We start from the raw sequence: 65,704 nt of genomic DNA, 5'->3' as shown, positions 1-65,704 counted from the left end.
TTTTGGGTGTAAATATATTACAATAAAATAATAATGCCTGAAAATAGGCTTTAATATTATGTTATTATATTATTAGGATACAGTTTTTACCTTTCGATTTATAGGTACAACATTTTTAATTCAATTTCTGTGTTTTTATAAATAATTTTAGTAGTTTTCTTTTTTTATGTTCATATATATTTATGACATTATGAATATTTTTGTTAAATAATTTATTTACAAATTTCTTATATTTTATACCTAATGAACAGGGATTTGCTTTTGGGTGTAAATATATTACAATAAAATAATAATGCCTGAAAATAGGCTTTGATAATGACATTATAAAATTAATTTCCATATAATTCTTAATTTGTTGTTTATGAAAATCGCATAACAAATATAGAAAGTACTGATTGAATTATTGTCAATATAATGAGTGACTTGAAGTCTATTTTTATATATATATATATATATATATATATATTTAGCAAATATATGTTTAACGATTTAAGTGTTATAAATTAGGACTGTCATATTGCTGTTGGTTTTGTACTCACTCTACATTCGTAACATGTGGACAGTAGTCAACATTTTTGTAGCTTTTCCTTATGTCAACTGGGGTTTTAACAGAAAGCTCATATAGGAAGCTGTGGTGTCACCATCTATTGTCTGGCAGCAGACAATAATTTTTAGGATGAAATGGTGTTCACCTAATGGAATATTGTGGTCAACCTTTAAATATGGTTTAAACGATGGAAACCACAATATTCCGAGGTGATAAATTGGTAATTAATAACAAAGATTTGCCGATAAAAGTTCTTTCTATTACTTTCGTATTAACCTATTTCTCATCAACACTAAGTATGAATTATATCACTTCTGAATTTGACTTTCTTATTGGATATGACTGCAACTGTATACGTCTTGACTTTACCACAGATGGAAGGAAAAAGAGACCGATAAAACGTGTTTCAAGAGCCTTCTAGGCTCAGGATACACATATGATTGTCACATCAATTGCAACTGTGGTGGAACCTACTGATTTTTTTATTAGGGACCTAATGTTGTACTTCATAAAAATCAGTTTTTTGAAGAAATCAAGTTTAAAATTATATTATTTTCTTTGTTTTTTTTCATTGTTAATTAATTTCAATGTTTTAATTCGTGTTCCTATGCACAAGTAAAAGTAGAAGATTTTAAAAACGCTGAAATCAAAATTAATTTCGATTAAAAGAAAATTCAAAATATTACTGATTTTCAGGTAATATATCTCAACGTAAACGCATTATAAATTGCCAACTAGATCCTAACGGTGTTGAGTCAATTATGTCATTTATTTGACGAATATCCAATATAATTTATATGACACATTTTTCTAAAACTAGTTTAAGATCAATGGTGCGGTTACATTCATATATTGATTAATAGACATATTACGAACTCGGAACGTTTTTCATTTTGATGACAATGCTTGAAATGTTGTTAACCAACACTGTCTAATCGACAGACATCTGTTTTACTTCATTCCAACTTTTATGATGTAGAAGAATTTTGTGCCGCCAAATAAAAAGAAATAAATAATATATGTGGCTGTCACAAAGCCAATTGCATTTCACGAAACCTGTGAAGTGTAAATGAATTGGGATATTGTCATGCAGGTAAGTATTTATCATATTAAACTGATCATTTATTCTAATGTTGTTGTTTATTTCATGCAGGATTTGTTTGCCTATAGGAGTTGGATAACAATAATGAAAGGGAACATTGGAAAATATTTTCTAAACTCACGCAATAAAAAGAAAACAAGTTTGAAATTTAATGATGATAAAAACATTAGTATTACATTGTTATTCGTTTGTATGTGCACACACGTTTAAAGAGTTTGCTAAAATATAAGGATGCAACATTTCTTTCGTCAGGAAAGTATAGTTCCAAATATGACACTTTTTATCGCCCTTTATAATGTATTTATCTGTTTTCTTTACAGGTATCTGTAATTATGCTGTAGGCAATTTTCATTCTAACATACCAAACATGACAAGAAGATGTGTGGTCAATGTTAAAGGACAACCATGATCAATTTTAATTGGCAAGAAAGACCTGCTTCCCATACTGTAACTTCTGATGATTGTTGTTTGGATATCATCCTCATAAAATATTTGCACATGATTTACAAATGTAGCGCAAATGTATAACATTTATTTCTTACTGTTTTCTTGTTATCTATGGATATGTATGTAAAAGGGTTGATTGAAGTTGTGTTACTTTCATATACCGTCGTCATGTGGAACACCAAGATAAGTTATTTTTGTATTTTAAATTACGTTAATGCTAATTTCTTCTCTTTTTTTCAGGTCGATTTTTAAATGATTTGTTATTAATCTTTGCCTTTTCTTTCAGGTGGAATGCAGTGTTCAAATCATACGGGTAGTCAGCAGCAGGATTTATTGAACATGTGGTTTATATGACGTCAAAACACAACCAAATGGATTTACATTTGTTGGTGAGAAATTTATATTTTAAGAATTATAGAAAGGACAATTGACGGCTGTTATTGTTTCAAATGTTGGGCGTGGATGGTGCCAATTAGTTTTCCCTTTAGGGTTTCTATTTCATAGTAACAATTTCCCAGCGCCTTTCGTACTCTGCATTTCAGCCATGGTTTGCATAATTTTGCATTTAGGCCCTTTGAAAAATTGCTTTGCACAAAATTCTTTCTAAATACCTCTTGGCCAGGTTTGAACGCAATTGCACGACTTCTTTTATTGTAAGACCTTACATTTCTCTCATATGCTTCATGAATTTTCTTATTAATTTTATGGTGGAAAATCTGCATTCTATCGGACATAGGTAAAACATCTATTGTGCCGTCTTCCAAAGCACTGAGTTTTCTTAAGATTTTATATGCATCGGCATGTGTAATCATATTATACCCTGTAAGTGCAAAATATGGCGATGTGCCTGTCGATGTGTGTAGGGTTGACCGTAATGCACATTCAATGTTAGGTAGTTTTTCATCCCATTTTGACTGGTCTTCATTTATGTAGCTTCGTATGCTACATAGAATGCTTTGGTTAACACACTCACTTGCATTAGACTGAGGTGCGTGTATGGCGGTTCTAATGTGTGTGATACCAAACGTTTTTATGAGTTCTCTGAATGCTTCTGACGTAAATTGGTTTCCGTTGTCCGAATGTATATATTCAGGTACGCCAAACTTATAAAAAACTTCCTCAACGAGAAACTTATTTACATGTATTGTTGTGGCCTTTGTCATTGCTTTCAATAAGACAAATTTTGTTTTATGATCTAAAACAATGAAAATGTATGATTTACCTGACTTTGTTCTGGGGTATGGTCCCAAGAAGTCAATATAAATCTTTTGGAAGGGTCGTTGAGTTACAACCTCACTTCCCATTCTCGGTTTTAACACTTGTTTGGGATGTTTGATTTCTTTACACACGTCGCAGTTTTTAATGTATTCTTTTACATCTCCGGCCATTGATGGCCAATAGAAATATTGCCGTATGTAATGTAGTGTTTTTCCTATGCCACTGTGACAAGTGTCCTTCTCATGCGATTTCTTTACGATTTCTTTCGCTAATTTTTCTGGAAGCCATATTTTCCAGCATTCTTCTTCACTCTCAACATTTATGTTATTAAATTTTACTCTTTTATAAATGATACCTTCGGAGACTTTAAGATCAGGTAGACGATTTTTATTTTGTTCGATGGTATCAGCTAAATTTAAATATTTTTCATTTTTGTATTCTTCGGAATCAAAATTTAAAAAGGATGTTGAACCCGTGTCTATTTCGTCCATATCAAGACGAGACAACATGTCCGGAACTATATTTTTAGTCCCTTTACGGTGCTCAATGGAGAATTTATAACCTTGAAGTTTTAGACTCCACCTTGCCAATCGTCCATTAAGATCTTTTTGATTCATCAGCCATTGTAGACTGGAATGATCGGTGATGACAGTGAATTCCATCAACTCGATATATTGTCTAAACCGTTCTATAGCCAGTATTACTGCCAGGCATTCTTTTTCGGTTGTCGAATAATTTCGTTGGGCACTATTCAATTTCTTTGAAAAATATTCAATGGGATGTTCCATATCATCATTATCTTTCTGAAAAAGAACAGCTCCAACACCGACATTTGAAGCATCACATTGCACAAAGAATGGCTTAGAGAAATCTGGGCTTGAAAGAACTGGACTGGAAACAAGGCAAATCTTAAGTTTCTCGAATGACTCTAATGCTTCTTTTGTCATTTGAAATTTTGGAGTTTTCTTAAGAGTGTCGGTTAATGGCGCCGTTAGGGTCGAGTAGTCATGGATGAATCTACGATACCATCCGACTGTACCTAGAAACTTTCGCACATCTTTTTGTGTTTTTGGAGGTTTTATTTTGGTTATTGCTTCTATTTTACTTGGATCAGGTTTGAGCTTACCTTCTCCCACTAAATATCCCAAGTACCGTAATTCTCTGTAACAGAATTTGGACTTTTCCATGTTTATGGTTAATCCAGCCTCTGTTAAACGGTTTCCTACAATCTTTAACATCTCAATGTGGACATCAAAGTTCTGAGAAACCACTAATAAATCGTCCAGATACACAAAAACTCGGTCCTTCAACTCTGGAGGAATCACCTTATCCATAAGCCGGCACATCCGCTGAGCAGCATTACACAGTCCAAATGGCATTACCTTAAATTGATAATGTGGCCTTCCTTGAACTGTGAATGCTGTCAAGGAGCGACTTGATTCCTCCAAAGGAATCTGCCAGAATGCGTCCTTTAGATCTATTGCTGATATAAAATGCGTCTAGATCTAACATCCTATCTAGCTCGTCATACATGAGCTTCTGTACGGACGGACTGGACTTACTGGATAATACCTCATCTTTTTTGCAGTGGCATTACCGATGTCTATTACATGACTCTCAAGATGAGTTTTACCAAGACCATATTTAGTGTAACATCTGAAAGTTAGCTTAGCATTTTCTAATTTTATGGTATCTTCATACGTCAGAGTATGCATTTTGGTATCTTCTACAACCTCTACAATTTCTTTAACTTCAGGCTGAAATGAAATTTTGATACCGAACTCTTTCCAAAAATCGTAACCTAATATAAGGCATTGTTTCAGGTTTGGAACTAGGTAAAACGTCATTTCTTTCTCCTTGTTTCCACAATGTACCATGGCCTTTATTTTACCTATTATTTGCTGTTTATTTCCATCAGCAGTTCTGATACACGATTTAAAATTCAAAATTTGTGCATTTATCTTTTCCGCATTCTCAATACAATTACTACCTAGACAGCTGACTGATGCTCCGCTATCCATCAAACCTGAGAATTCAAAGCAATTCAAATGAACTTTTAAATATGGCCTGATGTCGTTATCGACTTCAACAGAGGCTGAAGCTATCTCTTTTCGTTCGGTTTTTCTTTTCATATATCCATTTCTAGCTTTTGCTACCTTTTTACTAATTTGAGGTATGAAATCTTTAAAAATTGCATTCCTTTTTTCATTGTATTGTTGTAACCTTTTCTCATAAGGAATAATTGGCCTGATTTTAATTACATGATTTACTATGTTTTGTGTCAGTTTTGGCAAAAATGTTTGTGGTGTATGTTCTAGTTGGTTATTGTTGTTATTATTTAATTTTATGTCAAATTCTTTTATTCACTGGGTTGATTCTTTTTGAGAACATGTGGTCCCAGTTTTGCCCATGTTCTTCTGTGGGTTTCCCACGCAATTTGGACATTTAGGCGAGTGAACCCACATTTGTAACAAAATATGTTACGTTGCTCCATTTCACATTCGATTTTATATTTTTACATTCCAATGTTTTGTGTCATTTTACTATGTTTTGTGTCAGTTTTGGCAAAAATGTTTGTGGTGTATGTTCTAGTTGGTTATTGTTGTTATTATTTAATTTTATGTCAAATTCTGATTTATTCACTGGGTTGATTCTTTTTGAGAACATGTGGTCCCAGTTTTGCCCATGTTCTTCTGTGGGTTTCCCACGCAATTTGGACATTTAGGCGAGGTTACACCACTGAACCCACATTTGTAACAAAATATGTTACGTTGCTCCATTTCACATTCGATGAAATTATGTCCTATATTTTAACAATTCCAACAAGTAATTTGCTTGGTTGGAATGTTTGAGTTGTATATTGCATCAATATCAGGATATTGCTTATCAGAATTGTTGAGATCTAATTCGTGTATCCTTCTGGCATATGGATGTTGTTGTTGTTGACGATATGATATGCGTTTTGAGATAGTGACCTCTGCTCGTCGACACTCTTCGATGAGATCGTCGATCGTCTCAATATTTTTAGCATATATTAATTGGACTAATCCCTCTTTGAGGTTATCTTTGATAATCCTGACAATTTCGAATTCAGGGATGGGAATGCGCATTTGATTTTTCAATTTTACAATTTCCGATATGAATATATCAGCAGTTTCTGACGGAAGTTGTCGACGTTCAATTATCTTTCGTTGAATTTCAAAATCGCTTTCGAAATTCCTGAATTTTTTTATAAAATGATATTTCAAATGGCTCCATTCACATAATGGATTTTGTTGTCGGAATTGCCAAAGCCAATCATATGCTCTACCTGAAAGCAAATGATGGAAACCTTTTACAAAAATATCCCATGGACAATTATAATCCAAGCGTAGGGACTCGGCAAATTTTAGTCCCCATTTTTGCATTTGCAAAGGCGTCATTTGTTTAAGTCCTAAAGCTACATTTTGATTTATTTCTTGGCCATGTGGTTCTCTGAAATAATTAGGTATATTATATTGAGTGTGTTGTTGTAAGTTATTATTATTTGGTTGTTGAGAAGTGTGTGCCCGTGGAACTGTACCATTTCTTTGTGGGTCTGGAGTAATATTTAGCGATAAGTTTCTGAGAGAGTCGATAGAATTTCTTACTACTTGTGGAATCATAATTGCTAACCTATTTTCCATTGTCTTTAACGCTTCAGATTGTGCTACTCTCACAGACGCACTGATATATTCTCTTAGACTAGGACCATCATTGTTATTAATTGGTGCTTCTAGGTTAATGTTTTCATTTAATGTTGGGAGTGTGGCATTATGTGCTGTGAGACTACTATAGGAAGGTCTGGTGACTGATGTCAATGATTCGGGTGAAGAAAAGTTCTGTGGGCCCGTTGGCGCTGATGTCCTTATTGACATGAGTGGTTGTACACCTGTATCAACAATGGTTATATTTGCACCTTGTGCAGAAGATTGTGATACATCCATGTTGTTGTTATTGTTAGGTTGGTTAGGAATAACATTGGTCTGTGTAGGTATGGTACTGATATATGTAAGAGAAGTATTGCTAGGTATAGGATCACTACCTGGAGGATGAAACAAATTATTCCGAATTGCAGTGTCAGATGTGCTAGCCGTTTGAAAATCTGAGGTGTTTCCCGTAGGATTAGCTTTTCCTGCAATTCTGCTCGAAGATCTTGTCGGGATGATATTTGTATTTTTGTTAGCCATTATAAACGAGTCAAAAAATATGTGTAAAAATATCGTGAGAATTCAGAGTTATTGATAGATTAATGATTATGTATTGAATATATATGGAAATTTAATTATCTTTTTATAATTTAATAAAGTAATTAATTTATAATTATTATCTAATTCGATTTGTTTTATATAATTTGTAAATTATTTAATTTCAAATAAATTATTAAATAAATATTAACTGTTGATTTCTTTTTTTAATAATGTTTATATTGTGATAAAATTTTGTTTTAATATAATTTTTGTATGTATTTTTATTGTGTTATTATTATATTTATTATTTCAAATTTCTTTTCTATATTATATATATATTTATTTGTTCTTGATATTTATTTAAAATTTTGGTTGAAAAATAATTTTAAGTATATTTTTGAATTGTTTATAAATGGTTTTGAACTGAATTTAGGTCATCATATAGCGGTATCTTATATAATTTTTATGATTTTTTTTTTTTTTTTTTTTTGGAAATCTAAACAATTATTTTTTAATTTTTCTATCATATTAGTGTTTTCTAATTTATATTAGAAAAATAAATAATAAGAAATAAAATTGCTTTAATATATTAGTTATGTCTATTTTTAAATAGACAAAAAATGAAGTATTTATTTTGAACTAAATTATGCTGTTTTAATTGTGCAGAATTTATTTAAAGGCAGTAATTAGATTGAAACCTTGAAAAATAAAAAAAAATTTGGGTGGATTGCACCTTTTGATATACGTGAGTATTATTTTAGAAAAGTAACAAATATATACTTGGCTATATAGCCTTGAAATATGATTTCATTTCTATTGTAATATAACTTATATCAATTGGTAACTCTAAATTTTACTATACCTGTATATCTGTACGACGCAGTATGGATCTTTAAAATCCTTCTGGGATACTGATCTACAAAGTTTAGCTTATGAAGAGTTTGGGTTATGAAAAATCTTTATTTTTTTTTTGGGTGGCTCGGAAGTTGGGCGCCATAAATGTAACAGTCAATCGTGCAGCTGTGGTACAAGATGGTCTGGCTGCGGCTTAGCTCGCCGGATGGGTAGGTTCAATTTCTGCATCGACCGTATACATAAACTTTCTGTACCTGTAAGGATTTTCGTAACGTATTTTTTTCTAATTTGAAATATGAAAAATGGAATAACAATAAGGAGTAAAACGGTGCAATCTAAAAACATACCTTCTTGCCATTTAGCTCACAATAAATACCATGTAGACTTCCTACTTTAGAGGTTGAGATGTTTCTACCTCATTTGGCTACCCTCCCCTTATGACTTTGCAGTCATCCTTGGTATTTCTAGTGCCAAATTTATAATTAAGAAATACCCCATTGATGCAAACTCAACTATATGATGCCTATTCAGCCCATTGTTACTATTCACTTAATCCATTTTTTTTTAATTAAATATACTAAATTTTCAAGAATTATATTTTAAACATTTTTATAATAATCGAGTGCAAATTTTAAATTAATATATATATACATTGTATAATAGTATTGGTTTAATATTATGTTATTATATTAGTTTTTATCTTTCGATTTATAGGTACAACATTTTTAATTCAATTTCTGTATTTAATTCTTAATTTGTTGTTTATGAAAATCGCATTAACAAATATAGAAAGTACTGATTGAATTATTGTCAATACAATACAAGTCTATTTTTATGTATATATATATATATATATATATGTTTAACTTTTTTAATACTTTTGCGTGAGCGATTTAAGTGTTATAAATTAGGACTGTCATATTGCTGTTGGTTTTGTACTCACTCTACATTCGTAACATGTGGACAGTAGTCAACATTTTTGTAGCTTTTCCTTATGTCAACTGGGGTTTTAACAGAAAGCTCATATAGGAAGCTGTGGTGTCACCATCTATTGTCTGGCAGCAGACAATAATTTTTAGGATGAAATGGTGTTCACCTTATGGAATATTGTGGTCAACCTTTAAATATGGTTTAAACGATGGAAACCACAATATTCCGAGGTGATAAATTGGTAATTAATAACAAAGATTTGCCGATAAAAGTTCTTTCTATTACTTTCGTATTAACCTATTTCTCATCAACACTAAGTATGAATTATATTACTTCTGAATTTGACTTTCTTATTGGATATGACTGCAACTGTATACGTCTTGACTTTACCACAGATGGAAGGAAAAAGAGGCCGATAAAACGTGTTTCAAGTGCAGGGTGACCTTCTAGGCTCAGGATACACATATGATTGTCACATCAATTGCAACTGTGGTGGAACCTACTGATTTTTTTATTAGGGACCTAATGTTGTACTTCATAAAAATCAGTTTTTTGAAGAAATCAAGTTTAAAATTATATTATTTTCTTTGTTTTTTTTTCATTGTTAATTAATTTCAATGTTTTAATTCGTGTTCCTATGCACAAGTAAAAGTAGAAGATTTTAAAAACGCTGAAATCAAAATTAATTTCGATTAAAAGAAAATTCAAAATATTACTGATTTTCAGGTAATATATCTCAACGTAAACGCATTATAAATTGCCAACTAGATCCTAACGGTGTTGAGTCAATTATGTCATTTATTTGACGAATATCCAATATAATTTATATGACACATTTTTCTAAAACTAGTTTAAGATCAATGGTGCGGTTACATTCATATATTGATTAATAGACATATTACGAACTCGGAACGTTTTTCATTTTGATGACAATGCTTGAAATGTTGTTAACCAACACTGTCTAATCGACAGACATCTGTTTTACTTCATTCCAACTTTTATGATGTAGAAGAATTTTGTGCCGCCAAATAAAAAGAAATAAATAATATATGTGGCTGTCACACACAATAGGCTTCCATGGTTTAGCTGATGAAAACACTAACATTTTCCAATATGCGGATGATTTTATTTTCCTTGCGGCAAGCCATGACTTTGATAGTGCCAACAATATTATACAAATCAAAACCAATAACATGGTATCCTTATTAAAAAAAACTAAATCTCGACGTCAATGTTGAGAAAACTTCAGTAATGTACGTGACTAAAGTCGGAAAAATCCCAACATTTACTAAATGGAGTCCAAGTAAATGTTGTTAAGTCCATTACATTTTTAGGGAGACATATTAAAAACAGTCTATCACTCAAGGAGCACTACGAAGAGGTGATGATATCCTGCAGAAATACTGTTAATGTCATGTCAATGGTCACAGGTCCAAAAAGTGGAATTCATCCCGCAAAAGCTATAAACCTGTCAAAATCACTTATCTTCTCAAAGACCGAATATGCAATCTCATCGATGGCTCACAGACCAACGTATATAAACAAGAAGCTAACAAGCTTTCAAAATCAGTTGTTAAGAAAAAATTTGGGACTGGTGCCTTCCACTCCAAATCATGTGGTATACGCTCTAGCTGGTATGCTACCAACAGATTTAAGAGCTCAACATTTGGCAGCTAAAGAATACTTCACCTCAAATATCTCAAGAAAAACTAGTCTTGGATATGTTTATACAAAGTTTCGCACAATTTTTGAAAATCTCAAAATTGGTTACAATCAACATCCGACCAACAAGGTAGATTTCATGCTAGAAATATTTAATACTACCAAAAACAATGCACCAACGGAATACTTCAAAGCTCACTACTACGAATTAATTAACGACTTCAGATCCGAAGGCGTTTCTATTTGGGCGACGGATGCTGCCGTTTTTAACAACAACACAGGTTGCGCTGTCTGCAATATATCTGCAAATCAAAATTTTGTTTTCAAAATTAACTTTCTTCTCTTACTGGTGAACTATGTGCAATTGAAAAGGCAATCGATTTGATGATCGAAGACGGTGTCGGCACAGCTGCTTTATTTACAGACAGCAAAAATGCTTGTCTTCTGCTTAAAAACAACACATCTCACAATTTCACTGTGTACAATATTTTAAACAAAATTGTTAATTCGCATTTAAATAAAATCTCGTTTGTTTGGACACCTTCCCATGTCGGTATACCAATCAATGAAACAGCCGATTATTTTGCGAAGCATGCTGCAAATGTTGGTTCACCAATCAACTTCTGTCTGTCGGTCACAGATGCGTCGAAACGCATTGAGTCACTCCTGTGGAATGAGTTTATAGAAAATTACAAGGACATCTCACGGACTAAAGGAACTTACTTTTTTGTATTCTCTGTTTTCATAACGACTTAACATTAATGGTGCGCATTCATTGTACAGGTAAAAAATGTTTACGAAATAGTGAGAAATAATGTATTTTATTTTTTTTCTATAAAATACAAGTAATAAAAACTCTAGAAAACGTAACGGAATTCTTCCCGGCGCCTGTTAAACAGCCCTGGTTCTTTTCATCAAAAATGAAACCTGAAAACATAAAGATTGTTAATCGATTGCTCACTGGTCATACTTACACCAAAAAATACTTCCACAGAATTGGAATTGCTGACTCAAATCTTTGTGAAACCTGCAACGAAATTGATGATGAAAAACACATTATTTTTTTCTGCAAAAAGCATCAAAATAATAGGAATGATTTTGATTTGTTCAAGAAATTTAACAACTTACCGGAAATCCTGATGTCCAAAAACCAACAAAATATAGATGAATTAATCAGCTTTATTGCACTTTGCAAAATTGAAGTTTGACTTTTATTTGTAAATAATCATCATCCTTGCTTAAAGTTCTTTTTATATTTTCCTTTATTTTTGATTTTGTTTTGATTTCTTATGTATTCCATTCATATCACTACATTCTGTAAACACGCACATACTGTAAACAAAAAGAAAACGAAAATAAATGGGTACTTATACCTTTCAAGTAACCAATAACCGGTCATGGTGAATGGGCACGAAAGTGTTCTAACCACCAACATACTTGACGACGTAGAAGTAAAAAAAATATATATATTTAACTCCGAAGCGCAGCGCACATCAACTTCGAGCGTTTGTGTTATCGTTTCCTTGTGGTTGTTGTATTTTCGATAACATATAACGCGACGGATGGCTCAACGCGAGCATTCTGCTTAGCCCTTTAAATACATTTTAACATTTTGCGTGCGTTTTAACATTTTGCGTTCGAACAACGTAGTTCGCTCTCAGAATTACTTACATGAATTAACCCATTCATACAACACTATTCTTAATTCGTGTTATCAGAATTTTCTTTTTCAAATTTGTTGTTTCTCCTATTACACCGAAATCTCAACTTATTTGTTAGTATTACCTATGAATTTATATAAAAAAATTATTCTCTTTCTCCGGAATATAGTAAGAACCCATAGGTATTTACCATGGTACAATTATAAAAGGTAACAGCAAATCCCAGCTGATTTGATTCCAACGTTATACTAGTGTCAATATGAATTTGACAAATTATGTTTTTAAAAATCACCCAACAGGAAAATTGGGAACGCATACAATTTAAAATTGTTCTTTATTAAATGTGCTCCTGTATTCAATTTACTCAATCTGCCTGCTGGGAAAGTTTAAGGAAGCAAATCTTTCTTCAAGGAATAACTCGCTATTCCCAGCATTTTCATATGTGTTACACATATATATGGCAATGGCTCAATTATAGGAAAGATGTGGAATAGATAGAAATATAAATTTGATAGATTTTCATTCATGTTTTTCAATTTTTATTTTGAGGATTCGAAATTATTTCATTTTCAAAATAAAAATAATTTGATCATAATTTGTTTGTTTATTTACATTTTTCTGTCAAATGTAGTGTCAACTCATTTGACAGAAAAATGTAGAACTTACAAAAACAAATTTCCATGTGGTTGTTGTATCGTTTTTTGTACAACAACACTTGCTGTTTTTGGTTTTCTTTTTTTATCTCTAAAAACTGGAGGCAGGTCCTCCTCCAGCACCATATGAACGAGATTTTCTTATATTTTTCGTTTAGTTCGATAAATCACGTGGCAATTTAACCGAACTCTTAACACAGCGCCATTTTGTAAGAGTGATTAACTTTTTAAATGCGTCTTTCTTGTGAGCTGTTCGACGAACTGCATTTGGTTTTCTTGATATTGGACTTTAATTTTTCGGAAAAAATGTACTATACCTCCCGAATGCAAGGATGTTGTTTAGGATAGTTGCATTAAATCTGTGAATAGAAATTTGTTCTACATTGTCCAATTCGAATCACTCTCTGAATAACCAAGAAATTTTCCCAATCCTAACAATTAAGAGTAGTTATCAAAAATAAATAAATATTGACAGAATGAAAATATTTATAAAATATTCAAAGTTTTTCAGTAATATTGAAAATGACGAATGAAAAGTAGAAAATTGTATAGTTTTTATATATGCAGCAGGATGTAAATTTTGTTTTCTTCATAATGCAATTTGCATTTCATTCCCTTTGGTTCTAATTGGCGTACAAACCAGAAACAAATGTGGGGAAACCCCAACCCAAAAATTCTCCAATATTTATATAAATGACATTTGAATTGAGAATATTAAAAATATATTCAAAACTACAATATTTTCACAAAAAATGGAAAACATGAATTAAAATTGAACAGGTATGGATTAATACTACAGCCAGGAGAAAGAGAAATATTTGTTTCTTTTTCAATCAATATGTGATTCACGCAAATATATTAACATTTGTTGTACAACAAGAAACAAATAAAAATTAAAAAATAAACTGTGATGACATGCATTAAGAATAGTGTTGTATGAGCGGGTTAATTCATGTGGGAGCGAACAATGTTATTCGAATGACCGTCAGAACAAGGCATTATAAGCTTTGGAAATATTTTGTCGAGTACGGGAACAGACCAATTATTGAATGATTGAGATTTTCGATAACCATATTCGGATGTTCCGATAACAATGGTATGTTTTAGTAAAACAGGTTATCGATAACAATAATCGACAAGTTAAATGTCGACGTACTAGTCCCTAGTGACAAAAAGCAAAATGGTGGTGTCTTTATTTTAAGGTGGAGGATATAATATAAAAGAGATATAATTGAAAATACCATACATACAAACAATTACTGTGAAAACTTATAAGATATATATAATTTACGTAAAAACTGTTTGTGTTAATAAAGTAAGAAGATTTACTGAAGTGAAGTCTATAAAGTGAGCACCACTACCTTTTTTAACTTACAGAAAGGTTCAGTAATTTTACATCAAATGTCATCAGGCGTGTCAGATCAGGTATTTTTTATTTTGTTGTGTATTTGGTATAGTGGGATAGATGCCTTATGAGGATACTATATTATGATTTATATAAATGCAATCTAATGACCCCTGCATTTTTTGTTCTGTGTTATTTCAGATGAAAGTACCCGGAAATACAGGTAATCAGTTGAAATTATTGTTTTCTTGTTGACGTACATACATAACAAATTCCCCGGTTTTGCCCTGAATTAAACACCGCAAAAATACATATCTATATATATACATATATATGGTTCAAGAAACAGTTTGTGTCGGTTTAGACGAAACAAAATTAAAATATGAATTTTTTACCTTTGTATGTTCAGCAAAAAATGAGGATCGAAATATACCATGGAGCCAACATGAGGAAGAAGCATCTGCATATGATAATCTAGCTTCCCCTACTAACGAAGATAATTCTTCAGGTATAATTACTATACATATTAGATCATTTAAAATCGAAATAGGAACTAACATCGATTTGTCTGACATTGTTTTCTTTAGTCTCCAATCAGAGTTCTTCAATGCAGTTTCAATATCCACCATTCAATGCAAAAGAGGTTCAATCTTCTCTGAATAACTATAAATCGCGTAAATCTTCAGCTTCATCTTCGAATTACGGTAAGTATACTTTACGGATTGTCCGTAACATTTTAAAGTTAGTTATTCGAATGAAATTGTGGAACAATAGAGTGTAGGTCAGCTCAAATTTTTGCCATAGGTAGGTCTCGTCTTCCAGACCCAATATATGGTTTAGGCTTAAGTCTAGTATAACGATCAGTAGCGGATCGTCTTGAAAATTTTACCACATATAGTCCGTAGACCATTAAACTAGACTTGGTTTAATTCTAGATTAAGACATAGTCTCTGTTCGTTTTGAAATTTTACCCATATATAGTTTTAGAGTCCTGATTACAACAATATGCTTCTTTTCTTTTGGAGATCCATATTTTCAGAAATATGGGACTCCGAATTTCCGAGACAATTGTAAATAATTTTATTTAAAAAGAGATGTCTCGTAGACCCTGTTGTCATCTATCCACAATAGAAAAGTCCACGGCATCATTTTATCAATACGGGAAAGTATTAAATTTCGGTCTGCATTTAATACTAAGACAAGCATTTAATTGAAACGGAAACGTTCACATAGCACAACATTCCACACGCCCATAGAAATGCATATACCAAATTAAATTTGATGTGAAAATAAGGTTTATGCAACTTTTGTACGCAATTCTGCCACTGCTCTTTGTGTTTCTCTTATGAAATTGTTCGAAGGCTATTTTGAATAATAAATTTGAATTTTAAAAAAAATATTCCAGGCCCCAGGAAAACAATGATTATTATTACTTTTCTGTCGTCCGAAGTTTATCAAATTTATGAACTACAGTCAACGCCCGGTATAACGAATGATATATTGTCAGGCCCATTCGTTATATCGCAAAGTTATTTCAAGGTGCAATTTTATTTAAAAACAAAAAATTTAATACACTTTTTAAAGCATTTCTAACAAAAAATATATTAATTGACGCAATAACAGTAATAATAATATTTCTTATTAGCCTAGCCCATTATTTTTTTGTTTATTTATAATATCAATACAAAGGAAGCCTAAGAGGCCTATTATACATGTTATAAATTTTTTTTTTTTGCGTCAGTTGTTATACCCATTCCGATAGTCAGTATAAAAAATCGTCTATTTTTATCATTCGTTATATCCCAAATTCGTTAAACTGAGTATTCGTTATACCGGGCGTCGACTCTATATATAGATTTTTGTTAATTAATGTTAAAAATTATATCCGGTAAGTATTGCTCTGTTCCAGAACCCGCAAATCCGATATCAATTTGAAAATTTCGTGTACGGCGACAGACAATATTGATTAAATAATGTTGATGGTTAATTTTTTATGTTTTAAAATATTTTCCAAAAAATGTAGTGTTGACGGTGTCCTTGGGATACCATTTGTATTTTGTTGTTGCAAAAACATATAAAAAATATTTCTTAATGGGGGAAAATGGTATTGTTAACGGAGGGGTACGGCAGGCATTATGTCTTGTACTACCGACAGACAGAGGGGTCTACGATCCGAAACGACCCGAGTCATACTCTGCCAACGTCTGTCACCTCAGCCCATTGTAAAAGCAATAGGGCTGCTACAACAACAACCGACAGATAAGGTCAAAAGAGTAAGCTGTGGCAAGATTCATTGTTATAAAAAAATAAATACAAAATTAATTATTAGATTTTCCTCTTTGTGAAAATTTTTTGTCCTCATTGTCCTGATTTATATTAGGCGAGTTTACTTGCGGCAATTCTTATCGTTCTCTTTTGAACTTGCTTTATGCGTCTATACAAGGCAATTCGGTAGCAAACATATACAAACATATCAAAATATAACAACCGATGTTTGTTGTAGAAATTCGCCGATGCGGCTACCTTGTATATCTACCTTGATTTTGAATTTCTTCCCTCTTGCCACTTTTTATACCTCTCACTTCTAAGAACTCAGGCACATATATTAGGTAGTCGCATCGACGAATTACTACAACAAACATAATATGTCAAAATTTGTAAAAAAGACAAACAAAATTCAATTCGCATTGACATTTGAAAATTTAGGCAAATTTAATTCAAACAACCAGAACCAAGCCCTATATAAGGTCGGACAATAAGCACAGCTGAGTATTAAGTTTGCTGTCAAATCATATTTTGAAACATTTCTTGAAACATTTCATTTTTGACATTTCTACAACTAGAAATATTGTAAACAAACAAAAAAAAATGAATAAAATATTTCAGAAAAACTAATTATATGTGATGATAAGCTCAGTGGAACTATTTTTTGATGATGAAAATTATGTTCAAGGTGTGCCATTTATTAGAAAGAATTTAAGAGGTAAATCTATTGGAACTACCATCAGTTCTGTGAGTAGATGCTGACGTTTAGAGAAATGTTCAATCAACTGCTCATATTACCTTGAAGGTGTATTTTCGACTACCAAAAGATGCAGTTGTGTACAAAGATGAAGCCTTAAACCCTGATTTCCGAAAAATGTGTGCAGCTCTGATGTTTTTTGTGGAGGGAAGTTTTCAAAAGTCCCATAGCAATGACTTCAACCTTGGCATGGCTCAACCGACACTGTCGGTGGTTTTCGCCGAAGTTATCCGGCTAATAGAGGAAATTGTATTCAAATTAACGGAGGAGGATAAAGGGAAGAATACATTTTTTTATTCGAAAACAAAGTTCCAGGGTTCTGTCGAATGTATTGATGATACACACGTCATATCATGGACCCAAAAGAAGATGTTCGACACTTTCTGCCATTCATTTGGAATGCGTGTTGGTGGGCCATTGCAGTTAAGGTCTTCTGAAATGGCCTTCCACACATCATCGATAGTGGCTTTGGTTTGACCAAAAGTCCGCACGCCGCGTGCTACATTTGGGTGAGCTTCCATCCGGGCAATAAGGACCTCAAATTGTTCTTTTGTAGTAATATTAACCATTATGGGAAGCCTACAAAGTTCAATTGTTATAAACAGCAACCAGATATAAATGGTTGCCGAAAAATTCTATTTGAAAATTATCTAATATTCTGAAATTATGTTTTTGAAAAATAGTCAGGCTGAATCCCAGTTTGTTGTTTTTATAAAAAACAACTATTTATTAGTGGGGAATGTATGGCATTGTTTGCCGAGGGGTAAGGCAGGGAAGGCTATAGTTTCGGATCACGCCACTGATCTTCATCAGTTCCCTTAGTTTTTTGTTGGGATATTCTCCCCAGAAGCTATTGCTTCTATACAAAAAACCTTTCATACCCAATTCGAATTTCGCTGGAGTCTCATTTCGAGGTTAACAAGGCATTTACAAACAATACCACACCTTTCCCACTGTTGTGTGTTGTCACATCGCGACAAATGCACAAAGTTTGTTGGTGTTGCTAACAGCAACAAACCAAACAGTTTAACCGTGCCTGCGTCTACAACTTCAGTAGTGTTGGCGGTTTATTTGGGATACCATTTGTATTTTGTTTTTGCAAAAAAGTCAGGCTGAATCCCAGTTGTAGTAATATTAACCATTATGGGAAGCCTACAAAGTTCAATTGTTATAAACAGCAACCAGATATAAATGGTTGCCGAAAAATTCTATTTGAAAATTATCTAATATTCTGAAATTATGTTTTTGAAAAATAGTGTTGGCGGTTTATTTGGGATACCATTTGTATTTTGTTTTTGCAAAATAGTCAGGCTGAATCCCAGTTTGTTGTTTTTATAAAAAACAACTATTTATTAGTGGGGAATGTATGGCATTGTTTGCCGAGGGGTAAGGCAGGGAAAACTATAGTTTCGGATCACGCCACTGATCCTCATCAGTTCCCTTAGTTTTTTGTTGGGATATTCATATTTTCTGAATTGAATTATTTTTTCTGATATGACACTATAAACTAAAACACAAAACGAATTGCCAGAAAATTGTCGGTACGAGCAATTTTTTTCCATTTCTATTCCCCTTGCCCCTCTCTCCATCAAACAAAGACTTGCCGCAAGTAAACTCGCCTAATCTAAATTGAGACCAATGTATATTTAATAAGGTAGCCGCATCGGCCCAGCTGTTGGTGCAAATAAATGTAAAAAATGTTGTTGTAATGTTGAACCCAAAAATTAAAAAACTAAATTATAAATGAAAATCTCAGAATTTCGAAGAGCTGGTTTGGCAATACTTTTATTAACATTTTCTACAAGAATTTGTTTAAAAAAATCTTGTGAATCTGCTTGTTTTGGCGGCTACCTTGTATATCTACCTTGATTTTGAATTTCTTCCCTCTTGCCACTTTTTATACCTCTCACTTCTAAGAACTCAGCAACTCTGCTTACAAAAGTTACATGCAAGGCACATATATTAGGTAGTCGCATCGACGAATTACTACAACAAACATAATATGTCAAAACATAATATGTCAAAATTTGTAAAAAAGACAAACAAAATTCAATTCGCATTGACATTTGAAAATTTAGGCAAATTTAATTCAAACAATCAGAACCAAACCCTAAATAAGGTCGGACAGTAAGCACAGCTGAGTATTAAGTTTGCTGTCAAATCATATTTTGAAACATATACATACATACAAAATTATGTTAGACGTCAAAAGGAAAATATTAATGTGTCGATTATGGAATGCAACCAAACTCCAGATGCGAGTTCAACTGGCAACGCAATTGAAATAAAATAACATTATGAATATCAACTTTTCTCAGTTGCTGTCGATAATACTGTTTTGACATTTCTACAACTAGAAATATTGTAAACAAAAAAAAAAAAAAAAAAAAAACAATGAATAAAATATTTCAGAAAAACTAATTATATGTGATGATAAGCTCAGTGGAACTATTTTTTGATGATGAAAATTATGTTCAAGGTGTGCCATTTATTAGAAGGAATTTAAGAGGTAAATCTATTGGAACTACCATCAGTTCTGTGAGTAGATGCTGACGTTTAGAGAAATGTTCAATCAACTGCTCATATTACCTTGAAGGCGTATTTTCGACTACCAAAAGATGCCGTTGTGTACAAAGATGAAGCCTTAAACCCTGATTTCCGAAAAATGTGTGCAGCTCTGATGTTTTTTGTGGAGGGAAGTTTTCAAAAGTCCCATAGCAATGACTTCAACCTTGGCATGGCTCAACCGACAATGTCGGTGGGTTTCGCCGAAGTTATCCGGCTAATAGAGGAAATTGTATTCAAATTAACGGAGGAGGATAAAGGGAAGAATACATTTTTTTATTCGAAAACAAAGTTCCAGGGTTCTGTCGAATGTATTGATGATACACACGTCATATCATGGACCCAAAAGAAGATGTTCGACACTTTCTGCCATTCATTTGGAATGCGTGTTGGTGGGCCATTGCAGTTAAGGTCTTCTGAAATGGCCTTCCACACATCATCGATAGTGGCTTTGGTTTGACCAAAAGTCCGCACGCCGCGTGCTACATTTGGGTGAGCTTCCATCCGGGCAATAAGGACCTCAAATTGTTCTTTTGTAGTAATATTAACCATTATGGGAAGCCTACAATGTTCAATTGTTATAAACAGCAACCAGATATAAATGGTTGCCGAAAAATTCTATTTGAAAATTATCTAATATTCTGAAATTATGTTTTTGAAAAATAGTCAGGCTGAATCCCAGTTTGTTGTTTTTATAAAAAACAACTATTTATTAGTGGGGAATGTATGGCATTGTTTGCCGAGGGGTAAGGCAGGGAAGACTATAGTTTCGGATCACGCCACTGATCCTCATCAGTTCCCTTAGTTTTTTGTTGGGATATTCTCCCCAGAAGCTATTGCTTTTATACAAAAAAACCTTTCATACCCAAATGTCTCTTGTAACAAAGCGAAGTACTTAGCTGACCAACGACATAAACTGCATGAGAATTTCGCTGGAGCCTCACTTCGAGGTTAACAAGGCATTTACAAACAATACCACACCTTTCCCACTGTTGTGTGTTGTCACATCGCGACAAATGCACACAACGACTTTGTTGGTGTTGCTAGTGTACAGCAACAAACCAAACAGTTTAACCGTGCCTGCGTCTACAACTTCAGTAGTGTTGGCGGTTTATTTGGGATACCATTTGTATTTTGTTTTTGCAAAATAGTCAGGCTGAATCCCAGTTAGAAACCAATGTATATTTAATAAGGTAGCCGCATCGGCCCAGCTGTTGGTGCAAATAAATGTAAAAAATGTTGAACCCAAAAATTAAAAAACAAAATTATAAATGAAAATCTCCGAATTTCGAAGAGCTTGTTTGGCAATACTTTTATTAACATTTTCTACAAAAAATTGTGTAAAAAATCTTGTCAATCTGTTTGTTTTGGCAAAATATTTTGACATATCAAAATATAACAACCGATGTTTGTTGTAGAAATTCGCCGATGCGGCTACCTTGTATATCTACCTTGATTTTGAATTTCTTCCCTCTTGCCACTTTTTATACCTCTCACTTCTAAGAACTCAGGCACATATATTAGGTAGTCGCATCGACGAATTACTACAACAAACATAATATGTCAAAATTTGTAAAAAAGACAAAAAAAATTCAATTCGCATTGACATTTGAAAATTTAGGCAAATTTAATTCAAACAATCAGAACCAAGCCCTATGTCAGTAGTCACACGTTCAAATGACAAATTTTCTTCTCAATTTCTTTAAAAATTGCATTGTTGTTTAGACACGCAAATAACCCTTGCATCAAATTTATGAATTTTCTTATTCTTCCACACACTCATTTTCTCGTTTGACCATTGTTCATGGAAATTAAAAAAATGGAATTAAAAGAAGAAAAAAAAAGAAATTATAAAAGGAACTCTTGAATTACTCGACAGACATATTATGTGTTTTTTTCCTCGCAAAAGGTTTTAATTTAATTAACTGCCTTGGCGTTTGTTTGCCGACAGAAAACATAAAATGAAAGAAAATGCAAAACTTTTCTGCAGCCAACTTCAGTTGTTTACAACGAATAACGAAACAAAAGAGAATTGCGGAGTACAAGTATGTATGTACCCCATTTTATTCCTCTCACCTCTTTCGCCCATAAACTCAATTTACTTTACCACAAAATTTGCCCGTGTGACTACTGACTATATTAGGTCGGACAGTAAGCACAGCTGAGTATTAAGTTTGCTGTCAAATCATATTTTGAAACATATACATACATACAAAATTATGTTAGACGGAAAATATTAATGTGTCGATTATGGAAAGCAACCAAACTCCAGTTGCGAGTTCAACTGGCAACGCAATTGAAATAAAATAACATTATGAATATCAACTTTTCTCAGTTGCTGTCGATAATACTGTTTTGACATTTCTACAACTAGAAATATTGTAAACAAACAAAAAAATGAATAAAATATTTCAGAAAAACTAATTATATGTAATGATAAGCTCAGTGGAACTATTTTTTGATGATGAAAATTATGTTCAAGGTGTGCCATTTATTAGAAGGAATTTAAGAGGTAAATCTATTGGAACTACCATCAGTTCTGTGAGTAGATGCTGACGTTTAGAGAAATGTTCAATCAACTGCTCATATTACCTTGAAGGCGTATTTTCGACTACCAAAAGATGCCGTTGTGTACAAAGATGAAGCCTTAAACCCTGATTTCCGAAAAATGTGTGCAGCTCTGATGTTTTTTGTGGAGGGAAGTTTTCAAAAGTCCCATAGTAATGACTTCAACCTTGGCATGGATCAACCGACAATGTCGGTGGTTTTCGCCGAAGTTATCCGGCTAATAGAGGAAATTGTATTCAAATTAACGGAGGAGGATAAAGGGAAGAATACATTTTTTTATTCGAAAACAAAGTTCCAGGGTTCTGTCGAATGTATTGATGATAACACACGTCATATCTATTGGATAGGTTGAAACACGCAGTGGTTTTATATCGTACAAACGTCTTTATTAAAGTTCTTGAATGGAATGGAAAAAATATTGAAAATATTTTTTCACATAAAACATGTATATGTATATATATCAATGCCTACTACATTTGTCTGAACAAGGTAGATATATATACAGTACGATATTTGGTTATACATTGTACACCAACACCCCTTCTCAATGTATCAGATATAGTTAACGTAAATACATATGTATATACATTTAAAGCTAAACTGATAATCCAATTAAATATCTAAATTTACAAATATTAATTTTTTGTAACGGTTTAGTTAAAATATCAGCTAACATTTTATCTGTTGGGCAATATTCGTAGCTTATTTTTTCAGACCATCGCAAATCACGAATAAAGTAATATTTAACATCAATATGTTTGCTTCTTTGATTAATTTTATCTTCCTGTAGAATTTTGAGGCAACTTTGGTTATCTTCATACATTACTGGATTGGATATTTTGATTCCAAATTCTTTCATTAATTGACAAATCCATAACATTTCCTGCGATGCTTCCGCTAAAGCTACTAACTCTGCTTCCGTTGATGACAAAGTTACGTTCGATTGTTTTCTACTTGCATAGCTTATGATGGCGTCACCAAGTTTAAATACAAAACCGCTTGTTGATTTTCGATCATTGGCATCTCCAGCCCAGTCAGCATCAGCATATCCTTTTAGATCCAAATTTGACTTAGAACCAACACACAATTTCAAATTTGGACTGCCTTTCAAATATCTTAACACTCGCTTGACTTCTGTCCAATCTCTTTGACTTGGTTTTTCTATTTTTCGAGATAATATGGACACAACAACTGAAATATCCGGACGTGTATTATTTGCAAGGTATAGCAGAGATCCAATTGCCTTTCTATACAAATGATTATCTTCCAGCAATTTATCATCTTTAATATCCTTTAAATAACCCGGATCCATAGGAATTGAAGAAGTTTTTGCATGAGATAGCCCAAATTCTTGCAACAACTTTGTAACATAATTTTCTTGACACAAATAAAAAACTCCATTTTCGTTACGTGTAACTTCAATTCCCAAATATAATTTGATATCTCCTAGTTCGGTTATTTCAAAGTTCTGCTTAATGGTTCTTGTAACTGTCCTTATTTCCTCGTTACTTTTACTGGCAATAATGACATCGTCTACGTAAATTAAGACATAAACAGTTGAGTTGTTCAATTCTTTTACGTAAAGACATGGATCAGCCTTTCCCCTTCTGAATCCAGAATTAACTAAAACATTGTTCGCAGATTCCAACAACGAGCTGATTGTTTTAGACCATAAATGCTTCTTTTCAATTTACATACCAAATGTTCTTTGCCCTTTTCAATGAAGCCTTCTGGTTGCCGTATATAAATTTCAGAATCAATCTCACCATTGAGGAAAGCGGTCTTTACATCAATGTTTTTCACGTTCATATTTTTATAGCTTGCCACTGCTAATAGAGTCCTCAACGTTGTTTGCTTTACCACAGGCGCAAAAACTTGATCATAAGTTTCTCCGTACTTCTGGGAATATCCCTTTGCTACATATCTGGCCTTGTACTTGGCTCTGTCGTCAATGGTTTTCTTCACTTTAAAAACCCACTTACAATCAATCAACTTGTGTCCTTTAGGCATTTCCACAAGATCCCATGTCTGATTGTCATGCAGCGACTTGATTTCCTCATTCATAGCTTTCATCCACTCCTTGCTGTCGGATTTCGATATAGCATCCTTGTAAGAAACAGGATCATCCACATAAGAAACTTTACACGCATATCTTTTAGGCGGTACATTTTTGTTTGCTCTCGTTGAGACTCTTCTTTCAGCATTGTGATTTGATGTAACATTTTCAAGAACTTCTTCTCGTTGCGATTCACCAGAAGATGACGTAGAATTTATTTCATCTGCAGACTCAAAACCATAAAACTCGTCTTCCTCTTCTCCACTTGATATGCCTTCATTTTTCATATCAGAATTTGAAACTTCCGAGGGTACATTAACCATATTCTCCGACGTTCTTTCAACTTCAATTAAATCACGACGACAGTCTGGTTCAATAAATTCCACATCTCTACTAATAACAATAGCGTTTGTCTTAGTATTGAGTAATCGATATGCTTTCGATTCATCACAGTAGCCAACCAAATTGCATTTGATCGCAACATTATCTAACTTTCTTCTCTTTTGTTTGTTAATATGTGCGTACGCAACCGATCCAAAAACTCGAATATGGCTTAAGCTTGGAGTTTTGTTGAACCATAGTGAAAAAGGAGTAACATTTGTAATGGAAGTTTGAATCCTGTTCTGAACATAATTTGCTGTGTTCACAGCTTCCGCCCAACATTTTACATGAATTTCAGAGTCATTCAACATGCAGCGAGCCATCTCCATCAAGCTTCTATTCTTTCTTTCGGCTACTCCATTTTGTTCAGGAGTGTAGGGGGCAGTTAATTGATGAACTATTCCTTTTGACTTTAGGAATGTTTCCATCTTATTGCTACAAAATTCACCCCCACGATCAGATCTCAATATTTTCATACGCTTACCAAATTGATTTTCCGTCATTTCCACAAATTCTTGTATTTTATCAAAAACCATATCCTTGGATTTTAAAAAATACACATGACAGTATCGGCTGTAGTCATCTATCATTACTAAAAAGTAACGGTTACCACTCGGAGTTGTATTCTGCATTGGTCCGCATACATCCGCGTGAATTATTTCCAAAATAGCCTCGGACTTTGTTTCTGACATTTTTGGAAACGACTTTCTTGTTAATTTTGATTGTAAACACACCTCACATGCTGACGAACATGAGCATTTCTTTATATTCAATCCAGCCGCTAGACCTTCACTAGCACTATTTTTGATTGCCTGAATATTTCTGTGACCCAGTCGACGGTGCCAAACATGAACGCATTCCGCATTGACTCGACATAATTTATTCGCCATTTGACTACTATTAAGTATATACAAATTGTTCCTCAGACTTCCGGTAGCACAAACTTGACCATCCATCAATATTGAACAGCTATCTGATTCAAAATGCACCTTGTATCCTCCATTTGTCAATTTCCTTACTGATAATAAACTTCCATCAAGTTCAGGAATGTACAAAACATCTTGTACACATATTTCTTTATTTTGACAAAACAGACGACATTCACCGATGTCACTTGCTTTTAATTCGGTACCATCAGCCAAATATATTGAATCATTTCGTTGCCTATTCAATCTGTAAAATAATTCTTTATTGCAGCACATATGGCAAGTTGCAGCCGAATCTATGAACCAATTATGTTCCTTTCTTTTCGATGTAACACCGAAACAATGATTTTTATTTTCCTTATTCTCCGCAACATTTGCTCGACTTCCATTCAGTTTTCTATTCGGACAATTTTTCTTTATGTGTCCCATCTTACCACATGAAAAACATTTTGGCTTGAATTTCTTTTGCGTTTTAAAAACAGTATCAGCCATTGGAGCAACTTCAGATTTCCGTGTAAATTCTTGAAGCAGTTTTTCTTTTACCAAATCCACGGTTAAATCATTCTCTGGACGCATTTCCAACGATGAAACCAACGAATTGTATTCCTCCGGCAGGCTCCCAAGCAAAAATGCCACCGTTTTGTGCTCACCAATTTCCTCACCAAGGTCATTTAAACGATCCACAATATCCATAAATTCTGTGATGTGTTCTTCCATCGCTTGTCCTCCTTGCATTCTATTTGTTGACAGTTGGCGTAGAAGACTTACTTTATTTGTTAAATTTGACTTTTCATGGTGCTTCATTAAAACATTCCAAAATTCCTTAGCTGTCTTAAGCTTCTTGATATGTACTTTTTGAGATTCTTCCACCGATATTTGCCCTTGCTTTTCCGTCGCGAATTAACCACTTCGCATCAGGAGCACTTGGCACTTCTTGAACGATGATATCCCATAGTTCCCGTTCCAGAAACAACAGTTCCATATTGAATTTCCAATTATGATAGTTGGAATTTGAAAGCTTGGGAAATTGCACATTTGTTCCATTCATTTTTGCCGTTAAAATACACGAATTACTGATTTAAATCAGTTCTTGCAAAACGAATTAAAATTACCAATTTATATTCCACGTAAGCTCTGGGCCTATAACCTATTGGGTAGTTTGAAACACGCAGTGGTTTTATATCGTACAAACGTCTTTATTAAAGTTCTTGAATGGAATGGAAAAAATATTGAAAATATTTTTTCATATAAAACATGTATATGTATATATATCAATGCCTACTACATTTCTCTAAACAAGGTAGATATATATACAGTACGATATTTGGTTATACATTGTACACCAACAATATCATGGACCCAAAAGAAGATGTTCGACACTTTCTGACATTCATTTGGAATGCGTGTTGGTGGGCCATTGCAGTTAAGGTCTTCTGAAATGGCCTTCCACACATCATCGATAGTGGCTTTGGTTTGACCAAAAGTCCGCACGCCGCGTGCTACATTTGGGTGAGCTTCCATCCGGGCAATAAGGACCTCAAATTGTTCTTTTGTAGTAATATTAACCATTATGGGAAGCCTACAAAGTTCAGTTGTTATAAACAGCAACCAGATATAAATAGTTGCCGAAAAATTCTATTTGAAAATTATCTAATATTCTGAAATTATGTTTTTGAAAAATAGTCAGGCTGAATCCCAGTTTGTTGTTTTTATAAAAAACAACTATTTATTAGTGGGGAATGTATGGCATTGTTTGCCGAGGGGTAAGGCAGGGAAGACTATAGTTTCGGATCACGCCACTGATCCTCATCAGCGACAAATGCACACAACGACTTTGTTGGTGTTGCTAGTGTACAGCAACAAACCAAACAGTTTAACCGTGCCTGCGTCTACAACTTCAGTAGTGTTGGCGGTTTATTTGGGATACCATTTGTATTTTGTTTTTGCAAAATAGTCAGGCTGAATCCCAGTTTGTTGTTTTTATAAAAAACAACTATTTATTAGTGGGGAATGTATGGCATTGTTTCCCGAGGGGTAAGTTTCGGATCACGCCACTGATCCTCATCAGTTCCCTTAGTTTTTTGTTGGGATATTCTACCCAGAAGCTATTGCTTCTATACAAAAAACCTTTCATACCCAAATGTCTCTTGTAACAAAGCGAAGTACTTAGCTGACCAACGACATAAACTGCATGAGAATTTCGCTGGGGCCTCACTTCGAGGTTAACAAGGCATTTACAAACAATACCACACCTTTCCCACTGTTGTGTGTTGTCACATCGCGACAAATGCACACAACGACTTTGTTGGTGTTGCTAGTGTACAGCAACAAACCAAACAGTTTAACCGTGCCTGCGTCTACAATTTCAGTAGTGTTGGCGGTTTATTTGGGATACCATTTGTATTTTGTTTTTGCAAAATAGTCAGGCTGAATCCCAGTTTGTTGTTTTTATAAAAAACAACTATTTATTAGTGGGGAATGTATGGCATTGTTTGCCGAGGGGTAAGGCAGGGAAGACTATAGTTTCGGATCACGCCACTGATCCTCATCAGTTCCCTTAGTTTTTTGTTGGGATATTCTACCCAGAAGCTATTGCTTCTATACAAAAAACCTTTCATACCCAAATGTCTCTTGTAACAAAGCGAAGTACTTAGCTGACCAACGACATAAACTGCATGATAATTTCGCTGGGGCCTCACTTCGAGGTTAACAAGGCATTTACAAACAATACCACACCTTTCCCACTGTTGTGTGTTGTCACATCGCGACAAATGCACACAACGACTTTGTTGGTGTTGCTAGTGTACAGCAACAAACCAAACAGTTTAACCGTGCCTGCGTCTACAACTTCAGTAGTGTTGGCGGTTTATTTGGGATACCATTTGTATTTTGTTTTTGCAAAATAGTCACGCTGAATCCCAGTTTGTTGTTTTTATAAAAAATAACTATTTATTAGTGGGAATGTATGGCATTGTTTGCCGAGGGGTAAGTTTCGGATCACGCCACTGATCCTCATCAGTTCCCTTAGTTTTTTGTTGGGATATTCTACCCAGAAGCTATTGCTTCTATACAAAAAACCTTTCATACCCAAATGTCTCTTGTAATAAAGCGAAGTACTTAGCTGACCAACGACATAAACTGCATGAGAATTTCGCTGGGGCCTCACTTCGAGGTTAACAAGGCATTTACAAACAATACCACACCTTTCCCACTGTTGTGTGTTGTCACATCGCGACAAATGCACACAACGACTTTGTTGGTGTTGCTAGTGTACAGCAACAAACCAAACAGTTTAACCGTGCCTGCGTCTACAACTTCAGTAGTGTTGGCGGTTTATTTGGGATACCATTTGTATTTTGTTTTTGCAAAATAGTCAGGCTGAATCCCAGTTTGTTGTTTTTATAAAAAACAACTATTTATTAGTGGGGAATGTATGGCATTGTTTGCCGAGGGGTAAGGCAGGGAAGACTATAGTTTCGGATCACGCCACTGATCCTCATCAGTTCCCTTAGTTTTTTGTTGGGATATTCTACCCAGAAGCTATTGCTTCTATACAAAAAACCTTTCATACCCAAATGTCTCTTGTAACAAAGCGAAGTACTTAGCTGACCAACGACATAAACTGCATGAGAATTTCGCTGGGGCCTCACTTCGAGGTTAACAAGGCATTTACAAACAATACCACACCTTTCCCACTTGTGTGTTGTCACATCGCGACAAATGCACACAACGACTTTGTTGGTGTTGCTAGTGTACAGCAACAAACCAAACAGTTTAACCGTGCCTGCGTCTACAACTTCAGTAGTGTTGGCGGTTTATTTGGGATACCATTTGTATTTTGTTTTTGCAAAATAGTCAGGCTGAATCCCAGTTTGTTGTTTTTATAAAAAACAACTATTTATTAGTGGGGAATGTATGGCATTGTTTGCCGAGGGGTAAGGCAGGGAAGACTATAGTTTCGGATCACGCCACTGATCCTCATCAGTTCCCTTAGTTTTTTGTTGGGATATTCTCCCCAGAAGCTATTGCTTCTATACAAAAAACCTTTCATACCCAAATGTCTCTTGTAACAAAGCGAAGTACTTAGCTGACCAACGACATAAACTGCATGATAATTTCGCTGGGGCCTCACTGGTATTGTGGTATTGTTTGTAAATGCCTTGTTAACCTCGAAGTGAGGCTCCAGCGAAATTCTCATGCAGTTTATGTCGTTGGTCAGCTAAGTACTTCGCTTTGTTACAAGAGACATTTGGGTATGAAAGGTTTTTTGTATAGAAGCAATAGCTTCTGGGGAGAATGTCCCAACAAAAAACTAAGGGAACTGATGAGGATCAGTGGCGTGATCCGAAAATATAGTCTTCCCTGCCTTACACCTCGGCAAACAATGCCATACATTCCCCACTAATAAATAGTTGTTTTTTATAAAAACAACAAACTGGGATTCAGCCTGACTATTTTGCAAAAACAAAATACAAATGGTATCCCAAATAAACCGCCAACACTACTGAAGTTGTAGACGCAGGCACGGTTAAACTGTTTGGTTTGTTGCTGTACACTAGCAACACCAACAAAGTCGTTGTGTGCATTTGTCGCGATGTGACAACACACAACAGTGGGAAAGGTGTGGTATTGTTTGTAAATGCCTTGTTAACCTCGAAGTGAGGCTCCAGCGAAATTCTCATGCAGTTTATGTCGTTGGTCAGCTAAGTACTTCGCTTTGTTACAAGAGACATTTGGGTATGAAAGGTTTTTTGTATAGAAGCAATAGCTTCTGGGGAGAATATCCCAACAAAAAACTAAGGGAACTGATGAGGATCAGTGGCGTGATCCGAAACTATAGTCTTCCCTGCCTTACCCCTCGGCAAACAATGCCATACATTCCCCACTAATAAATAGTTGTTTCTTATAAAAACAACAAACTGGGATTCAGCCTGACTATTTTGCAAAAACAAAATACAAATGGTATCCCAAATAAACCGCCAACACTACATTCTGAAATTATCTAATATTTATATTATTGCACATTCCAATATCTGGCCGATCGCTACGAGAACGCATTATGTTCAAAGATGAATGAAAATTCTTAATTTCTCTCTATATTTTTAATAGTTCATATACCGCCAAATTATATATGAGAAATGTATCTTGGCAACAAATAAACATGTGTACATTGAAAATGTAAGTCCAATGGTAGTTGTGTAAGGTATTACATTGCGACGACCGACTTTACTGCTCGGTTCACTGGTTTTAAGAAATTCAATTCAAAATGTAAACATTCCGTTTCAGAACATAAAAGGATCTGCTTATTTTACAATTTTTGCAACTTTTTACTCAAAACCCACAAATCTGGTAAAACATTGAATCAAATTTAAGAGAACGCAACACAAAATGGCGTTCTCTTTGTAAAGTTTTTACTCGAAAAATTTGTCCGAGTAGAAATGGTAAACAGGAATGCCAACTTCTGATTGGCTGTTATGTTAATTTTGAAGTATTGGCATCTAATTTTGGCATATTTATTTTGTACTCTGAGAGCGATTTTGTTGTGTTTCCCTTTTTCTAGCTTTAATATTAAAAACTTACTGGAACAGAGCAAATATGTTTTCCCAATAAATAATTTAATGTATGTTTACCCAACATTAATAAAGAGTATCCCAGTTACAAATTCCAAATAAGTAATTGACACACATGTAAATAAGGTCCTTGCGTAATACGGACGTTCAAGGTGAGAAGTTGGGTATACTGTGGACTTTAACCACGATTTACCGTTAATTACATATATTATTTTTTGCACCAAGGTGTATTTTTAAGCAATGTACTTTAAATGATTTATCGAACAAAAATTAATATAGAGTAACTTCGGGTAATGTGGACCACCATTTTCTTCTTTTTGATATTGTGGGTGTAACAACGGTAAAAAATAAAAACAAATTGTTTTCACAACATAGTAGATTTGTAGGCTAAATATATTCCAGGTCAAAAATTATATATATATGTCTATAAAAATTTTATTGTATTATATTTCAAAAAACTCTAAACTGCAAATAAAAATAACTTGGCGGGTAATGTGGACCAGTATGTGTGGGTAATGAGAATCAGTAAGTTAAAGGTAGGTTGTGGACTGGGTGTAATAAATTTCAATTTATTGCACTCTTAGGTAACAATGAATGCAAAAATATATGGGTTCATGTTTTGGAATAGCCCCCATTTAAGGGTACCGCCCCATTTAAGGGTACCGCCCCATTTGCGGTATTTTAAAGGTCCTTGCTTCATTATCCAACCGAAGCACCTGTAATTTCGCATATCGAGTTTTTAGAGGTTAGAATACCTACTCGCATATTAAATGCGCCCCCGTTTCGAACTCGTCCTCATGAAAAGGTCCTACTTTTTTTTAGTGGTCCACATTACCCTACATTGGATATTTTTATTTAAGAAAAGTTATCGGCTTCAAAAATGAATAAAAAATTTTATTTTGTAATTACAGCTAAACGTATATTTTTTGTTAAAGAAAACAAGAAAACCACATAACTTCTTTATATTCGAGAAAAATAAAGTGCTCATCTATTTTGCAAAAACGTTCGACTATTGTGCTACAAAATGCTCAAATCACACTTTTACAATCAGTGCTACATTTTCTACTACTACATTTTCAACATTGCAATTATTTATTTAAAAACAATTTTGATGTTTGTTTTCACTAATTAGGAAAACATTTATCAAGTCGGCATTGACATATTTCTTAGATATGGGGGGTGGTCCACATTTCACGCATGGTCCACATTACCCGAAGTTACTCTATATGCTGATTCCCGAGACTATATTCCTTATGCTATGTACATTCGTTGTTCGACCCTGAATTATGAAATAATTACTTAGTTTCCCACAAAAATAAAAAAAAATTACCTTATTCTCCAAATTCTTTACAATTTATCACTTGGCAAGGTTGCGTGGGTGTTTCAATAGTGTTGTAAGGTATATATTTTCTGTTAAAGGTCGACAAAACTTTTAATTTTTGAATGTACTTTTTTCAATAATAATGATGTGTAGTCTGCTTGTACCAATACAGAATTTGTTAGTAAGCCTTGTAACAAGAAATACGTAAATGAAATATATTTAATCAAAGTTTCATACTAAAGTCAAGATGAAGAGAACTGATTACTCTAAGCACAGTAATTCACGGTGAAGTAATGCTTACTCCGTAAATATTAAATTTCCGAAGGTAGCTGGTAAAAATATGTTAATGTGGTTCAAATACGCAATGGTCCAATGCATCTGTAAAATAGTACATTTTTTTTTTTTTTTTTTTTTTTTGCACATTGTGTATGAAATTTATAATGAGAATATAAATTTATTATTTTATTTTTAGATTCCAATAAGAGATATAACAAGTCATCGTATAATAAAAGAGACGATTATCAACAATCTGCTTGGGGTCCAAACACACGAAGGGGAGTAACAAGTGATATTTCATCCGTAAACTATCACAAGGTAAATATGCACTGTAGTATAACACATATGAACTCTTTATTAAGCGAATATATATATTGTTGCATTAAATGTAAAGGGTAATCGTTATGATGAGAATAAACAGGACAATTACGGAAACGAAAAGTTGGATAATAAAAATAACGTGGTCTTTTCTTCCGAAGAGAAGAAAAGCTCTAGCTCAACATCGGCTCCCAAAAAGACAACATGGGCATCGATTGCCTCACAACCAGCAAAATTGACGTCGAGGGTGAGCATAAATATGATACGAATCGGAAACGGTGTTAATTACAAATTATGTACTTTATTACAGACTACTCTTACAACTTCCAGTCACAAAAAGAAAGGCCCTGGTATGCCTCCACCCCCCATGGTACCAGGCAAACATAATTTGGACGTGAATATTTGGGATATTCCCAACAACAATCCACCACCAGTGCCGTCACCACCGCCACCAATTGACTTGGGTGCGAGTGACCTCAATTCAGACTTTTCTCCCGGACTGGGTTCGGATTTTGAACTATCTTCACGATCAGAGAATAGTGGTTCGAATAGAATTCCAGATAATACAAAAGATGATAACAAAGGGAATTATGGAAATTTTGCTCGTGTAAGGAGTTCACCTAATGGACACTCCCGAAAAAATTGGTCTACTCAACACCCATTGCATCATCAACTAAACACTCGACAGCCAGGAAATATGCGTCATTCTGATGGAAAATTAGGAGGTGGTGGTGGTGGTCATGGTAGAGGAAACAATGACAACACCGGCATAAGTTCTGGTTATGGTCGCTATGGAGATCGAAGGTCTCATTACGGGCCGTCGCGCCATGATAACGAAAGTGTGCCCACAGATTTGCATGGGGGAAGTTCCCCAAAAAATATTGACACAAACGACAGACCTGTTGAATCTCCACAGGCAGTTTTGGAGGAATTACGTGACAAAAATAATTATAACCCAGCTGAGATTGATTTAGAAAGTGCTGCTACTGCCAGGTAATTTCAACATTAATAATGTTGGCAAAAGCGTACTAATTTGTATTTATTTTTAGATTTTTTGTCATTAAATCGTACTCGGAGGATGATATTCATCGTAGCATAAAGTATGAAATATGGTGTTCAACAGACCACGGAAATAAACGGCTAGATGATGCCTTTAAGGAGCGCCACAAGGAAAACGGAAATGTACTACTCTTTTTCTCGGTAAATGGCTCCGGTCACTTTTGTGGGATGGCTCAAATGATGACTCCTGTTGATTACAATTCAACGTCAAGTGTATGGTCGCAGGACAAGTGGAAGGGTAAATTTAAAGTCAAGTGGATATATGTTAAGGACGTTCCGAACAATGCCTTGCGCCACATAACATTAGAAAATAATGAAAACAAGCCCGTAACCAATTCCCGTGACACCCAAGAAGTGCCCCACGCCAAGGGAATAGAAGTTTTACAAATTCTCCATTCCTATGAACACGTAACGTCTATATTCGACGATTTCTACCATTATGAGAAGAAGCAAGAAGAAGAGGTGTCGTCAAAGAAACCTCTAGGTGGATATGATGGTCCCCAATCTAGACCTCATTACAACTCGCGCCAAAACGATGATCGCGACAGAGAACGTGAGGGACGTAGTGGAGGAAGTGGTTTACCACCAAAGTATTATGGTGGTGGCTCTTCCTTCCGTGATCGAAATAACACTTATCGTGGTGGAAGTTATAATTCATATAACGATCATCGCCGTTTCGACAGTCATCGAGCAGTAGATCGTAGTGATTTTAAAGATGTTGATGCTGACAGAGAGAACAATGAATACAATAATTCCAGTAGAAATATTTCAAAGTATGAATACAACAGACGGGATGATCGAATGTCGTCTAAACACAATAACAGAGAGAGGGAATTTCTAGATGAACAACATACAAAGCCCGAATCTTCTCGAATTCGTTCTGTACCAAGGGAAACACAAAAAGTAAATATAAACATTTAATTTCTTCATATTTTTGGCATTTGCCTGAACATTTGTAAATATTTAAATTAATAATCTTACTTATTTGTAATGTCCTTTTTTTGCAGGACAACGAATATTCCAACACAGATCGCGTTCGAGGTAACGACTATTGATCATAAAAAACCCCAGAGATTACCGTAGAAATTAACGCATGAAATAGGAAATGGTTGGTTAGAAAGTCTTAAAACAAATATTTTTGGCGTAACTACATTGTATCTAATTAACCATAAAAAATAGGATATGCCGAAACCTACAATTTCAACTAAACACCAATACGATGATGACGATTTATAGGTGTATATGCATTAACATATGCATCTTTATTTATTAATATATCTGAAATTACCGATTTTTACTTCAAATTGCAATTAAAAATGTAAAAGCATCCACACGATAAAAAGCAAATAAAATATATAGATTATATAAAAATACATTAAAAGATGATCAATATATTACTGAAAAGAAATGAGAAATAATATTTTTACGTAATTATTTATTAGTATGTAATTATAATTCTATTGACATTTGATGTATCGACTAAATGCCCGACAAATTAACGATGGTTTGCTATAGAAGCCATTCCTTGTAGTTGCACTGTTATAATAAATTAGAAAATCATCATACTAAAATCAACAGCATGTAACAAATTCATCAAATAATTGTATGTACACGATTAATTATGTATATTATTACCATGAAGTAACTTTTCATCTTATATACCCGAACGAAAAATTAAATAAAAATATATAAAACCCGTATGAACTACTTATTGATTATATTTTTTTTATTTTTTCGAAAATCCTTGAGTATTCGAAGAATAACATTTATCGTGTTTCTAAGGGTCATTCATAAAGTCATTCAAACATTATGTACATTATATACTGATTTGCCGACGAACGTGTATTTGCAAGATTGACTAATGATTTGCTGACATTTCAATCTGGATATAGTCATCCTTATTACGGTAGGCGTAGTCGTTGTACGGCAGCTCTCGTAGGCGTAGTCGAATGCGTTGTCGTTTTTGGTCGGTATTATGTAAAATTTACGACAAATTTTGTAATAGGTTCTTCTTTTACTCTGTTACAAAACAAAAGCAAAAATTGTACTTTTAAAACCCTTTATATTTTGTATTGGAAAAACTATGCCATTTTGTTTTGTTTTCTAATTAATGGGTCGATTATGGAAAGCAACAAAACTCCAGTTATTTCAACTGGCAACGCCACTGAAATAAAACTTAACATCATAAATATCAATGGGTCGATTACGGATGGTAACCATAGTTTAGTGGCGTTGCTAGTTGCCAAATTTGAATAATGGATGGCAACTGTTGTCAACTTCAGTTGCTTTAAATAGAATTTTTCGACAACCATTTATTTCTGGTTGTTGCTTATAGCCTAGACAGACGACAGCCTTAATTTGCATTAACAGCCTTAATTCAAATTAACTTGTACATTATCCCCATTTTTATGTGTTGTAAATGCACAAAATCAAACCGAATTTATACTGAATTAACCAATTTCAATATGGCAATGCTGTAGAAAATAAATTGATTGTTGTCAAATTTGTTAACGTTTATGAAAATAAAAATTAGAAAAAAAGGCAAAATACAACATTCCGTCGGTAGGCGTAGTCGTTGTACGGCAGCTCTCGTAGACGTAGTCGAATGCGTTGTCGTTTTTGGTCGGTATTATGTAAAATTTACGACAAATTTTGTAATAGGTTCTTCTTTTACTCTGTTACAAAACAAAAGCAAAAATTGTACTTTTAAAACCCTTTATATTTTGTATTGGAAAAACTATGCCATTTTTTTTTTTTTTTTTTTTTTTTTTAAGTTTTTGGCCCGCCTCCCGATGGTCGAGTTTTAACAGCGCCACCACCAATTAAGTAGACTTTGTCTACGAGCCTTCAATGAGGGTTAGATTTTGACTTTAATTTCCTTGATAAATTTGACTAAGTCGTAAAGATGATTCCAATTATGTTTTTTAATGAAATCCTCTACTGTTTGGATTCCATTGAACGATGCAAACTTTACTCTGGTGGTGGTGAATCTTGTGCAAACAAACAAAATGTGAGTGACCGTCTCTTCCGTCTTGCAAACTTGGCACTCACCAGAACCGACTACATTCATTTTGGCCAATGTGCTGTTGCTGAAGGTGTGGTTACTCAGTATGCGGTTAATCACTCTCTGATCATCTGGGTGTAATTTCGTTTTGCATGGGTGTTTAGATGGTTGAGAAAAAATTTTATAAAAATGAGAGGAGTTCCGTTCAGCTATGGATTTGCATTCATCAGCCCATTCTGCCCATACTGACTCTTGAATTCTGCAATTGGCCACATTAAGTTCAGGCAAGTGCCATTTACTGGTGCGTTCTTTGCTGCCTGGTCCACCAGCTCATTGGGACCAATCCCTGCGTGACCAGGGATGTTATGGAACTGAGTTTCTATACCCGCTGTATTGATGATATCAATAAATTCATTTATCAAATAGTTTTTGTGCTGTGTGGATTCTACTGCCGCAATACCACTTAGACTGTCAGTCAATATAGCGCTTACACCTCTTTTTCTAGAGCCTGCGCCCTCAAAGAAATCCACATCACTTGAAATACGCTTACTTGCAACGGGTATAATTCGTGTCGTTGCAACATTTTCCACAATTTGCTGATACTTGTCAAACACTATCGTATAACTAGTTGTTCTGCTCTGCATACGCCTGATATTCTCCAGACTTGGCAATCCAAAGGCCTTGGCTTTGACTAACTCCTTGGCTGTTGCCAGCTCAAATCTGTATTTTGGGGGTAATTCACACGCAAGCTGATATAAAATGGGTACAGGTGTGGAACGGATAAGACCCAGCGCCCTACGTAAAAACTTGTGCGTACTAGTTTTGATTTTACTAGCAGATGCTTTTGTTAGATTGGATAATGCAGATGCTCCATACTCCAGTTTTGCTCTGGCAAACGCCTTGTAGAAATGCATGGCTTTGGCTGGGGAAATTCCAAAGCTGCATCCACTTAAAATGTGAAGGAAGTTATTAACTTTATCTGTCGATGAAGTAGCTTCGTCGATGTGTATCTTAGAAGAGCCGCCAGCAGAAATGACGAGACCCAGATATTTGATGTTTGCCACCTGTTTGACTGAAATACCATTAATGCATATATTCATTTGTTTAGGCCTTCTTGAAAAGTGAACAGTGTTAATTTTGTTCATATTAAAACCCAGACCTAGCCCCTTACAGTCCTCGTGGAAGCGGCTAATACTTTCAGTCAGAATTTCACTTGCCTTTTGGAAGCTTTTGTCGTGGCAAACCAAGAAAAAATCATCCGCAAACTGAAAGATGTCGATGTTACTGGAATTGATGTCATGCAAGGAAGACGTGTAGATATTAAAGAGCAACGGGCTGAGACCACTTCCTTGAGGAAGACCATTCACTACAATTCTTCTACTCTTACCCAACTCCAATTGCCTGCGTTTCATACTGTCCACAATCCATTTGATTATGTGTGGATTATACCCTTTCCGAAACATTACTACCGCCAATTGTTGATCACATCATTGATGCACATGGACGTGGATCTACCCGGTCTAAACGCATATGACCTAGGGGGAACTATCCCATTATCTTCAGTAAAACGAAGAATCATACTCTTGATGGCGCTCTCCAAAATCTTTTGTGATGCACACATAAGTGCAATTGGGCGATAATTTTGAATGTTTCCAGGATCTTTGCCCCTCTTGGGGATCGGAGAAATCCTAATTCTCCTCCATTCGCTCGGGAAGCTACCTTTGTTCCATATTTCAACCAGAATATTAAAAAATTTCTGCCTTTCGGTTGCGTTAAGACTGTTTATCATTTTATACGATACACCATCTGGTCCTGCTGCTGACGTAGGGCTTCTAGAGTCGTGAAAGGCTTCAAAGCACTTAATGTCCAAGGTAGGCCTTTGGCTTATCAAGTTCCCGAAGACTATGGGTGCGTCGTTACAACCAGAAATGGACTGCCGTGTTATAAAATCAAGGAATTCTTCATTTTGTTCATGACTCCATGAACTATTAATCGGCTTGACTTTCCCGTACTTCTTAACATTCCTAAGTTTAGACCACATATCCTTACTTGAAATTGGATTGTTCAAATGGCTGAGAAATTTCCTGAAGTTTCTCCTCTTCTTTTTTTCGCACATTCGAAAAAGCCGTCGTTCAATATCGGCAAGTTCCAGAGCATCAGACCACGCCTTTGTCTTTTCGTACTTCCTTCTTGCTTGTGTCCGTAGATTATACATTGACTTAATATCTTCATCCCACCAAGGCTTGGGGACATACTTATTTCTGGGATCCAGGCGAATTTTGTTACTTGAAATAATATTATTAACATTGTCATAGAATTCTTCTAAATTATTTCCCACCGTCATTTTATTCATTTGGCAAAGGACATTTGCTGTTCGAACTCTGTATACTTGTCTGGGTTTGTTTGAATCATTGATAAAAGAGATAACAATTGGATGATGATTACTTTTTGAAATTTTCGTGTTGCTCGTAGTCCAACTGACTTGAAGACTTGTAGTATTAATAAAAGTGAGGTCTATAGCAGATTGACTGGTGTTGGTAGAAAAAGTAGGGTCTCCGTTGTTTAGGCAGCTAAAATCATACTCATTTGCCAGTGTAAGCACGATATCACCTTGTATGTCCGTTGCCGAATTGCCCCATGATGTTGCTTTCGCATTAAAATCGCCCATTATGATAGTGACTCCACTAAGTCTCGAAGCAGACTCGAAAACAATCTTAGCTATCTGCCGATATTGGTCTCGGTGCAGGTTAGGTGGAATGTAAACCGATAGTATATTCATATTACTTTTAAGATTAGTTGTGCTAATGCCCACAATTTCAAATTCTGTGTTGATGTTTATTAAAGCAAACTTTATTTCTCTTTTCAATAGGATACCTACTCCTCCATACCCGTCAGATCTAGCTTTACTGACAAAATTATAGTTTCCAAAACTGGCATTGGAATTATCTTTAACCCAGGTTTCAGATATTGCAGCAATGTCAATGTTTTCATACTCTAGAAAAAGTTCCAACATGTCCTTATTTTCGCGCTTGCTGATACTCTGAATATTATATTGTAATAATTTCATGATGGATGTGGATTTGGATATAAAAAATCAGTAACTTACTCCAACAGCATCTTCATTGTCTTGTATACTGGAACTTATAATGAATGACTGCACATCAATAATCTGCCTGACAAGTTTCTCTTTGATTGCATTCAGGACTCTCGCTTGACTGTTAGTCAGGGATTTCTCTCCCGACTCCGCCACCGCACTGACCTCTTTCTCCATTTCCGACAAAAATTTTTCTAATTCGGTTACTTTATGCATGCTGTTTAAGGCGACCCCGTTTCCTGACTGGTAGACCTCACCAGACCTCAAAGCTTCCCTGTACTCCTTCATGTTCTTTACCGCGTTGGCCTCCTCTCTTAATCGATTCTGGTTGTTCTTGACTACCTTCGCAAAAGATCTAAAGCTATGCAATGGTCTAGCAGCCTCCATTGCGTTACTAAGGGTTTCTTTTTCGTCCGCATTGTTCCTTGACTTGTCATATTTGCTTCTTAAAGGGGGGAAAGCCACATCCAAATTTTCGTCCAAAATTTGAAACTTGTTTCCGAAGGCTTGTTTGTATTTGATTCGTGCCTCTCCTAGTGCTAAATTCTCAATTGTCATGATCTTCTTAACTTGATATGCTTCTTCCCGAGCAGGGCATTTTCTATCCAATGGTGTGTGATTACCATTGCAGTTGGGGCACACGATTCCTTCTGCACATTTTTCTGTTTCATTATGAACGGTGAAACATTTCCTGCATGACATAACTTTTTGCTTGCAGTGCTCCGCAAAATGATTATGCCGGTAACACTTATAGCACGTACTAAAGGAGATGAAATGCTTGACATCCCTCTTAGTATATTCGAAAAAACGAACCGTTTTCGGAAGCTCCAGACCTTTAAAAACTATCTTTACCCTCGGGGTAGGCACAAGCTGACCCTTCTCCTTCCGATTCATTCTAGTTATACTTAATATTTCCTTTTCAGAGGATATTGCCTTGGCTAACTCGTCCTGCGAAAGATCAGTAGGCACCCCAAAAATTACTCCAGCCTTAGAAACAAAATGCGCAAAGATTTTGCAGATATAGCCCTCATTCTTTAGAGCTTGGTTAGACGCCAATATATTTGCTTCAAAGCCATTCCTGCAAGTTACTTTTGCCCTGCCGAAACCAATCTTGGCAACTTCCAAAATGCCGGGAATTCCAAGATCCTTCATTATTTTCGCTAGGGATATAGTGTTTATAGAGGCTGACCGACCAGCGGCATCAACACGATCAACATAGACTAAGTATGGACCCGTATGGTCACGTTCATATCTAAAACTATAATTATTCTTAATTTGACTCATTGCTGATTGACTTGCCGGAACTACTTGGACCGACGCCACTGCATTAAAACTTGATGTTCCTTGGGTTGCCATAAGACTTTCATTTTCATTAGATGAGAGAGACTCATCAGGGCGCAACTTTTTGGCATTACAATTTCTACTATTACTCCTACTTCTTTCTCTATTTCTGCTCCCCTGCCTCAACTCAGGCTTGCTTGACGGAGGGGGAATATTTATTCCCTCCTCCATTCTCACACACTCTCTTCACAGCAACAACAGCACAACGACGCTACCACCACACACACAACAAAATGAGTAACAGCAATTAGAAAGAGACGACCGTGTGATCGTCAAAAACCGTTATCCTCGGACGCTTGGAAGTTCTAGAACTTTTTTTTTTAAACAACAAAAGTACAGCACTCAGGAAAATGAATGAACAGGAATTTGCAGGTTATGATCTGTTATTAATGAAATTTATGAATGAATTTATGATGATGACTATGGTTATGATGGTTATGTATACGGCAATCAGAAAAATGAATGAACAGGAATTTGCAGGTTATATGTTGATGATGATGGAGTTTATGAATGAGTTTATGATGACGGTTACACGATGACGATTGTTTGGCGATGATTAGGAAAAAAAAAATGTGCCATTTTGTTTTGTTTTCTAATTAATGGGTCGATTATGGAAAGCAACAAAACTCCAGTTATTTCAACTGGCAACGCCACTGAAATAAAACTTAACATCATGAATATCAATGGGTCGATTACGGATGGTAACCATAGTTTAGTGGCGTTGCTAGTTGCCTAATTTGAATAATGGATGGCAACTGTTGTCAACTTCAGTTGCTTTAAATAGAATTTTTCGGCAACCATTTATTTCTGGTTGTTGCTTATAGCCTAGACAGACGACAGCCTTAATTTGCATTAACAGCCTTAATTCAAATTAACTTGTACATTATCCTCATTTTTATGTGTTGTAAATGCACAAAATCAAACCGAATTTATACTGAATTAACCAATTTCAATATGGCAATGCTGATACTGCTGGCAAATAAATTGATTGTTGTCAAATTTGTTAACGTTTATGAAAACAAAAATTAGAAAAAAAAACAAAATACAACATTCCGTCGAATTGGGCGCAGTTTTATCATCATTATAGCTGTTATTCTTCCTGTCTGGCATATATCCTTTTCATAAAGATGTAATCCTAAAAAATAAAGAACTTTTTAATTCAAATTAAGGCTGTCGTCTGTCTTTGGTATTAGTCGTGTTTAGCAGGCTTCCCATAATGGTTAAAATTGGGCCCATTATATGTACGTGTGTGTCATCTATACATTCGACAACACCCGCGAACTTTGTTTTCGAATAAAAAAATTTTATTCTTCCCTTTTTCCTATGTTAATTTTGAAACAATCCAAAATATTCACAGTTTTTCCTATATTATCCGGACAACTTCAATCAAAACCACCGATATTGTGGGTTGAGCCACGCCAAGGTTGAAGTCATTGCCATGGGACTTTTGAAAACTTCCCTCCGCAAAAAACCTCAGAGCTACACACTTAAGAGAGAAGGAATTGCAGTTGACCGTCGGGTTATTTTCGAAACCTGGGTTTATTGCTTCAACTAAGTACACAAAGGCATCTTTTGGTAGACGGAAATACACCTTAAAGCTAAAATGAACACTTGATTAAACATTTCTCCAAACATCACAGTACGGATGGCAGTTCTAATGGACTGGATTTATCTCTTAAATGCCTTCTAAAAGATGGCACACCTTGAACATCATTTTCATCATCAAAAACTAGTTCCACTGAGCTTATCATCACTTAAAATTAGTTTTTCTGAAATATTCTATTCAATTTTTTGTTTGTTTACAATATTTCTAGTTGTAGAAGTGTCAAAACAGTATTATCGACAGCAACTGAGAAAAGTTGATATTAGCTCTGTCTGTTTGCTCCATATTTGGTAACAATTGTTACCAAATGTTACTAAATGTTGTCTGTTTACACAAAATCCAGTAAAAGAGTCAAGTGAGAGAGCCAGTTTGACAGTTGAACAACAACAAACTTACTGGAGTTTACTGAAAGAATTTTATTCAGTAAGATTTTGCAAACTCAGCCGATTTCGGATCAGCCGTTTTATGACCAAACACAAAAATTATTCAAAACATTTTTTTAATTTGCAAAGTTCAATTTCAAGTTAAGTTGTATAAAAATTACAGAAAATTAAAGAAAATTCGTAAGTAATGCAAAGTTTCATTAAATTAGAAACTAATTCCTTATATATTTTTAGGCAAGTTCCCGCGGAACATACCAAATCATTTTTTCTTTTATTATTCATTTTATTTTTAATATTAAATGCAATACAAATAATTGTGTTCGTCCTTTATTTGTTGTTTATTTTGGCGCAAATAAAATGTTTTCTTGAATCAGCTGTTTATTTGCTGAATCTTACTAAATGTTGTCTGTTTACTTTTTTCAGTATTATCGCAAAAGAGAGTAAAAATGGCTTACTCTCTGAACTAGAACTTACTGAATAAATGTTACTGGAAAAGTAACCAGACACACCTATTCATAATTGGTCTGTTCCCGTACTGCAAGAATCTACTCGATTTTACTATTTTTTTTTCGATATCATAAAGGAAAAAAGTGTTATCGAAGTAAAAAATAGTAGATTCTTGCAGTACGGGAACAGACCAAATGTTAATTTTTTGGGTCGATTATGGAAAGCAACCAAACTCCAGTTGCGATTTCAACTGGCAACGCCACTGAAATAAAAATTAACATTTGGTCCAAGATCTATTAATAAGGTCACCAAGATAGCAATCGAAATCGGAAAACAGCTGTTTTTTTCTCAAGTCTAATGTCAAAAATTTCGACTTTGTTTACGTTTTCATAATGGAAGTCAATTCACAATAATGCATTTTGACAGCAAACTTGAGAGGTATCGATAATCAGCTGGTCTCCCTTGGTGACCTTATTTATAGGCCATGATTTGGTCTGTTCCAGTACTTTTTAATAGCTCACAGATTACAAAATAATTTCAAAAGGCTCGGGAAATCTAGCAAATGTGCCAAATTAGATGGCAATCGAGTAAAAGTTGCAAAACATGTAAAATGAGTAGATTCTTTTAGGTTCTGGAACGGAACTATTATGAATATCAACTTTTCTCAGTTGCTGTCGATAATACTGTTTTGACACTTCTATAACTAGAAATATTGTAAACAACCAAAAAATTGAATTAAATGTTTCAGAAAAACTAATTTTAAAAGTACATTTACATATAATATTTTAAATCGACTCGATTAACGAAATCCAGAAATACACCCTAATTGTTTACACATACCATTTATCATGATCTAAATACCGATCAGCTGATGTTTGTTAGTATACATACAAAATTATTCACCCCTATTCCGTATGTCGTCGTCGTTGTCGACGACGTATCTCTTTCGACATCACTTCGAATCGTCATCGACATCACTTCGACACTGATTTGGTATTCTGTAACACTCATGCGACGATGTCGACTATTTATCGATAATATCAATAAAAACAAAAAACACATCTCTAAAAATGGGGTCAGCTGTTTATTTTGTTACATATTTTTGGGCAAAAATGTGTTTGTATCCTTCAAATGTGTTTGCAACGACCAAAAAGAAACGAGATAGACCCATAGTTACTTTTTAGTATATATATACATAGAATTATTTTTCAGTATTATTTTAAACAAGTTACATGCCACCATTATGATCCGAACGGGATGAAATTTGGAAAAAATCCATCCAATTGGGATGAAATTTTATTTCCACATAGACGAGTCCTATTGACATTGGTCAAAATCGCTTCAGATTTATATATAGATCCCATATATTTTTCCTTATTTACACTTTATTTTGAATTAAGTATTGAATAGATTCTAGAATGATGTATCCTAATCTTGTCCAGTCATGTTTTTATTTTTAATTTCTAAAAAAAATGTTCAAACGCTTCAGTCCTCAACAAAAACTACGACGAAGAAATCTTCGACATCGTCGTCGTCACACATTGTTACGGAATACCAAAAATGTTTCAATAGTTATCGATAAATGTCGACAACGACATAAGGAATACCAATTTGGAAAAGACGACTCTCTTCGACGTCGTTTCGTGTCGACGACGACATAAAGAATAGTGGTGATTATTTTGCGCCAAAAATATTTGTTTGCAATTTGAAAAAAGAATAGAAGAATTACCACTATGGAAATGTTTTTGCAATACTTTGATGCAAAAGTAAAAAAAGAACTTTAAACACAAAAATTCTATAAATAATTTGTAATTTTCTTCGATCTTTCATTTTTGTATTTGTCAACCATTTAATTTAAAAATAATCTCAGTAGTATCATGATTTCGATCATGATTTAAAATAAACCCTGCCGCACAATGATTTAAATTTGTATGAGAAATCATGGTAAATTCAGCCCGATTAAGAAAATAAACCCTGATTCACCTTTTAATCATGATTAAATGTTATATGTAAATTAGCTTTAAGTCATATTAAGCTCATTGAAACTAGTTTTTGATGATAAATCCTAGAGATAAATCCAATCCATTAGAACTGCCACCCGTACTGTGATGTTTGGAGAAATGTCCAATAAAGTGCTCATTTTAGCTTTAAGGCGTATGCATATGTGTACTTAGTTGAAGAAATAAACCCAGGTTTCCGAAAAGCTCGACGGTCAACAGCAATTCCTTCTCTCTTAAATGTGTGTGCAGCTCTGAGGTTTTTTGCGGAGGGAAGTTTTCAAAAGTCCCATGGCATGGCTCAACCCACAATGTCGGTGGTTTTGGCCGAAGTTGTCCGGATAATAGAGGAAAAACTGTGTAAAATTTGAATTGTTTCCAAATTTCCAGAGGAGGGAAAAGGGAAGAATAAAAATTTGTTTTCATTCGAAAACAAAGTTCCCGTGTGTTGTCGGATACATATCATGGACCCAAAAGAAGATGTTCGCCACTCTCTACCCTTCATTTGGAATGCGTGTGGGTGGGTAATAGCATTATCGATAGTGGCTTTGGTTTGACCAAAAGTCAGCACGCCGCGTGCTACATTTGGGTGAGCTTCCATCCGGGCAATTAAGACCTCAAATTGTTCTTTTGTAGTAATATTAGCCATTATGGGAAGCCTATAAATTTCAGTTAAACTAAACAGCAACCAGAAATTTATTTCTGTTTGCCGAAAAATTCTATTTGAAGCATGGTAGATATAGAACATCAAAACAGCGTTTTAAATTCAATGTAAAGCATGGGGAGGGAACAGGAAGTGGACCATTAAGTTAACTGCCACATTATTCACAAATGTCCCAATACGGGCAAAATATTCTGGATGTAGAATTTTGTTCCATAACATTGTATTGGAAAAACTATCTATCTTTGGGAATAGGCTTTATATATTAGATGATCAGGACATATTCTTATATGAGCCTAAAAGATTTATTGAATACCAAAAGACTCAAAGATTTTATAAGAGCAACACTACATACAGAATAACAAAAGGGCTACTTTCAGAAGACAAAAGAGTCACTATAGATGACCAACATTTCTTCTTAGGCCAAAAGGCATTTTAATAAAATTCCAATGGGACATCTTACAGAAGCCCAATAATTCTTATATACAATCAAAAGATCTGTTTATCGACTTCAATATTATATTTATTTTTCCAAGTATCCAAAAGATTTTTTCAAAGTCTTGTTTCCATCCGTAGTCTTCTTTACCACCAAATGCTCTTCATTTCGAAATCTCAATGTCTCCTCTCAATTCGTTTCTTGTTCTTAGTTGTTTGTTCTTTATTTCTAAATGTTTCCAATTTCTATTTGGAAATATATTTATTTTCACGGCAAATTTAAAAACAACAAATTGTGACATTTAACGTTACCACCACCTGGTTTGATACGGTTACCTTCTTAATATACCTTGATTTGAAGCAACTGAAGTTGACAACAGTTGCCATCCATAATTCAAAAATGGCAACGCCACTAAACTATTGTTACCAACCGTCAAAAGAATCTTGAACGACATATTTGGGTATTGTAACGACTTTCATATATGTGCGACAGGTCCCAATTATCGACACGCCAACGCCAACAGTAATAAGGGTGAAGACCTGAAAGTACTAACGACAATTTGAACACCTCAATTCAAAAGAGTGAACCAAGGTAGATGTATTAGGTAGTCGCATCGACCCAGTTGTTTGTAACAGTAAATGTCAAAACAAATTGTTGTAATGTAGAATTAGCCTTAATAAATACATAACATAAATTCCATTTTGAAAATGATATTAAACCAATTTTGAAAATTGAATTGAATTTTTGTGATTAAAGAAGCGATAAAATGAGAGTGTGTTGCATTTGTATGAACTGGAATGTTACTGGAAAAGTAACCTTTTTTAGTGTTCCTAAAGATGTCGTAATGAAAATGGTTTGGGAAGCAGCTTGTGGAGTTCAATTAACTCCAACATCAACAACACTCCTTCATCAGAAGTATTACAACATAGCCTCGAAGAGACAATCGATGATGACGGATACGAAGATACCCTGCCCATTTCATCAACCGATACTCCCTATTTTAATGACTGACGAATCTAATATGGTTGACTCTGTTCACCTACAAGAGGACGCATTGGTGGATACGATATTCGAAAACTTAAATATGAAGATGCCGAATGTGACACCATACATGGGTTGAAATTGAGAAACTTTTTAATTATGTCAACGGAGTGGACATATCCCTTGCCCCGAAATTCGGTAGGTCGTTTGTTCAAAAAAGCAAAAATGTTGATTTTCCTGAGAAAGTCAAGGAGTTATTTTTTAAATGTAGAATTTTCTTCAGAATAAGTCAGTTGAATACGCCCCTAAAAGTTAAAAAGGCTAAACAGCGAATAGTATGTTCCAAAAAATTATCAAATTAAATAATAAAAAAACTACTAGTAATAATAAGTATCAATGTATCTTGACTATCGAATGACGCACCATGTATTATTTTAAAGCTCGGATATAGAAAGGATGAGTGGGTCCATGAATTAAAACTAATATTATTAGGATATGTGTATATAATGTGCATTATTGTTTATTATTGTTCGATTTTTATTAGAATAAATAAATTTTTATATTGTGCATCTTAACATTTTCTCTATACATATTTATTATAAGACTAAAATGGTATTAGAAGCGACACTTCTACAGTTCGGCTGTAGAACTACTTAAAAATGAAAAAATGGATTCTCTAAATATTAAAAAATATCACAGTCATTTCAAATTATGGTTGTACTTTGATTAGAAATTATTGTAGAAAATGGAAATTGCTGGTTGTGATCTGGCAATCGATATACGAGCCGTTACAAACACTTGGATCCACACAAACTTAAAATCACGTTATATTGAATTAATTTGCCAATTAAATTTGCCTAAGTTTTAAAAATTTTAAGGCGAATATTTTTTGCCTTGTTTACAAATTTTGACATATTATGTTACCAAAAAAATTGCTTTGTTGTAATAATTCGCCCATGCGACTACCTAATACATGTGCCTTGAAGTGAACTGTGGCAAGATTCATTGCAATTAAATAATTGGTGCGTTCCAGAACCTGCAAGAATGTAAATTTTTTACTACGATGACAATTTTTCCTTTATGAAATCGGAAAAAATAGTAAACTTAGTAGATTATTGCAGTACGGGAACAGACCAAATAACTACAAAATTAAAATACAAATCCCAAAAGTAAATCTAGAAGAAAATATGATAATTAATTTCAACATCGGAAGGGAATAAGTCCCCCTTAAGTCCGTCACAAATTTCAATATTTTCATTTATAATTGTTTTATTTTTTTTTGGTCAATATGACTGTGCTTTTGTGTCTACCTTATATCGGAGAAAATATGTTTTTTTTCAGATCGATTACCGGTTACTCTCGAAAAAGTTGATAACTTTTCCTGAACAAAGTGTGCATCAGGTACAACAACAAATATTTTACAAAAACAACATTGTTGTTATAGAAATTAAATTGCCATACTGACAATAAGTTTTTGACAAAAATAAACAAAAACAATTATTAATTTATTTTTGTCAAGAACTTTTCTTTGAGGAATAATTAATGAATTTGTGTTCTAGGGCTATTGGCGGTTTTAGGTCAGTAAAAAATAAAGTTTACGATCTGGTCGCGATTAATTTTAAGTTTCCAACATGCAGCCCATGGCTCATTGTGATGTTGTTATATTGTGAATTACTATCTATTTTCTCTATGGTGTGGCTTCAAATCTTGCCTTCTTCAAGAAAATTGAAGGGACATAAATCCCCGGCCAAAAACTAAATCATGGAAATTGTGTTGACCGTATAAAATCTTTCCATAGGCGTATTTAACCCCCGCCGAGGATTGTGACAAACACCAAGGGACCGATTCCAATATAGGCGGCTAACATAATCTGGGCAGATTTCCACACATAACATAAAATATGTGTACCAACCGGCGAACGTTGTTATAACTGATTTAAGATTACATTTCCTTTCCGTCCGACTTTATGAATGTAGTTTTCTTGAATTTTTATTATTAAAAAAGCCTAAATTTATGGACAATTTTTGAAATAGAAATGTTGTTGAAAATGTTTTCCACTCATCAAAAATGCCAAACGAAATGATGAAATTCCAACAATAGGTTCGTTCGTTTACTCAATAATTTGTACGAATTTGTACAAATTATTACAAAATGTTGTTCGTTTACCCAAAAGTCCAGTAAAAGAGAGTGAATTGAGGGAGCAGATTTGACAGTTGTGTTACTGAGTATTTGCAAATTCTTACAAGGAAAATTTTGTTGTACCATCAGCTGATATTTAATCAGCTGTTTTGCTATATTTTGTAAACAAACAACAAAATTGTCCCCAAACAAATTGATTGTTTTGTGAATTTTATATTGATTTTGTATTATTAAACATTAAAAAAATTGATGAAGAAAACGCAAGTATTGGTAAACAACATACATTTTTCGCTTGTTATCAATTTTTCTAATAAAAATGCTGTGTTTTAGTTTGCGCCAATTTGTTTCTTGTTTTAATCAGCTGTGTCGAAACAATCTTTTTACTGGATGTTGTTCGTTTACTTTTTGCAGTTTTCTCTTTTGAGAAGGAAAAATTCGTATTTACTCTCTGCAAATTCTTACTGAGTAAATATTACTGGGAAAGTAAACGAACGAACCTAATATAAATGCCAACACAATGAATTTCTCAGCTGTTACAGCTTGTTTTTGTAAAATTCCAAACGAACGAATTCGAGTGACTTACGACCAAACTCCTTGGTTTTGAAAAATATGTCATTTATTTTTGTTTTTAATCAGAAAACATTTATAAACATAAATAAAGGTTTGGTCGTAAGTCACTCGAATTCGTTCGTTTGGAATTTTACAAAAACAGGCTGTTATTTTCCATTGTTTGCCGTACAAAAATATTGTAAGGGCAAATAAATGTTTGCCCAAAAATAAGGCAAATATTTCCTAGTCGGCGTTCACATTGTGGAAACTTTACGCAACATTTTGTTTACTGTCAAATAATTTTGTTTGTCCAAAATCAGCTGTTTTGTGTTTGCCATTGAAAATATTTTGTGGTCAGATTATGGCAAGGAAATATTTGACTCTTTTCCTCAAATATTTGCCTAGTGTGACCTTACCTTAACACTTGGAATGTGATATGCAATTGTAGTTATCACAGGTAAGTTGATTATTTGTTAATTTATGAATTTAATTAGTATTTAACCTTTTATTTAATTCAAAATTTTCCTTGTTTACCTTGTAGGCGCTCTGTTTGTTTTGTCTATGCAGGCAGATGATTTGTTTTTGAATTAAATAAAAAATTTTGAATTAAATAAAAAATTAAATAAAATTTTGAATTAAATAATTAAATTCATAAATATCACAGCAAGAAAACTTATTAAACGATTGCTTATAAATAAAGCTAAATTGTAGTTATCACAGGTAAGTTGATTATTTGTTAATTGTTGTTGCATCTATGTGCTGTGTATATAGAAGGAGGCAAAATTAGTTTAACCTCGATGTGATCCAGGTGTTGACCTTGTGTAGAATACAGGTGGAGATCTGTCCGGATCAGTGTCGAAACTTTCGTTAAGAATGCCAACCGGCGACAGGTAAGTTGAGTTATTCCATGAAATGTGTTTTTCTCTTTCCTAAATCTCTTTCATTAGGTCATTTACGTGAGTGGACAGTTTTTCGGCAAAGCGTTTTTGTAGCTGGAGAGCATAAAAGCAGAACGGCTGCACTCCAGAGACATCGTAAATATAGTTGTTTGCATACATTTTCGTTGGGTTTTCATATTTCTTACCCTATGTCTATCTCCTTTGCCCCTGTTGGAGAGATAGAAAACCATATTGGGAAACCATATACAAGGACTGATGTTATTGCCATTTTATAAAGGTGGATTTTGGTCTTTTGAGGTAAGTGAACAAGTTCCGATACAGGCGTATGGACTTGTAGGGGTTCTAAATCTACAGAGTAGCTTTAGAACCGAAATTATTTGTTGCACAAAGACGAACAACAATAAATATGAATATTAGACAACACAACAAGTATACAGGCGATACTTACGTGTTGCTAATTAGGAACTGATGGTGGTTGGTAAAATAAAACACTTGTTTAATTTATAGACTCTGGCGGTCTGAATTAATGTTTTATTCCTTTTAAAAACAATTCTTAATGTTTAAGCGGCAAAGTTATTTTGCTTTCTGCTTCTTCTTTCTTAGCGATTGGTATTCTCTGATGACGATAGGTAATAGTTGAGGTACCGACAAGTAGACTTATCGATGACATAATCGATCGAACCTCAACATGCCGGGCCCCTTGCACGGGTGCAACAATATAGCAATTTCCATTCTTGGACCCTTGTCATCCATTCTCAATTTCAAACTCTCTGCAAAGAATACTTGAAAGAAGAAAATTCGACATTAGAAAATTTGACTTTCATTTATTTAAATTATTTCTTTTTTGTTGTTTCATTTTTTTTTTAATTTTCGTTTAGTCACCTCTAGTGACAAACGACCACCTCTAGTGGAAATTAAAAACCAAATTATATTGAAGGGATTTGTTATGTTAATTTTGATCAGCTTCGTTGCCACCTCAAGTGGACTTCATCATTAATCAGATTTCATTCTTCGAGGGATCTATGTTATTAAACTTGATCACCTCTTTAGCCACCTCTAGTGGTTATACATATTGTTTTACTATAATCTTAAATTCATATCTTCCACCTCAAGTGGAAAATTTCTTTTTAGTGAAATGAAGAAATACAATTTCATCAAACATTTTCAAATGATTATCTTTTATCATATTGTTGTCACCTCAAGTGACTTTTGACTTAAAAGCGCACAACAAGCTTTTCCAAGCGGTTGATTTGCCATTACCAGACCACCAGTAAATGTGTCTGCGACACAAGGTTCGTTACAAATACAATTTGCATCAACATTTATTTCGATTCTCACAATATATCCACTCTACACATACTACAAACATGTTTCCAAGTACCAATTCCGACGAATTGTCTTGTATTTCACATCTCACATTTGCTCATTCAATTTATTATATTATTGCTGGTGTGGCACTTTAATGTATTCTGATTTTTGTTTGTTTCTGCCTAGAATTCTCTTATATTCTGTTGTAGGACCATAAATGTACCACCCAAATATTGAATTTTGAGCTATCATACTCCCAAAGATATTTGTTTTAGTTCCATTCAATATTATGGATGGTAATACATCGCTACCAATTAATATATCAACCTCATTCGATTTTAGGAATCCAGGATCTGCTAGTTTTAAACCACGGATTTCATTTCGGTCAAATACTGGAATAGATTCAGTCGGATTTTTACTTGTTAGGCTTTTTAATACTAAAGCATTTACGCTTACCATATTGTTTGCATTTCCACACAATTTTATGTTACACGCTTTATTACTATGTGCAACTACTGAACCACTTATTCCGCTAATGTCAAAATTAGACTCACTTGTTTCAACACCAATTCGGTTTGCCATTTTGCTAGTTATAAATGATCTTTTAGATCCTGTATCTAATAAAGCTCTCGCTGTGAAAGTTTTTTCATTGCACTTTTACAACCGCTGTTGGTAACAAAACATCATCTTCACTAATTGTCAAATTAGATTCTACCCTTGATCTTTGTATTGAAGAATTGGATGTACTTGGCATGTCATCTGTCGTGACATGCGACATTGTTTGTATATTTGCTCCCGACGGAGGACTTTGTAACCCAATTCTTGCTGAGTCCGTACTTGTAGGTAACTGATATGTATTTTCAATATGTAGCTTAGAGTGGTGTTTTTTCTTACAGTATAAACATCTAAGCGCACTGACACTTTCTTTTGAGTTATGCCCACTCTTCAAACAATTATTACACAAGATATTTTCCCGAGCAAATTCATTTCTCTGATTCACTGCCATATTGTTAAATCTCGGACAATTTTTGAGAATGTGGTTTTTATCACACATGACACATCTATTTGTGTATGTAGTTTGTGCATTTTGATTCACAGTAGATGACGTTTGCGTTCTAATGGCATCAATTCGCTCTAGAACTTGATGTCTTTTTCTTAAAAATTCTTCCATTTTTGACCATTTTGGGAGCTCTGAATGGGATTCGAGCGATTGTTCCCATAATGTTAATGTCTCAACCGGAAGTTTTGTTAAGCACAAATAAATTAATATTGGATCCCATTGGTCTACTTTTACGTTATGAGCTTCTAAAATAGCTAGACAGTCGCTAACTGTTGATTGAATCCTTTTGATTTCTTCACTTTTTTCTACTATTTAACTGGTTGTCCACTAAAACTCTTAAATTTTCATATCGAATCTTCAAAGCTTCCCATGCCAAGGAAAAGTTTTGATCCGATAAGGGGTAACGATCTACAATTCTGCCAGCCTCACCTTTAGTTTTGTTACGCAAATGGTAAAGTTTTTGAGCTGGGGTGAGTCTGGGATGGTTACCGTAAATGGCCGTAAACATATCTCTAAATGTTGGCCATTCTTCATAACTTCCGTAGAAGTCTTTAGTGTCACAAGGTGGAACTTCAATACAAATATCCGACATATTAAATGCGGTATTTGGGGGATACTGACCTGAATTGTGAAATAGTGAAGGGTCTGTTAAATCGCCTCTAGCGTCATCTGCATTTTTACTATTTCTATTTTTTAAAATTTCTAACAAATTGGCCTTTGTCGTTTGATAATTGTCTCTGGCGGACTCAAACATATCTCTGGCTGTCAATTTGCAATCTTCATCACTTTCTGTAAAGTATAAACTTTCAAATGCACTGCGTACATTGTGCCATTCTTCATTCAATGATTCTAATTTAATTCCTATTAAACAATCTGATAGCTCATTTTCAGGAGTGTTATCTATTTTAATGCAAATTTGCAGAAGGTTTTCGGCCTCGTATTCAAATTTAGTATACATTTTTGAAACCATTTTGTAAAATTTTTTTATTTTAATTTGAAATTTAATTTATTAGTTTTTATATATTTATTATATTATTTAATATTTTTTAAATTGGTTTATTATTTATGAATTTTATTATTTTTGAATATACGAAACACTTCAACTTTCAATTTATTTTAAAAAATAAAAATAAATGAAGTTGTATAAATTTTTAATGTGTTTGCTGTGTATATTTTCTTATTCTCAATAAATGTTTATTTTTTAAACTTTAAGAGAAAAAATTGTAATATTAATTTATAAATATTTATGTATTTTAAATGATTTTTTAAATTATTTTCACTTTTTTATTTATTTTTTCTTTTAATTTTATTATTTTGTGGCTATTTTATTTTTTATACTATTATTTTTATAATGGTATTCAAAGTGTGTACTAAACTTTGTACGATACGTTATAAATCTTGCGTTACGTCGCACTAACTACGCAACTTGTAAGGCCACACCAGCAGATCGATAGTCAGTGTAACAAGCAATGACAGTTGACAGATCGATCATACACAACAATGAAACATACGGCAAATGTTCGTTTTGTGTTTGTTGTAAATCATAAACAAAACAACACAAAACAGATGTAACAAAGAAAATGTAGCAAAAAATACAACACAATAAATGTAAAAAAATGATGCAGCAAAGTGAGCGTGATGGTTTTTGATAAACGATGTTAGTGTATTTGTGGATTTCAATGTGTTAAACTCATATACACACATAAATATTCTCTGTGGATACTTCGATTGTTTTTTCTTACAAAAACAAAATACAAAGCCGCCAATTTCACAATGTAAAGTGAATTGTTTGAAAATGATTTAATGGTTTTTTTTAGATTTTTTTTTGGCAAATCAGCCGATTCTTTTTATAAAGGCTTCGAAGGACCATGTACAAGTTCCGATACAGGCGTATGGACTTGTAGGGGTTCTAAATCTACAGAGTAGCTTTAGAACCGAAATTATTTGTTGCACAAAGACGAACAACAATAAATATGAATATTAGACAACACAACAAGTATACAGGCGATACTTACGTGTTGCTAATTAGGAACTGATGGTGGTTGGTAAAATAAAACACTTGTTTAATTTATAGACTCTGGCGGTCTGAATTAATGTTTTATTCCTTTTAAAAACAATTCTTAATGTTTTAGCGGCAAAGTTATTTTGCTTTCTGCTTCTTCTTTCTTAGCGATTGGTATTCTCTGATGACGATAGGTAATAGTTGAGGTACCGACAAGTAGACTTATCGATGACATAATCGATCGAACCTCAACAGTAAGTGTTTACTGTTAAACAAATACGTAAATAACCCAACATACTGTTTCGCTTTCTGCAATGAAGTTCGTCCGTGAGAATTGAATTTAAGCAGCTTGTCAAATGTGATGTCAAGATATTTTATAGTGGATTTAAAAGGGATTTCAATTCCGTCCAGCATTATCCGAAGTTGCTTACTTTGTGGGACCACCATTCTTGGGCATTTCCCTGAAGCATTTCTGATGCAAATGGCTTCGGATTTCGTTGCATTTATTTTTATACCCCATTTCATGTAAAATTGATGTATGATCTCCAGGTGTTCAAAGGCATACCTAAGGGCTTGCCATGTTGATGTATCGTTTGCATAGATAAGACAATCATCCGCGTAAAGGATGGCTTTTGAATGATTTCTAAGATGCGGAAAATCATTGAGGAACATGTTAAATAGAAATGTGGCCAATACACTCCCTTGGGGGACTCCACTGCTGATCAATAAATATCTTGATGAATCATTGTTGATTTGAACACAGAATTTTCGCTCAGAAAGGTAATTATATATAATCTTGACCAGGAATGGATCAATACCTAAATCTATCATCTTATAAATAATTCCTTTGTGCCTTTGGCTACAGTACAAATATGATTCCTCAAGTTTGTCGTGATGTCGCTATGAAACTTGAGAAGCGCGTGTTGTGTTGAATGATGTTGTTGGAAGCCAAATTGGAAATCAGATATGGGATTGATGATGAATTCTTTCTCTTTTAGGACATGTTCAAAAATTTTGCCCAAATTTGAGAGAAGTGAAATTGGACGAAAATCAATGACCGATTCGCTATTGGTTTTTTTTTTTTGGAGTAGATGCGAGGAGGCAATGATGAAGAAAATGACGCAATTCATGAATCAACATCATCGACAGGAGAGTTTGAAATCGATTCTCGGAAAAACGGACGAATAATATTGATGGAAGTGATTAGCTATTTCCGACGAATTAGTAACTCTGTTATTATCAACGACAATATGTTGACAGAATGGTGATTTTTTCCTGCAGCTGAAACGATAAATTTCCTTAAAAGCGGACGGACCAGGCTTGATGTTTTGCAGACGCGAATTGAACAGATTTGCTTGTTCGAGTTGGATAGACTCTTCTATAATGATTTTTAACAGACTTATTTGTTTAGAGAGAATTTTATACTCACGACTGATCCGATTTCCAGTTCGATGAAAGATTTTTTAAGTTCTTTTTGCCATTGATATTTAATTCTGTATAATATTTTTGATCTTTCAGAAAGGGGAAACTTTCCATCGCTGACCGCTATTTTCTGAGAGTGTGCATCATCGACAGTATTGTAACATCTGTTAAAATCCTGGATAACAGCATCAATTTCCTGATTTGACAAATTTTTATCTGAAGGTGGCATGAAATCCGATAATGCAGTTTCAAAATCCGCCCGAAAATTATCGCAGTTCGTATTTTTATATGAGATGAAGGTTTTTGGTGTATTTAATAAAAATTCTGAACATTTAAGTTTCAGTTCTAACTTTAATGGAAAATTATCGGAAAATGTTGGCAGTGAGGAGATGCTGAAGTTTGTCGAATTACTGTCGACTAAACCTGTGCTTATTAAGAAGTGATCTAAAAATGATAGACCATTTGGGTAAGATGGAGATGCATCGCAAATGCAGGATATTTGTTTGCAGCCAAGCCTTCAAAGCTTTTCCATTTGTATTTTCCGCAGGATCACCCCAGGAAGGACTTCTTGAATTTAAATCTCCACCGAGAATAAAGCCATCGAAGTTAGAGCATAGATGCAGAATTTTCCCAAATCTGACTCCAATTGTGATGTGGATAATTACATGGGATATATCCTGAACCCAAAACATACTTTTTCTGCATTCCGTTGCGTATTGTGTCCAGGCTTACGAGGCATGTATTAATTTAAAACAATTTAAATGATGTAGACATAATTTAATGGTATAATTAATTAGTGGTATACTGTATGGACTTCCTTATGGAAATAGCAACACCAATTGTTGACTCATCATAAATGGCATTGTACCCATCGATCCTTATTCTCCGATTTCTCCTCAGATGACATTCTTGTATGAATCCAACATCAATGCTACTGTATATAAGAGTTTTATGTAGATAAATTTGCCTGCTTTTATCATTAAGAGATCTGACATTGAACGTTAATAAATTTATGACTCTATGGTCCATATTGTTCACTTTGTTTAGAATTATCAAGAATTCAGCTTTGGCTTTAGATTTTTCCATTTCTTTGAGGTTGTTGATAAACAGTGAGATTTCTTCTTCCTGTGTCATTTCCTCCGGTTCCAAAAAGTAATTGGCAAGTTTTAGAAAATCATCAACAATGGATGGCTTTTGTTGAGTGTTTTGCTTAAATAGGCTGGAAAAATATTTGTGTGGAGTTACGGTGGAAAAGTTAACGGCGTTACTAACGTTTTTCAATGCAATGTTTTTATCCTCACGATTTATTTCAATATTTTTTTGTTTACCAGCATGATATTTCTTAAATGAAGGACATCCCTTCCAGTTTGCTGGGTGCCCAAATGTTTTGCAGTTTACGCAATATGGCTCTGAGGAATCCATGTGCGATCTTTGGCATTCTCCTGGCCCGTGAACTTTGTCACACTTCAAGCAATTATATTTTGCTTGTCTTGTTTTCGATTCCAAGGTATTCTTATAGATATCTCATCTCAATGGCCTTCCGCTATGCCTTTCATTTTCTATATTTTTGTTCTTTATATCCAACTGTATTTAAAATTTTCATTTGGAATAGGTTTTGAAAAAAAAAAACAACAAATTGCTATGACATATAATGTTACTATCAGCTGGCTTGATAAGGTTACCTTCTTAATATACCTTGAAGGTGAATAATAATAATTTCGCCATGACCAATGTGTATTTAATAAGTGGTCAGTTCCCGTACTGCAAGAATCTACTCGATTATACTATTTTCTTCGATATCATAAAGGTAAATTCGTTATCGTAGTAAAAAGTAGTAGATTATTGCAGTACGGGAACAGACCCAAGGTGTATGCATCAGATGCAACAACAAATATTTTACAAAAACAACATTGTTGTTATAGAAATTAAATTGTCATGCTGACAACAATTTTGGGTTATTGGCGGTTTTAGGTCAGGGAAAAAGAATGTTTACGACCTGGGGGGCTACTCTGTATTGCGATGCGTGAGAAAAATTGTAACGTATCGCGTAATTGGTACTCTATAATTCGTTTTCGTATCTCCTTTCGCATCTACTTTACGCAAATGTAGCATCACCGCACTCTGTAATACGAAAACGCATGTCAAACTCGTTCGTTAAGCGCAAATATCTTGCGTTAACAAAATAGCAAACGCAAAGGAAGCGAAACATATAAGTAAGCTCCATTAAAGGCTTTATTTATATATAAATTGTAAATTATTTTAAGTAAAAGGCAAAAAAGTCACAGTTACAGGCTCAGCAACGTCAGTTCCTAACTTCAGCAGATTTTATGGGGCAACACAGTGATTTGGCAAAGGGACAGTTGCAGAGTTCAAATGCGAAACAACGCGCCAACAATTTGTGGATAAAACTGTCTGATGATCTCAATTCAAATTGACCTCCTGTAAAATATGTCGGTGGTTGGAAAAAGTAATATATTATTTTTTTATATAAAATGTGAAACTATGTGTGCATATTTATAGGTTGGTGTTGATAACCACATTGTCCAAGCAATTTCACAGCAGCGGTCTCTTTTATTGGAGTTGGAATTGTGTGGATCTATTTGAAACGACGAGCGTTTAAAAAATACATAAACGAATCTTTATTGAGACATTTAATATAAATCTATAAAAATTAAATATTTGAAAACATTTGTCACATAATTCGTACTTATATTTTCATACCCGTGGTCACTTAGGGAGAGTATATTTGATAGATCTCATAAAATTCTTTTTTTTTAATTCGTTCATCATTTTTGTTTAAAAAAACACTAGTACCACACAAAAATATGTTTTCATTTACAATTTTTTGACGTTTCCTTTTGTCATACTTCGTTATTGTTTACTTTGTGGCGACATTGTTGCCCTATTTTCAATTTAGTTTGCGAATGCGTTTGCGTGAACGTTACAGAGTACCAAATTGTACTCTTAACGCATTTAGCTTTCGTATCGCACTTGCTTTCGCAACGCAATACAGAGTAACCCCCCTGGTCGCGATTTATTTGTCAGATTTTTATTTGGCAAATTTTTTGTTTTCTCTTTTGAAATTTTCGCTTGCTTTTCCATTAGCAAATTTTTCTTTGCCAAATTTGCGAATCAAAATACAAAAGAAAGAAAATAAAAGTCAAAAGTATTTGCATTTTAAAGATTTTTTAAATATTTTATTTATTTTTTATATTTTTTAAAATATAAATTGCAAAAATTAAAAATTAAATTTCACTTGCACAAATTAAAGAAACAGGTTTGTAAACAAAAGCCGGCTGTGTGTCAGTAAAGCGAATAGGTTCAAAAGGAAATGTCAACAAAATTGTTTTCAACGAACAGAACAAAGCAGAATTTGCTTGTACGGCAAATTCTAAACATTCTGATCCGCACCCCTCTCGCCTACAAACTCAGTATTTGCCAAATAAAAATTTGCCTGTGGAAAAGCAGACTTTTAAGTTTCCTACATGCAGCCAATGGCTTCTTGTGATGTTGTTATATTGTGAATTACAATCTATTTCTTTCAATAAAGTGGCTTCAAATCTTGCCTTCTTAAGGAAAATCATGGAAATTGTGTTGACCGTATAAAATCTTTCCTTAGGCGTATTAAACCCAATAGGCTAACATAATCCAATATAGGCTAACATAATCGGACAGATTTCCCCACATAAAATAAAATATGTGTACCAATCGGCGAACGTTGTTATAACTGATTTAAGATTGGGTTTATACCATAGACAGACGACAGGCTTAATTTGCATTAAAAAATTCTTAATTTGAATTAATATTTACCCCTGACAGACGAGAGTTTCTGCATTTACGAAACAGTTTTTTGCTTCAAAACAATTGTTTGTCTGTGTGTAGGATGAACATTTTTTACATTTGTTTTGATATTTTTCGGGATTACATATTTAGGAAATAGATACATGACATAAAGGGGGAATAGCACCTATGATCTTAGCAAAACAGCACCCAATTTAAAAAATGGTTGAAATTTGCCTTCATTTCATATTTTTATTTTCATAAATATAAATAAATTTGACAAGAAACAATTAATTTTCGACAGCATTGCCATATTGAAATTGCTTAATTCAGTATAAATTCAGTTTGATTTTGTGCATTAACAACACATAAAAATGAGGATAATGTACAAGTTAATTTGAATTAAGGCTGTTAATGCAAATTAAGGCTGTCGTCTGTCTAGGCTATTACTTTCCGTCCGCCTCTATGAATATAGTTTTCTTGATTTTTTTATTAAAAAAGCCTAAATTTAAAGACCATTTTTGAAAACGAAATGTTGCTTTACAAACAATAAAGAAAAAAGTTTGAAACCATATGATTGTCACTTACACCTTATTAAATACACCTTGGCCATGACGTAAAAAACTCGAAGCAAATTAAATTCAACCAATCAGAATTAGGCATTTTGAAAAATGAAAATGATTTGTTTATTTTTTTAATATGTTTAAAATTGTAAATGTTTGTGTAAATGATAGATTTTTGTATAAAAAGTAACATCAGAAGAGCGTCATAAATGCAATGATGTTGGTGCCATCAGGTGTATAGAGAGATAACAAGATTTGGACCATTTCTCCGGAGTGTTTTTATTCCCTCACATGAAATTTGAAAAAAACAATATCATACAGAGAAGATAAAAAGAGCCCATCGAATCAAATATTTTTGATCTCAAAGTCTTGTTTTCGAATCCATTCCAGGTAGAAAACAGTGAAGAAATCAAAAGAATTCAATCAACAGTTAGCGACTGTCTAGCTATTTTAGAAGCTCATAAAGTAAAAGTAGACCAATGGGATCCAATATTAATTTATTTGTGCTCAACAAAACTTCCGGTTGAGACATTAACATTATGGGAACAATCGCTCGAATCCCATTCAGAGCTCCCAAAATGGTCAAAAATGGAAGAATTTTTAAGAAAAAGACATCAAGTTCTAGAGCGAATTGATGCCATTAGAACGCAAACGTCATCTACTGTGAATCAAAATGCACAAACTACATACACAAATAGATGTGTCATGTGTGATAAAAACCACATTCTCAAAAATTGTCCGAGATTTAACAATATGGCAGTGAATCAGAGAAATTAATTTGCTCGGGAAAATATCTTGTGTAATAATTGTTTGAAGAGTGGGCATAACTCAAGAGAATGTTTCAGTGCGCTTAGATGTTTATACTGTAAGAAAAAACACCACTCTAAGCTACATATTGAAAATACATATCAGTTACCTACAAGTACGGACTCAGCAAGAATTGTGTTACAAAGTCCTCCGCCGGGAGCAAATATACAAACAATGTCGCATGTCACGACAGATGACATGTCAAGTACATCCAATTCTTCAGTACAAAGATCAAGGGTAGAATCTAATTTGACAATTAGTGAAGATGATGTTTTGTTACCAACAGCGCTTGTAAAAATTAAGTGTAATGAAAAAACTTTCACAGCTAGAGCTTTATTAGATACAGGATCTAAAAGATCATTTATAACGAGTAAAATGGTAAACCGAATTGGCGTTGAAACAAGTAAAGCAAATGTCAACGTTAGTGGAATTAGTGGGTCAGTAGTTGCACACACTAATAAAAAGTGCAAAATCACTTTGTGTGGAAATAAAAATTATGTGATAAATGGAAATGTTCTAGTATTATCAAAGATTACAAGTAAGAATCCAATTAAAACTATTCCAATTCCTGACGGGAATCAAATTTGTGATTTTAAACTTGCAGATCCTGGATTTTTAGAATCAACTGAGATTGATATGTTAATCGGTAGTGATTTATTACCATCCATCATACTAAACGGGACTAGAAAAAATGTTTTTGGGAGCATGATAGCTCAAAATTTCATCTTTGGGTGGTATATTTATGGTCCTGTAATAACAAATAATAGACACATGGACAAGAAGAAAGAATTAAACAAAAAGCAGAATAAATTAAAGTGTCACGCCAGCAATAAAATAATAAATTGAATGAGCAAATGTGAGATGTGAAAAACAAGTCCTTTCGTCGGAATTGGTACTTGCAAAGATGTTTAAGTTAAAAGTCACTAGAGGTGACAACAATATGATTAAAGATAATCATTTGAAAATGTTTGAAAATATTTCTTAATTTCACTAAAAAGAAATTTTCCACTTGAGGTGGAAGATATGTATTTGAAATTATAGTAAAAAATATGTATAACCACTGGAGGTGGCTAAAGAGGCAATGTTATTAAGATAACATTGATCCCTCGAAGAATGAAATTTGATTAAATTTGAAGTCCACTTGAGGTGGCAACGGAGCTGATCAAAATTAACATAACAGATCCCTTCAATACAATTTGGTTTAATTTCCACTAGAGGTGGTCGTTTGTCACTAGAGGTGACTAAACGAAAATTAAAAAAATAAATGAATGAAACAACAAAAGAGAAATAATTTAAATAAATGAAAGTCAATTTTACTAATGTCATATTGAGTATGGCGAATTTTCTTCTTTCAAGTATTCTTTGCAGAGAGTTTGAAACTGAGAATGGATGACAAGGGTCCAAGAATGGAAATTGCTATATTGTTGCACCCGTGCAAGGGGCCCGGCATGTTGAGGTTCCATCGATTATGTCATCGATAAGTCTACTTATCGGTACCTCAACTATTACCTATCGTCATCAGAGAATACCAATCGCTAAATAAGAAGAAGAAGCAAGAAAGAAAGCTAAATATCTTTGCCGCTAAAACATTAAGAATTGTTTTTAAAAGGAATAAAACATTAATTCAGACCGCCAGAGTCTTTAAATTAAACAAGTGTTTTATTTTACCAACCACCACCAGTTCCTAGTTAGCAACACGTAAGTATCGCCTGTATACTTGTTGTGTTGTCTAATATTCATATTTATTGTTGTTCGTCTTTGTGCAACAAATAATTTCGGTTCTAAAGCTACTCTGTAGATTTAGAACCCCTACAAGTCCATACGCCTGTATCGGAACTTGTACAGTCTTCTTATAAAAGTAATCTCGATGGTCTACCGCTATGCCTTTCTTTTTACACATTACACAACTATGTTGTCAGGGTATTAAGCTTTGTGCAGCCCCAAAAGTTTGTAACGCCGCGAAATATTGGCCCTAGACCCACCTTCAAGTATACCGATCGTCATATCTCGACTAGCTGAGTCGATCTAGACATGTGTGTCCGTCCGTCTGTCCATTACAATTTGTAAACACGATACAGGCCACAGTTATGGACCAATCTTCATCAAATTTTGCATGTAGGATGGGTTCTGGCCAATGAAGACCCCTATTGGAAATCTTGGATCTAAACTAAATTTTTGTCTTTTTTTTACTAGTCGCTCCTGAGGCCGCTATTATGGCCCAAAGAAGGGGATGGAATATACCGTATATATTTACTCCTGAAGGACATAGACCCAAAATGTTGATAGTATATCGAAGAGGAGTGGTTGACCTTTAAATCGATACCAATTATATTGTCGTATGTACCCGGATGTGGGAGTTGCAATAAATATTTACATGTGCTTACGTAATCATATATTATTTAGTAACCCATTACCCATTAGAGGGCGGTAATATAGCGCTGATCACTTTGAAAATTTCCATGAAGATCCAGGTATGGTCAAGGATAACGCCTATAATTTTCGGTGATCAGATAATAGTTTTGGGATAAAGTGGACCGA

General features: G+C 34.1%; 1 protein-coding gene and 1 long non-coding RNA gene across 2 annotated transcripts; one reads left to right on the top strand and one right to left on the bottom strand.

Annotated features, from left to right (window-relative positions):
• Positions 1–11,349: 11,349 nt before the first annotated feature.
• Positions 11,350–12,312, bottom strand: LOC133332717 (uncharacterized). The gene is made up of 3 exons (XR_009754429.1): positions 12,098–12,312; positions 11,836–11,996; positions 11,350–11,635 (listed from the first exon to the last, which is right to left on the bottom strand). It is a non-coding gene; the product is annotated as an uncharacterized LOC133332717 (long non-coding RNA).
• Positions 12,313–14,684: 2,372 nt separating this feature from the next.
• Positions 14,685–35,745, top strand: LOC133332716 (YTH domain-containing family protein). The gene is made up of 9 exons (XM_061541093.1): positions 14,685–14,708; positions 14,830–14,851; positions 15,038–15,136; positions 15,216–15,332; positions 33,510–33,631; positions 33,726–33,878; positions 33,942–34,624; positions 34,681–35,593; positions 35,698–35,745. Exons 1-9 carry the CDS (start codon positions 14,685–14,687, stop codon positions 35,743–35,745), a joined length of 2,181 nt encoding a protein of 726 aa, XP_061397077.1.
• Positions 35,746–65,704: the final 29,959 nt, after the last annotated feature.

This window comes from Musca vetustissima, unplaced genomic scaffold (genome assembly GCF_032173495.1).
Source record: "Musca vetustissima isolate MV318-11 ecotype Yass unplaced genomic scaffold, APGP_CSIRO_Mvet_v1 utg97807, whole genome shotgun sequence".
NCBI classification, from domain to species: Eukaryota; Metazoa; Arthropoda; class Insecta; order Diptera; family Muscidae; genus Musca; species Musca vetustissima.
This window is presented reverse-complemented; position numbering and strand designations above follow the sequence as displayed.

Coding starts and splice junctions, on each gene's coding strand:
- LOC133332716 (XM_061541093.1), top strand. CDS start 14,685: ATGTCATCAGGCGTGTCAGATCAG. Junction 14,709..14,829: donor CATCAGGCGTGTCAGATCAG/GTATTTTTTATT, acceptor GTGTTATTTCAG/ATGAAAGTACCCGGAAATAC. Junction 35,594..35,697: donor TACCAAGGGAAACACAAAAA/GTAAATATAAAC, acceptor CTTTTTTTGCAG/GACAACGAATATTCCAACAC.